We start from the raw sequence: 72,089 nt of genomic DNA on the forward strand, positions 1-72,089 counted from the left end.
CTAAGGGTACTCAGACCAGCAGTTTTTTTAAGCCATAGAAAATTGATACTGAGTTGAGGAATCCTGATGAATACAGCATAGACTGCGGCATTTAATGCTACCATTTTGCATTTGATTGTGCAAAAGAAATATGTCAATGCAATATACTCTATTGCTACTATCTTAATTTGCTCTTCTTCCAAGTTCAAATCATTTTCCCCATTGCTATTTCTCTCTTGAGATGCCACGCTGTCCATGCCTGAGGATGTCTTTGAACATAGATTTGCCTCAGTTCTACTTCCCTGCTGCACACAATTTGGATGTTTGGCTTTTTTCAGATGGCCTTACTACTGTGCCTCCATTCAATGTTCATTCAACAAGTATTCATTGAGGGAGTCTTAAGTGCCAGCCAGTATATACAGCGTGGACGTAAAGTTCATGTGCAATTTACTATGTTAAACTATTTTAAATTGCCCACAAACTTTACGTCCCCCCATCTATCAGCAGAGTTATATGTTTTTTCCTCACTATCCTACAGCTATCCTAGGTTACTCTTCCAAATAGTCTACCATTGCAATTAATTATTTCATTCATCCAATGTTTATTAACTGTCTGCCATGTGCTAGCCCTATGCTAGAGGTGAGTAATACCTGAACACCGTTACTCTCCGCCCTTAAACACGGGGTGTAGAGAGCATCACCGGGGCACAACGGTGGGAGGAGTCAGTTAAACTCCTGCTCTGGCAAGAGAAGTCTTCACTGAAAATTAACATTTAAATCATGTTTTCAAGAGACAGCAGGTGCATGTGGCCATCTGCATTCTAGATATGGACATCAGGGTGTGCAACAGCCAGGGACCGGAAAATGTTTGCCTTGCTGGGGACCTAGAAGAAGTTTGTTATGATTCTATCACAGAATAGAGAGAGAGGTGAGAGATTCTCTTGAGAGAGAAGTGAGATCCCAGACATGCAAGATAGGAAATTCACAGGCCTCCCAGAGGCGCTGAGCTTTCTCGGGGCACCACACAACCACTGGAGAATTTAAGCAGCACAGTGACAAAGTCTAATTTGTGTTTCCAAAGGTTTCTATTATAGTAGTGTATTAAGGGTAAAGAAAGATCAGAAAATGCAAAATAATAAGAGATGTAATTATTAACATCAGGCAATAAAAATATCTATGGAAAATTCTTACATATGACAAAGGGGCTCATTTCTATTGATAATATGGTGCCACTTGTGGAGAGAAAGGAACACTTTTACACTGCTAGTGGTACTGCAAACTAACACAATCTTTCAGGAAGGAAGCATGGAGAACCCTTAAAGAACTCAAGCTAGTCCTCCCATCTGATCCTGCAATCCCATTACTGGACATCTACCCAGAAGGAAAAAAATCCTTCTACCATAAAGACACCTGCACTAGACTGTTTACTGTAGTTCAATTTACAATCGCCAAAGTGTGGAAACAGCCTAAATGCCCCCCAACCCAGGAATGGATTAACAAGCTGTGGTATATGTATACCATGGAACACTATTCAGCTATTAAAAAGGTAGAGACTTTACATCCTTTGTATTAACCTGGATGGAAGTGGTAGACATTATTCTTAGTAAAGCATCACAAGAATGGAGAAGCATGAATCCTATGCACTCCATTCTGATATGAGGACAATTCATGACCTAGTACATGATGGGGAGTGGAGGAGGGGGAGAGCAGAGAGAGAGAGAGAGAGAAAGAAGACTGGGTGGAGAAAAGGAAGAGCAGAGAGAGGGCAGGGGAGGGGATTGGGCGTCTCAGTGTGTGACACAGCTTTTGGGGGCAAGACACAATTATAAGAGGGACTTTACCTAACAAATGCAATCAGTGTAACCTGGTTTCTTGTACCCTCAATGAATCCCCAGTAATAAAAATAAACAAATAAATGGTGCCACAAATCTTTATAACCAAGTAATACAGAAATAATCAAAAATTGCCCAAGAATATGAGGAACTAACAAAAACTCAGTAGTGGTGAAAAATTTTGACAAATATTTTGTCAAAGCTTTGAGAAGTGTGAGCAGAAGACAGATGGTCTGAATTATAAAATACTTGAATGAATCAGCACACATTGGAAGTGTGCCTTCAACCACACTCAGTACATTCACAGTCCCTGACCATATATCTATGAAAACACAGCTAAATTAAAAAGAAAAAATGTGGGTCACCTTCACTAATCAATCACAATAAAACTAGACATAAATGACACAAATATTTGTTACCACCATAAAAATAAATTCCATTGTTAGTAATCAGATTAAAAATTTCAAATGAATACATATATTTGTTCATATTGAAACAAAAATTTTAAATATTTAGTAATTCGCTTAACCTCGAATGTGAAGAACTTAGATGTAGGAAGATATATGTTTTGAATTTAGAATTGTAAATAGAGATTGGATACATGGACATATTTCTGTATATCAGTTATTCTAAAATCAATTTCCAATGTAATATATTTTTTAAAATACCTTGTATAACTTGAATTAATGCTTTTATGTTCATAGTAAATATAGTACTATCAGCAATTAAAATGGAATACAGCTTAAATAATGTAAGTTGTGTGTGATGGTGTTTAAGCCCGAGAGACTTAAATAGAGAGAATAGAAGCCCAGACAGCAACTAAGCGGACATAGTTGCTGTCTGGGCTTCTATTCTCTCTATTCTTCTTCTAAGAGAAGAATATCTTCTAAGAGAAGATATCTGTTTTTCCTCTTTTCATGTTAGACTTTGAAAGCAATTTCTAAACATATAAAATGTGCTTAATGACCCAGAAATTTTGGCACTTTTTAATTAACATAAATACGATAAATACCTTTCAACAGGCAAAGCCAAAGATAACAAGGGACAAATCTTTGTAACTTCTGTAAGGAGCAACCTGAGGAAAATAGAAGAAAAAAAAAAACCCAAATGGCTAAAGTACGTGATTGGACAATCTAACTAAAAGAAATAGAAATAGCCAGGGATGCAAGGCTGGTTTAACATACGCAAGTCCATAAACGTTATCCACCATATTAACAGAGGCAAAAATAAAGATCATATGATCCTCTCAATAGATGCAGAAAAAGCATTTGATAAAATCCAGCATCCTTTTCTAATTAGAACACTGAAGAGTATAGGCATAGGTGGCACATTTCTAAAACTGATTGAAGCTATCTATGACAAACCCACAGCCAATATTTTACTGAATGGAGTAAAACTGAAAGCTTTTCCTCTTAGAACTGGAACCAGACAAGGTTGTCCTCTGTCACCTTTACTATTCAACATAGTGCTGGAAGTTCTAGCCAATACAATTAGGCAAGACAAGGTAATAAAGGGAATCCAAATGGGAGCAGAGGAGGTCAAACTTTCCCTCTTTGCTGACGACATGATCTTATACTTGGAGAACCCCAAAGACTCAACCACAAGACTCCTAGAAGTCATCAAAAAATACAGTAATGTTTCAGGATATAAAATCAATGTCCACAAGTCAGTAGCCTTTGTATACACCAATAACAGTCAAGATGAGAAGCTAATTAAGGACACAACTCCCTTCACCATAGTCTCAAAGAAAATGAAATACCTAGGAATATACCTAACGAAGGAGGTGAAGGACCTCTATAAAGAAAACTATGAAATCCTCAGAAAGGAAATAGCAGAGGATATTAACAAATGGAAGAACATATCATGCTCATGGATGGGAAGAATTAACATTGTTAAAATGTCTATACTTCCCAAAGCTATCTACCTATTCAATGCCATTCCTATCAAAGTACCTACATCGTACTTTCAAGATTTGGAAAAAATGATTCTGCGTTTTGTATGGAACCGGAAAAAACCCCGTATAGCTAAGGCAGTTCTTAGTAACAAAAATAAAGCTGGGGGCATCAGCATACCAGATTTTATTCTGTACTACAAAGCCATAGTGGTCAAGACAGCATGGTACTGGCACAAAAACAGAGACATAGACACTTGGAATCGAATTGAACACCAAGAAATGAAACTAACATTTTACAACCACCTAATCTTTGATAAAGCAAACAAGAACTTACCTTGGGGGAAAGACTCCCTATTCAATAAATGGTGTTGGGAGAACTGGATGTCTACATGTAAAAGACTGAAACTGGACCCACATCTTTCCCCACTCACAAAAATTGATTCAAGATGGATAAAGGACTTAAACTTAAGGCATGAAACAATAAAAATCCTCCAAGAAAGCATAGGAAAAACACTGGAAGATATTGGCCTGGGGGAAGACTTCATGAAGAAGACTGCCATGGCAATTGCAACAACAACGAAAATAAACAAATGGGACTTCATTAAACTGAAAAGCTTCTGTACAGCTAAGGACACAATAACCAAAGCAAAGAGACAACCTACACAATGGGAAAGGATATTTGCATATTTTCAATCAGACAAAAGCTTGATAACCAGGATCTATAGAGAACTCAAATTAATCCACCTGAAAAAAGCCAACAATCCCTTATATCAATGGGCAAGAGACATGAATAGAACTTTCTCTAAAGACGACAGACGAATGGCTAACAAACACATGAAAAAATGTTCATCATCTCTATATATTAGAGAAATGCAAATCAAAACAACCCTGAGATATCATCTAACCCCAGTGAGAATGGTCCACATCACAAAATCTCAAAACTGCAGATGCTGGCGTGGATGTGGAGAGAAGGGAACACTTTTACACTGCTGGTGGGACTGCAACCTAGTACAACCTTTCTGGAAGGAAGTATGGAGAAACCTCAAAGCACTCAACCTAGACCTCCCATTCGATCCTGCAATCCCATTACTGGGCATCTACCCAGAAGGAAAAAAATCCTTTTATCATAAGGACACTTGTACTAGACTGTTTATTGCAGCTCAATTTACCATTGCCAAAATGTGGAAACAGCCTAAATGCCCACCAACTCAGGAATGGATTAACAAGCTGTGGTATATGTATACCATGGAATACTATTCAGCCATTAAAAAAATGGAGACTTTACATCTTTCGTATTAACCTGGATGGATGTGGAAGACATTATTCTTAGTAAAGCATCACAAAAATGGAGAAGCATGAATCCTATGTACTCAATCTTGATATGAGGACAATTAATGACAATTAAGGTTATGGGGGGGGAAGCAGAAAGAGGGATGGAGGGAGGAGGGTGGGGCCTTAGTGTGTGTCACACTTTATGGGGGCAAGACATGATTGCAAGAGGGACTTTACCTAACAATTGCAATCAGTATAACTGGCTTATTGTACCCTCAATGAATCCCCAACAATAAAAAAAAAAAAAAAAATGCAAAAAAAAAAAAAAAAAAAAAAAGAAATAGCCATGGCCATACATTTATTCATGAAAAAGAATAGATTTGAAAGCAAAGGATTTATGTAATGAAATAAATGAAGAATGATATGTCTTAAAATGTAAAAATAAAGAAAAGGTAATTAGTGGAAAAAAGCTATAAGAAAACAGTCACGGTGTGGGCTGGGCGGGCACAGCGGCTCACTCCTGTGATCCCAGCACTCTGAGAGGCTGAGGTGAGTGGATTGCTTGAGCTCAGGAATTGGAGACCAGCCTGGACAAGAGCAAGACACCATCTCTGCTGAGAATAAAAAAACTATGTGGACATCGTGGGGAGGATGCCTGTAGTCCCAGCTACTCGGGAGACTGAGGCAGGAAGATGTCTTGAGCCCAAGAATTTAAGGTTGCTGTGAGCCATGATACCACAGCACTCTACCCAGGGTGACAGAGTGAGACTCTGTCTCAAACAAAACAAAACAAAACTGGTCAGGATGTGGAAGTCCCTGGGAAAGGGGAAGCTGTGACAGGACACAAACATTGGGCCTTTTGCAGGATCAGCATGAAGAGGGTTGGAGTCCAAGTTCCCAGCGGGATTATTCCAGTAAGATGATGTGATGGCTGTCACGTGGTCAGTTAGGGGTTGGTGGTGTTCGTGTCTACTCAGAAAGTACAACCATCACGTCCATGGTGCAGTTTCACAACTTGGCCTTGGCATGTTTCCTTCAGTGCTGGAGACACGATCAATTGAGGAAAGCGTTTTCTCTCATTCCTGTCCTAAAAACCCAGACCCAGGAACCTTCAATGCTAGGGTTCTCCTGTACCTGGCACTTGGACTCTTGTATCACCAGTTCTGAAGAAGTATTGAGAAGCCTCAGTGCTCAGGGTTGTCCTGGTGGGTCTCACTCAATTGTCAGGGTTGAACCAAATACAGAAAACCAGAAAATGAGGACGATAGCTCTCTATTATCCCCTGATTATTTTCTTAGGCCCAAATCAACATCTTCTAGTTTTTCTTACTCATTAAAAATCAAAAGGAGTTTTTTAGTTTGTTTTCTTGGAAGCTTGAGTAGTAAAAAATAATTGAGTCCTCTTCTGAAAGTCTCGGGGAGTGATAATGCCCATCCAGGTTGCTGCCTCTGATGGACTCTCAGGAGAACATGGAATGCCCTGCCCCTCAGCTATCACGTAGCACTTTCCTTTAAGAAGGAAAGCCAAGGGATTAGAGATACATGGCCAGATGGAGCAAACTCTGGGAGCCACAAAGGGTACTTGAACCTGAAGATGTTGTTCAGACCCGTCTGGTATGGAATACAGGAGGTAAGCTGACCTTGTGTCAGTGATGACTCAAACTATTGAATATTCCAGTTGCTCTAATCTCCCTCTTGCTACATTGTACAAGATTACTTCAAGTCAAAGATTACCCAGGGATTCTGGAATAAAAAGTGAGCCAACCTAACCAATCTGTCTCCTGCCTCCCAAGTATCTAAGTGTTTTTGGGTGTCTCCTGAACTGTGAGTCTCTTGTAGGTTCTTTGGGTCACACTGGAGTAACCCCTGACCTAAACATCTCTCTTTCTTCTTAAAATAACATTTCATGAGCATATAGTATGCACTGTTGATGCTTAAAAGACTTTCGATGACTGGTTCGGTGCCCTTAGCACCGTGGTTATGGTTCCAGTCACGTACACTGAGGCTGGCGGGTTCAAACCCAGCCCGGGACAGCTAAACAACAATGACAACTGCAACAAAAAATAGCTGGGCGCTGTGGGGGGTGCCTGTAGTCCCAGCTACTTGGGAGGCTGAGGCAAGAGAATCGCTTAAGCCCAAGAGTTTGAGGTTGCTGTGAGCTGTGATGTCATAGCACTCTACTGAGGGTGACATAGTGAGACTCTGTCTCAAAAAAAATAAAAAGCCTTTTGATGAGGCTGAAATGCAGCTTCTGGGCACAAGTGCCAGCTTGATTCTGGTGGAGTATGATAGATACAAGCCATTTCTTCTTTCTGGTCCAATACAAAGCAGTCATTGTCAGAAGTAACTATGAAACTGGCCATGGCTGATTGCCCAGTTCATTGTCTTAAATCTATTCCTGAACACTGTAGGATTGTCTTTGAGCATATTTACCCTGATTTGGAGTTTTTGTTTTCTTTTTTGGTTCAGATATTCTCTAAACTGAGATACTCAGCCTGTCATCCATAGCCTCTCTTTGAAATCATTATTTGAAGTATCTTCTTCTTTCTTAATATTTTCTTATTTCCTGTGTGCTGGTTGCCATCTGGAATAGACTGTGGCCTACTGCTTTGTATTTATTTAGTTAATAAATATTTAGTGCCCCAAGACATAGCAGTCTCTGTGCTAATTCATAAAGGATCATTGATTGATGAACCAGTTACTCGGGGTCCCTATCCTCATGGGATTTAAAGTCTAGGAGAGATAAAGAAGAGAAAAAAGAAATAATATAATGTGCTTATCATAATGTTCTTATGAAAACTGTGAAGGAATGACAGCATGATGCTAGTAAGTCATGAGAGAGGACTATCAAACCCAGGGGTGGGGAGATCGGAACAGTGTCTCTAAAAAAAATGACTTTTTTACTGAGACTTGAAGATGTAGAAGTTAGTCAGCTGGTGGTTCTGATGGGAGTATATAGGCCTCAAGGCAATGGCCCAAATTTCCAAAATGAAATGAATTATTTCTTTTACTTGCTATAACATTTAGAAGTGATCTTACAGGGAAGGAGGAAGGATGTGGAGGCATCAGTGTCCCTGATTGATACCTTTGTGTGTCACTTAACACAAGAGGAAAGAAAAAAATCCTAAGAGTGAAAGGTACTAGGGCACCAACAGCAGAACATTTTTCTTTGCATAAGGGAATGGGGACATACATTGTCGGGAAACTGTTAAGCTTAGGAGAACCATGAAACCGAGGCTGGAGAAGAGCTAAATGAAAACTTGGAATTTTTGTTTACTAGAAAGAACAAGTTCTCCTCCTCGAAGGAGAACTGCTGAGGGTCTCTGATCCCAGGAGAAATCCTTCGCGATTTGTCTAGGCAGCAATTCCTATCGACAGGTCAGCATCTTGGCATGAAGCTTTCTAATTTTATGTTGCCTCGGCAACTATTTTGGATACAAGTTTAACTTTCTCATGACAGAAGCAGAATTCAGTCACCCTTCACATGGTTTCTAGTGTTACATCGCTCACCAGTTCCTCAAAGTGGCTGAACCAGATGTCTGCCTTATACGGCTATTCCCTGGTGACCACTTCCCTATGGGACAGCTGCATGCAGCCTCTCTGACTGGTCCTTCTCATCTTTATATTACTCACGAACTATGCAGATACATTGCAGTGGTGATTCTGAGTAGCAGTGAGACTCACTGCTTCCAGGATTCACACCCCCTTGCTTAAAAACTCTCACTTTTTTTTTTTTTGTAGAGACAGAGTCTCACTTTACTGCCTTCGGTAGAGTGCAATGATGTCACAGGACTTACAGCAACCTCTAGCTCTTGGGCTTCCGCAATTCTCCTGCCTCAGCCTCCCAAGTAGCTGGGACTACAGGTGCCCGCCACAACGCCCGGCTATTTTTTGGTTGCAGTTCACCTGGGGCTGGGTTTCAACCCATCACTCTCAGTATATGGGGCCGGCGCCCTACTCACTGAGCCACAGGCGCCACCCTTTAAAAACTCTCACCTATCAGGTACAATGTAGGGGTATATTGCACACCTCCTGGGTGAAGGGCTCAACTGCAACTTGGACTTTACCTGACCTAACAATGTAAACAATGTAACCTAACTGTATGTACCCTTGTATTAATCTGAAATAGTAAACCACCCCTCTCAAATTAAAACTCTCCACAGAACAAGGCACTGTGGCATGCACCTGTAGTCTCAGCTACTAGGGAGGCTGAGGAGGGACAATTGCTTGAACCCAGGCCAATATAGCAATACCTCATCTCTAAAAATAAACCGACAACAACAATAAAAGCAAACTCACACAGAAAACATGTTTGGGTGAATTCCTGGACCTCAAAAATCGAGGTATAGGGTGTAACCCTGGACTTGTAAGTAATAAAATCTTCATTTCCCACTGATCATGACCCGTAATCTCAGCACTCTTGGAGGTGGAGACAGGTGGATCATCTGAGCTCAGGAGTTTGAGACCAGCCTGAGCAAAAATGACACCGATCTCTACTAAAAATAGCTGGGTGTTATGGTAGGTGCCTGTAATTCTAGCAACTTGAACCCAAGAGTTTGAGGTTGCTGTGAGCTGTGATGCCACAGCATTCTACCAAGGGCAACAAAGTGAGACTCTATCTCAAAAACAAACAAACAAAAAAACATCATTTCCATCTTGCGTTTCTCCTAATCTTTGAATGGGTCCTCTCCATATCAAAGATCCTGAATTAGAGTGCCTCTATTTTCCCACCCCTTGAATCTGCCACTTGCTTTAGATAACAGGCATGCCAAATCTGAGTTGAGGCCTCAAGCAGTCTGGTCCACTCGCAAACCTGCCTGGCTTCCACATGAAGTGTCCTCATCTGATGGAAGACAAGATCAAAGTTAGGCCAGGTTTCACAGACAAGGCCCAGATAAGCAAGAAAGCCAGGCCAAACTCAGAAAAGCTGTCAGCCTTGCCACAGCTACCTGCAGGCAGGAGGAATCTGTGCTGAAACGGGAAGAAACCCTGCCCACAATCCTTCCTTCCCTGCCTGAGTACTCAGCAACATCACTGTGGCCCCAAGTACCCCAAAGACTCAGAAGAAAGCAAAAAATATTCTCTCCCCTCCTCACAGTCATAGTGGAATGTGCTGAGAGTGGAAATCAGGTTTAGGAGGCCAAGTTTAAGCTCCCTGACAGCAATTAACAAACCCCCCTAATAAAACATCTGCAGAGTTAGCAACTGGTTCCCCACTCCTATATCCTGTGAGCCTCGGATAACCTATAAGGGATGAATATTACCCGTTTTTTTTAAACCCACTTTCCAAATGATTAAATTGACATGCATTGGGATGAACTGACAAGTCTAGGATGGCCCAAGGAGATAATGGTGAAAGCAATGCTCAGATTCTGTTTCAGGTTCTGTTTCAACCTCCCCCACCTTTCTCTCCCCTTTTTACTCTTCAACTGAGTAAAGTTTCTTTGAAAAATTGCAAAGCACCAGAGAGATGTCAAAGATAATGAATATATTTTATCTCAGTTTGCAAACAGGACAACCTCCCTCCCAAAAATATTGGCATTAAGGACGTCAGCCTGGTAAAATTCTGTGGGTATAGTCTAGAATATATTTGGTAGATAATTTGTGAGCACTTGTGAATAAATATATGGCATGAGAGCAATATGATGTGTCTTTAAAATCAATCACTTGAAAAAGAAGAGTATTGTACACACAATAGAAATTATTATTATTATTATTATTATTTTTTGAAACACAGTCTCACTTTGTTGCCCTTGGTAGAGTGCTGTGGCATCACAGCTCACAGCAACCTTGAACTCCTGGGCTCAAGCAATTATCTTGCCTCAGCCTCCCAAGTAGCTAGGACTATAGGTGCCCAGATCTTTTTTTTTTTTCCCCTAGAAATGAGGTCTCGCTCTAGCTCAGGCTGGTCTTGAACATGTGAGCTCAGGCAATCCACCCACCTCTGCCTCCCAGAGTGCTATTATTATAGGTGTGAGCCACTGTACCCGGCCTCAATAGAAATTCTTTATTTTTTTATTTTTTTATTAAATCATACCTGTGTACATTAATGTGGTCATGGGGCACCATACACTAGTTTCATAGACCGTTTGACACATTTTCATCACACTGGTTTGAGACAATGAACTCATATTCTATAAGGATAAAAATACTAAATGAGCAGATCAGGAAAATTTCTTACTTCTTTCTTCTTGTTAAAGCTAGAAGATTTTTCTTTTCTTTTTGTTTTCTTTCTTCTTTCTTTTTTTTTTGAGAATGAGGCAATACAACTCAGACTGTATCTGTCAAAAATCCTACACAAGTGAGCGTTAATCTCAACCTACAGGGAGTCTCTAGGTTGGATCTTTTTCATCAAGAATGTAGCTGCTGATCTAATTTGCAGATTAGAGGCATAACACATAGAATAAGAGTATCAAGACTGAATGAATGCCCCCAATTTAATAAAGTCCTCAACTTAGGTTTAAAAGTCAACTTCCTTGTACAAACACATGACGGAGCTAGAACCTGTGGGACAGGAGTTAATGTGAAGCAGCCCTGGGGCTCTTCACTATTTAACTGAAGGGTGGAGGAAGGAGAGAAAAGTTCTCCAAGAAGTCCACTGTCACCTCTAGAGCAGTGGGTCGCAACTGTGCCTGAGAATTGGAATCACACGGGAAACTTAACATGTACTAACGCATGTTGTTCCTCACTAAGTATTCTGGTTTAACTAATTTGGATTATGGCTGGGGAGTCAAAATCTTTATAGCTCCTCACCTGGTTCTACCGTGTAGTCAAAGTTGCCAATCACTGCTTACCCCCTGCAGATGCCTCACTTGAGAGTGGATTAGAATCAGCTGGTGGCTTGTTAAACCTCAGCTCACCTCCTCAGACTTTCTGATCTAATAGGTCTAGGGTAGGGCATTTGCATTTCACCAACAACTCCAAGCAAGCATGTGTTGCTGCAGTGTGATTTTACTAGTCTGGGAAACATACTTTGAAAGCTACTGTTGTAGACAGACCAGGTACAGCTAAAGGCTCTTAATTTCTTCTGTTGGTGCTGAATTCTGAGACCCAGAACCTTCCCTTCTAAGGAGGATTTATGCCCAAAACTTTTCTTCCTCTTTAGATCTTCCTTTCTGTGTTGGGTGGGGAGGGCCAGGTTGGATCAGGGGACACGAAGTGATACCGGGGGTGATGTCGTGGTGCTGTTTCAGATCACTAGAGGAGAGATCGGTAGTATCGTGATATCCAATCGGAACCAACGTTAAAGTTACAAACCTCTTGGGGATTAGTTGTTTTAGGGAACCAAGATAAGGATTCACTTTTTACTCTTTTCCCATCAGGGAGAAACGAGTGTCATGTCTTTGGGAATGAATTAGGATAGGGGAGTGAGGGCACCCTCAAAAGTCAGGAGAATTCCCCTAGTGCTCATGGCCATGGCCTGTTCGCTGTCGACCACAAAGCACATAATTTTAAGGTGCCAGAAGTACAACCAGTTCTCCTAAGGCTTGCTCTGTAGTCCTCATTGTTGTACGGTCTTGCCCCTCCTCATTACCCTCCGAGCCCAAATAGTCCCCACAAAACTCCTGGTGCTGACTTAGGCATTTCCTACACCTTTAGATCCATCACCCTAGTTCTTTAAAATGCTGTGTGAATTTGATTTTTTTTGTTTTTGTGCTTCTTATATGTGGCATTTTCAAGTTTCTTTTGGATTGCTTTTCTACACACTTAGAAACAATAATCATCTTTATTACCACTCACCAAGCACCTCCTTACGACACACACTAATTCTTACAATTCTGCAATTTAATTATTTTTATATTGTATAAAGATAGTAAAGTCTAATAATAGCTATTACATATCACGGCCACTTAAACACAGTATAAGACAAAATTGTATTATAAATTCAAATTGAAATATGGTTAGTTGAGCCACTTCTCAGTTCAGGTTGAACATCCTTAACCTAAAAATCTGAAATTCAAAATGCTCCAAAATCCAAAACTTTTTGAGTACCAACGTGATACCCAAAAGAAATGCTCACTGGAACATTTCAGATTTTGGATTTTCATAGTAGGGATGCCCAACCAGTAAATATAATGCAGATATTTCAAAATGCAAAAAAAAAAAAAAAAAAGAAAGAAAAGAAAACAATTCCCAAATCTGAAACGCTTCTGATGCAAGCATTTTGGATTTAATTATTGTTAAGTCAATTGCATGTGAAACAGATCAATGTACTCAATTCACGTCCATGAAGTGTTTCAAAGCATTGTATGGCACAGAGAGGGTTCAAATAAATGCGAGTGTTTCAAGTCATTATTAATCTACATCCACACTACCGGTAAGGTGATCCCTCTAGCACTTTCACCAGAGCATCACAACTTCTCTTGAGCCTTCTTCCTTTCTTTGATATCTCCATTTCTGAGATTATTCAATATAGATGTGTGTGTGAGAGAAATACACTTGGGCTTAGAGTCAGGAAGCCTAGGGGTAAGCCCTGGATCCTGTACTTAATGGCCTTTTGAACATCCTGGGAATGCATAATAAACTGGGTGAACCCAGCCCCTCACACGGTAATTCCTTTTTTGTGCTAGCAGGCGTGTTCAACTTTTTGACTTCTCCACACCTCATTGGAAAAAAGGGTTGTCTTGGGCCACACATTGTGAATACAAATACTAATGAAAGCTGCTGAGGAAAAAAAAAGTCCATGCATAATTTTGGTGATATCTATCCCCACAGAGAAACAAAAAAGTCCTCACATAATCTGCCCCATGGACTGAGGGTTGGACACCACTGTAAGGCTAACATCATGGAGATTTTCATTGGGGAATTGCTTAAAAAAACTCACACACACGCACACACACACCGTATATACACACACAGAGCTTTATAAAGTTGCTTGCACTGGGCTGTACCTAAGAGATCTGACACACATCTTATAAATACAGAACATCAGTGCTAGAAGAGACTTGGAATCTTCCTACATAGTCCCCTACACTGAAATAGAGAAGACTTTGGCGCAGAGAAAGAAAGTGAATCATGAAGCGATCACAAAGATAATGGGTTGATAACTAAACCAGTTTCCCTGTTTTTCTCTGAATATCTGCTTCATTTCCTTGACACTGAAGTGGTATATTTAATTGAGCCACGAGAGGGAGTCGGTAGGCCAGAAATGTGTTCAAATTCCCACCTAATTCCAGTGTCTTCTTGGAGGTTCTCATGGAAAGCAGACCTACATCTCTGCAACCTAGATTGTGGTTGAATCCTGTTTGTACCCCACATTATCTGGGGATATAGCGGACACAGTAATTCATTCCTCTGGGCCTCAGTTAAATATTAATATTTAATATTAATTAAATGCTAAGAAATATTAAATGCTTAGCACAAGTTGATTCTCAAGACAGTGTTAATGATGCTGGTAGATGTATAATGCTTTAATTTTGAATAGTGCTTCTTAGTACCTTCCACCCTGTGCTACTCTCTCTGCTCTGATAAATTGAAAGAAATCTTTTGGACTTTGTTATCTACTCCAGTCATCTTTCTCTTTTGCATTTTTCTTCACATTCTGGGGAATCTGAGATGTACAGGGGGAGAAGGGTATGCATAGAGCTAGAGAGAGAGGAGACTGCCCATCTCACCTGACATCTGTTACGAACAACGTGGGTTGTGGGTGGGCCACCAGAGACATTGCCATGCCCCCTTTTCTGCTTTTTTGGAAAGTGGATCTTATTGTGGAAGGTGAGGGATCGGGAAGTCTTCAGGATGAGTGGCCGGGTGGTACCTGCCACCTGTGCCCGGCATCCTCCCATTTTAGTGGAGCAACTATGGGCCTCCCATAAAAGAAATAATCAGACCCAGACCCTGTGAGCCTCCTGCATGGTGTTGGACTTACAGACCACATATTAAGGAAATATGTCAAGAAGAAATGTTAGGACGACTCTCATAATTTCTGAAGCTAGAGTAACTTTAAAGATGATTGAGCTAAACTAGTCAATTCCAGTGATTCTGACGGATGGGAATGAACTTTCCCAAAGCCACAGAGTGGGTCAGCAGAGAGCTGGGAGGTAAGGAGGGGATTAAAAAGTTGAATGCATTCAGAACTTTTGAATGTTTCTGTAATACTCAGTTCCATCATGGCTGGGCCATTACCACTATTGGAGCATAAGTTTTTTTGTTTCTGTCTCCCTTTATTTTGCACACTACAGAACTTCACTGATATTCCTTCTTAGATTTCTCCAACCCTGCCTCCCCACAGAAATTTCGAATTACTCACACCTTTTCCTTAGGTCAGCAATTTAGTAACCACCTTGTGTTACTGGAATAACCCTTAGGGCTCTCATTCCCTCTTCAAAATGAATAATGAAGGAATTTTCTTAAAAGCAATTTAGATGAATAAAATGTAATCTAACGTAATTCTTCTTCTAACACAACAATGTTGATTCAGTGAGTGGTGCCAAGCTTTTATTTTCTTGAAACTAATAGAATCCCTTGAGCTCACTAACAGTTCTTTGGGCCAAAGAAGTGAGACAAGTACATGCTTGGTGCTCTCGAAGAGGTAGTGTCTGAGGATACCTTGAGACCGGGCTGGGGAGAGGGGAAAGGAGTGTTGACAGACGTGTCTGGGGACTAGATTATACAAGGGATTGAGGCCTTTAAGGACCTGATATTTATTTCAAGTGAGATGGGAGGATTTTGAGCCTAGGGAAGATAGGACATAACTTGTATTTTATCAGGATCATTCTGGCCACCTGACATGTTAAGAACAGACTGTAAAAAAAAAAAAGCACTCAAGCTACACCTTCCATTTGATCCTGAAATCCCATTACTGGGCATCTACCCAGAAGGAAAAAAAAAATCCTTTTACCATAAAGACACTTGCACTAGACTGTTTATCGCAGCTCAATTACAATTGCCAAAATGTGGAAACAGCCTAAATGTCCACCAACCCAGGAATGGATTAACAAGGTGTGGTATATGTATACCACAGAATACTATTCAGCCATTAAAAAAGATGGAGATTTTATATCCTTTGTATTAACCTGGATATGGAAGTGGAACATATTATTATTCTTTTTTTCTTTTTTTTTTTTTTTTTTTTTCAGTTTTTGGCTGAGGCTAGGTTTGAACCCGCCACCTCCGGCATATGGGGCTGGTGCCCTACCACTTTGAGCCACAGGCACCGCCCAGGAACACATTATTTTTAGTAAAGCAACACAAGAAGAGAGAAGCAAGAATCCTATGTACTCAATTTTGATATGAGGACAATTAATGACCTAGTAGATAGTGGTGGGTGGGGGAAGGGGAGAGCAGAGAGAAGGGAGGGAGGGTGTGGGGGGTCATGGTGTGTGACACTTCCAAAATTAGTGATAGATACCAAATCATAGGTCCAGGAAGTTTGGAGAATGCCATGTGCAATAAATACCCAAACATTTCTGTACGTTGGCAATCATATTCAAATGATAGAAAATCAAACAGAAATCTTGAAAGGAGCCGGAAAGGGGAATGGGGGTTGGAAACAACTTATCTACAGAGGGAAAAGGATGAGATCCTCTTTAGAAACTATGCAAATCAGAGGAGCATGGAATGAAATGTTTAAAATGTCAAAGGGTAAAACTCAGGCACCACCCACTCTTCTTGGCTGCAGAAGACACGGCTTGAGATACTGGTCTTCCAGCCCTCCAGTTCTGCATGTGTGTGTTGCTGTGTTGCAGACAGTTCAACTTCAAATGCTCACAGTTTGAACACGAGCATGTTCTATTGTGCTCAGCATATTTCAGGGGTTTTGTGGATTAATATCCTCAGGCTGACAGAAAGAACAGCCATGAGATCTACATGGTGGCTGGTACTGATGGAAAGGGAGGAGGTACTCAGATAAACTGGTTCATATTGCTAGTGAGCTAATCAGATGGGAATGGCCAACCAGGTGTGGCCTCACTGGAGATCCACCTGTTTGGTCCTTTAAACTTACCTGTTTCAAGTCCTCACCCAGATGTTGAAGAAACAAAATCTTACTCCACATCACACTGAGTTTGGGGGCTGGGCTGAGATGAAAACGTGGGTCATCGCACTCCCAGTAATGTACCTTATTGTCTTCAGCCACCTTGTTGCCTACAAAACCTTCATAACAAAGATTTCATGCAAATGTGATTAGAGTTCATGAACTCTCTTTGTCCTGGTTTTCCCTTAGTATCGTTCACTGACCATCTGTCCTCCCTCTTAGCTCTTAATCTTATGGATTTAATTCCCTTGTTTTGGAAAACACAGCAAGAGTTATTATCTTCTTGAAGTCCATTGACTTTCTCAAAATGTTCATAAAATAGTTTTAATTTATCCCCCATTTTATTAAAGCAAATTATTATAAATAGTGGGCAGAGAATAGTCTTTTTTTGGGTTTCTGAATATACTATAGGAAGTTTGGTGTGCAGAATTCAGAGGAAGTGATACTGTGAAGAATATTATATAAAGCCACTGCAGTTAGATTTGAATAACTACTAGCATTTATTTATTTTTTGTGAAATTTATTTTTTCCTGCCCATCATGAAACTTCTCTTTATAAAAATTAATAAAAGAGCCATAAGGTAGGAACTGTGATAGTGGCCTGAACTCTGCAAAGGTATAGGCATGTGTGCGCTCACACACACATTCTTTGGCCGTAATTCCCCAAATTGCTTTCCTATAATTTATTACTACTCAGAAAGTCACACCGCAGAAGGACATAGAGATTCTTAGATTTTATTTATTGCTCCCATAGATAAAATCACCCTTGAAGAACCTAAGTCTGGTATTTGGAGTATCTTCCAGACCTGGGCAGAGATAATTGGTGATTATTGTTCTCTGTGAAACTCAATGTTCAAAGGAAGTTAGGTTAGACGTCCCTGAAGTTATAGGTCTTTAGAATGAATGTTATTACAAAAATGAGAAAGAAAGCTTTTATTTACTTTGAACCCTTATATTCAAAAACTTATATATTTATTCAGCTTGAGTGAACGTATTGTCCTGAAAGTCATTTTCGAAGAGTTTTAAGTAAAAGCTTAATTTTCTTACTTGGTAAAAATGATTGCAGAGCAGTAAATTGGGCAGAGTTTAATGTCCTAGTATTGATAGATAAGAAAAGTGTATGATGTGTGTACGTTGCTTGGTGTTGGTATAGACTAGTTGGGCTGTTATTAAATAGACCCTGTCCCTAGGAGACTCTAACACTTGTACTGTCTGTGTTAATATGTACAGGCACCAGTGTCTGGGGTTAAGTGTTAAGATAAGAGTGCTTTCTTAAGAATGCCTTGCTATTTGCAGAACCATTTCTTAAGGACAAACGAAACCCACATATACACGAAAATAATTATTTTTTGCTTTTAATTTGGAATTATATAGGCATTAGAAAAATATCTTCTATTAAAAAAAGAAAAATAATATCTTTTCTAGATTCAAGAAAGGAAGTGCAATGCTTAGATAATCAAAATTTTTTCTGGGCTTCCAACCCCAGCAATCAGGTTTTTGCTTTCTGTGGGCTGCTAAGTCATAAATTCGTTTTGTTTTTTTTTAAGTTTTTTTTTTTTTTTTTTGCCAGGACTGGGTTTGAACCCACCACCTGTGGCATATGGGCCTGGGCACTCTACTCCTTTGAGCCATAGGCACCGCCCTAAGTCATAAATTCTTATATGTCTCCTAACATTTTTTTTAAGTGATGATGTTTTCTCTCATATATTTTTTTTTTTAGAATTTCAAAAGGAGTCTTTTGTTTTTGAAAATTTTTTTATTAAGTCTTTCGTACATAGATCATAAATACATTTATGCCATTTTCAATGTGTTGATTATTTGTACAAATTGGAGTGCTTACATCATACTAATCAGCATAGCTTTCACCTCATTTACCCAATTATAGCATTAGGACATTGTGTTCTACACATGATAGAACCAACTTGTACTTGCAAGGTGCTCCATAGGTATGGTCCCCCTACTATCCTCTACTATCCATATTCTTTTTGAATTTGTGGATTTATGACTTTTCCTCCTACCCTTTATAGTCATTTAATTGGGTTCACGAGGGAATAGAAACAAACGTATTTAATCCATTGAGACTAGTGTCAGTTCAAAATTTTATTTATATATATCTGGTTTTCTTACCAGTTCACTGTATCTCTGAAGATAGGAAATGATCTTATTGTTCTTTGCAATTACAACTTTAGCAATGTCTACTACTAGGCAGGGAATTTCTGATGAATGCTATTGGGTGGGTAAAATAGAACCAGTTGGGGGAATGGATGGAGGTGGCATGTCGGTCTGTAGTATGAGAGATTGGGTATATAAGATTAGAACAGAGGGAAAAGGTGAAAACAAATATGTGAACCCAGGTCATGTAGAGTTGAGGTAACATACCTAAGCACTGCACTTCCTGTTGGATTCCAATGTTTGCACGCATGATCATGTATTGCTATGGCTCCTTCTCTTCTTGTGAAACTAATTTCCTTTTCAAAATTGCCATGTGGCTATTTTTCAATTATTGTGTTTTTAAATAAATATCTCCAACCCAGCTGCCTTCTATAGCATCCAGGTGATCTATGGGCATTTTGTGCATCCAAGTTTAGGTGAGCCCACTCCTCAGCTTCCTTAGCCACCTAGCACCATCACACTTCTTCAGGGAGGGTCAGGCAGGAATCTCAAAGCCATCCCAAGCTCTAGGGATCATAGGCCAATCGATGCCAGAGGCTTTTGTCCTGCTCTCCTGGCAGCTTGAGTCTGGTCTCCACTTTTCTGGAACTCAGTGAGTAAAATTCCAAACCCTCTTCCTTAAATTTCCAGACTTTACTTATCACCCACACATGTCTTAAGTGAGAGGACTAGCTGAAAAGGTCTCTACTATTATGAATTTCCTCAAAAAAAAAATCCTCTTTTTTGATGATTAATCTCTTGGCTTTTCATAAATGGTCAGTTGGGGGTTGATGAAATAACCCATTTTGCTAATTTTTTAAAAGTTCTATAGAGAGGGATACAATAACTCTCTTTAGTTTGTGGGTACTTGTTAGCTATCATTTTCTGATTTGTGCTTTACTTAAAATCCATAGCTGATCAAAAGTGCTCTGGCTCACACAGAGAATACGGTTCCTACCCAGTTCTGCCTGATTCTAGGGTCTACACTGATGAGGCAAGTGCAAATTTGTTTGTATGAGGAATAGTTATATTAGATGTGTACATTAAAAATGACAGGTAAGGAAAGGTTACAGATAAAATAGATAGGAATTACAGATAGTTATAGGTCTGTGAATTAGACATGCAAGAAATGGAATAGTGTGTACATAAGAGTTTTTCCTTGATCAGTATCTTTTCAAATTTTTTTTTTTCCTGGGGATGTACCAAGACTGTTTCCTTTGAGGAAAAAACTCCTGAACAAGTGTAGTTAAGATATTATGACACTTGCACTTCTTCCTTATGCTGAGGTTATTACATGCTTTATGTGAAAAATTGCTTAGTCTTAATTACTTATTACACCTAGACTTAGATGTCTTATTGGTGTGTTTTCTCAATGTTATTTAAAGTCTTATTATTTCATTATTTTTATCAGACAATTTCTGAGGTAGCCTTCTGTGTCCTGCTGTTTCTCAATCCTTATTTTGTCCTCACTCTTGGGCATTCGTTTTTTTGGTAGGACTTAGAATCTTCAATATGTTAATGTACATGGTGGCCCACTGGAAGGCTGATGAATTTCTGGTACCTTCTAAACTTCAAGATCAATGAAATCTACTTCCTCCCCTCACACCTTTAGATGTTGCCTTGCAAAGAATCTCATGGGACTAGTGTTCAATTGAAACACTTTGGTAAATACTGAGCCAAGAGACAATTGTGGAGGTAACTTCTGGCATCAGGTTGGGCTTGGCTGGAACATAATAGGAGGAGAGAGGTCAGAAGATTTGTACAGGCAGGATTGATTCACCTTCCCTTGGGTTTTTCCCTTGATGACTAAAATAATACATTAGCACACAGAAGTGAGCCTAGAATTTGGGATGCTTTGATTAGAGAACATTTGCTGATTCTAACCGAGCTTTTCCAGCACAAATGTAAAAATCGATTACCTTTACAACTGCTCCAGGCTCTGATGCACTCCCCTAAAAGTGGACTCTTTCCGTGGTTGCTCATATTTGTGTAATAAATTTCTTCTGCACTTACTTTGGGATAGAGCAATTCCACTGATACTTCTCTGTCAATTTTCATTTCTACTGTTGTCTATGAATCTGTAACTCCTTAAAATTGCATGTTTGCTAATGATGCTTTTAGCTTTACTCTATTCTATTCTGATTATGAAGCTCTTTCCCTCTCTTCACTACACAATGCTGTCCCTAGGCCCTTGGCTTTTCTTCATTCTGTTGACTGTGTGTAGAACACCCTCCATCCCCTAGCTCTCCATTTGTGTGTCTCCTGGCCCTTCATCAGGAAGTCTCCTGCCTCCCCAAGGTTGGGTTTATTGATCCTCTATGAGCTTTCTTAGGATGCTCTTCTGTACCTTGCAGAGAACTGATTATCATAGAGAATAATGACGTATTCATTTGTCTGTATTTCCAATCAGTCTATAAACTCCTGTGGGGTAGACTGTATCTATAGTTTTTCAACGTTTTATCTACAGCACATAACACTTGGCTTAGAGTAGCTTTTCTCTAAGAAATGCTGAACAAATGAAAATAGAATACCGTGCTAATTTCCTGCACCAGGTAAATGTTACTTTCCTTTTACAGGTAAATTTTAGGTTCAGGGGAATAATACAGTTATGCAATAAATGATTGCAATTGAGTTTATCTTAGTCAAAGGCCAAGCTCCTTCTATAACAACAGCTACTACTTTGACTTAGAAAGGTATCAATTATTGCTGTGCAACAAACTTGTTGCCATTTTATGGTTGTGCATGATGAATCTCTAAAGGTGGACTTTCATGTAAGTAAGACATTTAAGTTGTATATAAGTGGATAACTAACATTTATCTGTTAAAGAAAGCAAAAGAAATGTGGAAATGTGTGAAACTGTGCAAAGGGGCTTTCAAAAGGCTTCAAAATGCCACTTAGTTTGTGTATAGAAAGACTGTCAAGCAGCCTGGCATATAGTAAATCCTCAATCACTGATATCTACTGTAATAACCATTATCTTCACTCAAAGGACTGTATGAGGCAGCCACCACTATTTCAGGAAATTTAACAATAGACATCTACACCCATATTGGCAAAACAAAATTCGTTAGTGTTTCCGGCATAAAAAAGGAACTAGCTGTGCTTCTCACAAATTCCCAGCACAGCCTTTAGGATCTCAAAAAATTTCTAGAAAAGGACTGCAGACTGGTACTGAGTGAAGTGTGGAGTGAGGGAAAGGCGACTGTATCTAAAGAACATTGACACAGACATTGCAGGCGTGAAGAAAGGTACGTCCAGGGAATTGCCTTCTAGGTTTTTGAGTTGATGCTTTTTTTCATTTCCTAATTCTAGGATTTCTGGGAGTGGAATGCAAAAAATGTGAGGACCACTTCCCATAGTGAAGCTGGTATTGTGGGTTGGAAGAGGGGTGAGAGCACCTTTGGGCAGGCGTTGAGGAGCAGTCTTTGATGCAGAGCCTGGGACTTAGGGAAAACTCCTAAAAGCTGAAGCTGGATACTAGAGGAGATTGTTTTAATCACTTTTGTTCTCTAAATCCCCGGGCTGTCAAAAAACATTTTACTAATTATCTCATCTACTCTTAATGCTCCTTCTTCTACGGTCTTTATTCTCTGGCTTGTTTTTATAACTCAACATTGAAGAGAGGATCTGCCACATGCAGAATTTAGTGGAGACAGAGAAGGGCATATAGGCAAGGCCCCAGTCTCAGGCATTTAGACTCATCTGGAGACAGGTAGAAGCCTGACCACATTCTCCAGTGGTCTTTGGGACCGTTCCTGGGGCACCAGGCCCCAACTGAGGCTCCTAATGAAGAAGTCTACTAATGAAAGACACCTTGAAGATTTTTAACATTCTTGGGATAAGAAAAAAGCTTATTCCATCTTTCCTCAGTGATGTAAATGGAACCCAGAAAAGGGAACTAACATCACATATTTTTTAATTTCACATTAATATGAGGTTTAGATGATTAGGTTACAATGTTTGCATTTGTTAGCTAAGGTCCCTGTGGTAGTTGTGGCCCTTACCCTGGAGGTGTGTCAGATATTCTTACATTGTGCCCATTGGGTGAGAGTACAACCATCCCTCTCCCTCCTCCCCTCTTACCCTCTTCCCAGCCCCTAACTGGAATTAAATTAAGCTTTTCTCTTGAGTAGGCATGTATTAATTCATCTACTGGCCTCTATTAGTATTGAATATGTTGGGATACTTGCTTTTCCATTCTTGTGACACTTTACTAATGTTCTCCAACCCTATCCAGGTTAATACAAAAAATGTAAAGTATTTATCTTTTTATGGCTGAAAGTATTCCATGGTATACATATACCACAGTTTAGTAATCCATTCATGGGTTGATGGGCACTTGGGTTGATTCCACAGCTTGGTGATTATAAATTGAGCTGTGATAAACAATCTAGTGCAAGTGTCCTTATGATAAAATGACTTTTTTTTTCTTCTGGGTAGTTGCCTAGTAATGGAATTGTGGGATCAAATGGAAGGTCTATTTTAAGTTCTTTGAGGATTCCTCATACTTCTCTCCAAAGAGTCTGTATTAGTTGGCAATCCCACCAAGAGTGTAAAAGTGTTCCCTTCTCTCCACAACTGCACCAGCATCTGTAGCTTTGGGACTTCATGATGTGGGCTATTCTCACTAGGGTTAGGTGATATCTCAGGGTGGTTTTGATTTGCATTTCTCTGATGATTAGGAACAATGAGCATTTTCTCATGTGTTTGTTGGCCATCCGTCTGTCATTCTCAGAGAAGGTTGTGCTCATGTTATTTTCCCAGTGATAGATAGGATTGTTTGCTTTTTTCTGTTGACTATTTTGAGTTCTCTATAGATTCTAGTTCTCAATCCCTTGTCAGCAGAATCACACAAATTGACAACAAAGAATAGGAGCTAAAACCCTGGACTTCTTTGTTCTTAATCCATGCCTTTTCCCTGCTGAGGTTACCATTTCTACATCACCATCATTATTCTTTAACAGGCCATCAGATTCAGGCCTCCTTTTGTTTGTCTGGTCTATTTTATAAATTTACCAAAAGAAAAAATTTCTGGTCCTTTGTACCACTCTCCTCCTGCTCCCTCCTTGGCTCTTTGACAATTGTGATCCATGGGGTAGGTATGGTGATATAAAAATAAGGAAATAAAAGATTGGTGGTGACATGGATTCATAAGGACATTGGAGCCAATAGAATAGGGAATGCTTGTCTAGATTTCTGTATCTCTGTACAAGGGACAAAAAAGAAAAAAAAAAGAAATTAGTTGTCAATAGTCTGAAATGTGTCACATAAGATGCAACAAAATTAAGGTTTAGACTCTTTCCCAAACTGGAAGAAATATTCTTCATATGTGTTCAATATCCTCTGTCGTTTTTGGTTTCCTTGGTATTTGAAAATAGGGAATTTGGGCCATGGATAGTAAACACATATTTATGTCCTTGGAGAATTTTACCTGTCCTGGGTAATTAACACATGGATTTCTGTAGGGCGAAGAAAGATGGCATTTATCTAAATTTATGGCCAGAGTTTCTTTGAAAGTCAGGACACCAGTTTTGAGTGATCAGAACCTATGTTACCAGACAATTATGGAAAGACTGTAAGAGTCACTTGTGAGTATCCTTAATCACTGACATCCACATTAATAACCAGTGTTACTTTCATGAGAAAGACTGCATGACACAGCTTCTGCTTTTTCAGAAAATTTCAAAATAGACATTCACGTTTATATTGGAAACACAGAATCAGTTAGCCCTTCTAAAAGAAATTCTCAGTATAGCCTTCAGGGTTTCAAAAGACTGCTAGAAGGTATAATTTAATTTGATATGATGTCTTTCCCCTAAGGAAGTCTTGCTGGAGAGAGACACTGAAGGTAGTAGAGTCACCAGGCACGTTTGATAAGACAGAATTTACATTTCCTAAATCTTAAGTCTGAAGGTTTGTCTGAAACATTAAGGCAGAAGTTCCTTTACATTAAAGAAGAAAAAATTAAAGTATGCATAGAGTTGGACTAGGGGAAAAATCAACTTTAGTTATGTTTACAACTTTGGTTTCTGTGGTGTAAAAGGGAAATAACAGAAATTTTTATAGACTCTTACTTACCATCATTGGTTTAGTAATCCTAGGGACTAGGGAGGTGGGGAATTATGCCTGAGAAAAGATAGAGACTTCTATATGGCTAGGGTATGAGATGATTGGACACTGGGGTCAGGAGGGATTGTTGTTTTTGTTGCAAGGTGGCCATGGGAGGGGTGGAGTATTCCTGAAAATGGGTTCAACCTATGCAACTATCCCATTACAGAAATGAAATTGCTATGCTGGAGAAACTGGGATTTATATATGTTTAATATGGGGTCTTTCTCTGTTGCCTAGGCTAGAGTACAGTGGCATGATCATACCTTGCTGCCTTCCAGGAATTTGAGGTTACAGTGAGCTATGGCTGCACCACTGCACTTCAGCATTGCAACAGAGCAAGATCGCGTCTCTGAACAAATAAATACATAGAAGGGTGATTCAAAGACAGGTTAGGGTAATAGATGAGAGCTAATGCAGCAGAGTTATCTTATCAACAATGCTAGTAATTTGGATTTTATACTAAGGAAGGTAAAATAAAATAGAAGGATTTTAAAGAGGAGGGTGACACAATTATTTATGCATTTTGATGTAATTATCCTGGCTACAAAATGAAGGATGAATTGGACATACAAGGCAATAAATAGACATAGGGGAACATTAAGAGACTATGGTAATCCCCTGATAAAATTAAGACAAAAATAGCCTTAGTTTGAGCAGGTCGGGGAACTACATAGAGTTGAAAAATGGTTGTGTAAGATTAGAATATAATTGATTAAACATAGGTGGTCGGTAATAGAAGGCATCAGTGACAATCCACCAGATATTTACCAAGGACAACTGAGTGAATTATTGAACCTTCCACAAAGAAAGGACACTGGTAATCCCATCAGTGTTTTATGGTTCTTCTTACCTTTAGTTCTCACCTCTCTCGTAAAGTTCTGAGATAATCTCTACTTACTTTTCCTTGCATCACGTTACTTTTTTGAAAGAAAATTTTCGAGGAAGACTGGATATCTAATTTAGGTCTTCTACAAATTACCCCTTCTCCCTTCTGGGACAAGTTGCTAACTGATCAAATTCTGGGCTTTATTATGATGACTATAAATTACGCTCAGAAGAAGATAGTTCTTCTACAGTCATAACAGGATTAGAAGGTATGGATTATATACAAGACAAAAAAATAAGGCCTCCTATTTTATTCTATCTCATTTCTCTGAATCAACCTCTGTGTTCTGCTCAGAAGATGCTAAAGTCTACAGATAGGTCTGAATATACTTACTCAATGCTGTATACTTATGGAACCCATCTACAAACCCTATGATCATCAGAAAAAAGACTGAGAGATAGAGGAGGGCTTCTTTGCCTTCATATAGTCCTTTATCTACCTTATTCTGTAAGAGCAAAGAGACAAACTCTTCTGACCAATCTTTGAGACAAACTGCAAAAGAGGGGAAGACTCAACCACCAACCACATGAGCACCATGAATAACATGGTCTCACCAATCGTTTCACTGCTAAATTCCTATAACACCATGATTCACATGATAGAGTTACAGAGATACAAGAGTAAGTAACTTGAGTAAAGAGTGGAAGAGTCAGAATTTAAATTCAGGTGGCGTAAGTTCAGAGCCTCTTTGCTGAAGAGGATCCATTACACTAGTCAGGTGAATGGAAGAACTTTTTTGTTTGCATGGTTATTCATTTATCAGTTGATGAACAACTGGGCTCTTTCTCCCTCTTGACTGTTTTGGAGAGTGCTACCAAGAAAATTCATGTCCAGGTTTTTGTGTGGAGATACGTTTTCATTTCTCTTGTATCTATACAAGGGCTGGGGAATATGTAAGTTTATCTTTGACATTTTGAGGAACTGCCCAACCATTTTCCAAGGTAGCTGTACCACTTTACAACCTGAACATCAATATTTGAGGGTTCCAATTTCTCTGCATCCTCACCACCACTTGCTGTTATCTTTTATGTTTTTTTTTTGCCATCCTAGTGGGTGTGATAGTGGGATATCTCATGTGGCTTTGATTTGCATTTCTTTATTTACAAATAATGTAAAGCATCTTTTCATGTGCTTATCAATCAGTTGTGTAATTTCTTTAGAGAAATGCCTATGCAAAATAGGTGCCCATTTTAAAATTGGGGTTTTTCCTTTTTTATAGTTGAATTGTATAAATTCTAGATACAAGTGCCTTATCAGATGTAGGATTTGCAAATGTTTTCTCCCATGCTTTGTGTCTTGTCTTTTCACTTTCTTCATGGTGTCCTTTGAAGTTGAAAACATTTTTTGATGAAATTAATTTATCTGTTTTTCTTTCATTGCTTAAGCTTTTGTCTTCTTGTCTAAGAAACCATTGCTAAAACAAGATCATAAAGACTAACTCCTATTTTTTATCTTCTAATGGTTTAGCTCTCACATTTAGGTCTTTGACTCACTTTCAGTTAATTTTGTTTGGTGTAAGGAAAGTTCCAACTTCTTATTTTTAGTTTTATTTTTTTGCATGTAGTTATACAGTTACTTCAACACTATTGGCTGAAAAGGCAATTCTTTTCCCATTTAATAGTTAGTTGTGATGCCCTTGTCAAAAATAAATTAACCATAAATATAAGGATTTATTTCTGGACTCTCCACTCTATTTCATTGTTCTATATGTCTCTCCTTGTGCCAGAACTACACTGTCTTAAAAGTGTAACTTTGTAGTAAGCTTTGAATTTAGAAAGTATAAGTGCACCAAACTATTTTTCTTTATAAGATTGTTTTGCCAACTCTGGGTCCTTTGTATTTCCATATGATTTTAGGATTAGTTTGTTCATTTCAGGGGAAAAAAGGTAGCTTGGATTTTGATTACGATTGTGCTGAATCCATAGGTCAGATTGGGGAATATTGCCATCTTAATAAATATTCTAATTCTTGAACATGGATTATACTTTTATTTATTTAATTTTTCTTTTTAAAAAATTAAATTCGTTCAATTTTTGAAGTTTTCAGTGTGCAAGTCCTGCATTTCTTTTGTTAAATTTATTCCCAAGAATTTTGTGCTGTTTGAAATTCTTGTAAATGAGATTGGTTTCTTAGTCTTTCAGACTATTCCTTGTTGGCATTTAGAACTAACAATTGATTTTTGCATGCATATATTATTTCTATCCTGCAGTCATGCTGAATTCATGTATCAATTCTAATGCCTTTTATTTTGGTGAGGGTAGAGATTCCTTAGGATTTTCTACAAACACGATCATGTCATCTGTGAATTGAGATAGTTTTAGTTCATTCCTTCCAATCTGTGTGCCTTGTATTGTTTTTTCTTGCCAAATTTCCCTGGCCAAATCCCCCAAAGTTAAAGTGTGAAAATGGACATCCTTTGTTTGTTTGTTTGTTTCTGTCCTTAGGACGAAAGAGTCACTGTTGCCCTCTGAACTATAATACTAGCTGTGAGTTTTTCATAGATCCTCTTTGTCAGTTTGAGGAAGATCCATTCTATTCCTAATTCGTTGAGTGTTTTTTATGAAAAGTCGTTGGGTTTTGTCATGCTAAATGTTTTTTTTTTTTTTTTGCATCTCCACCAATCCCTGTGGTTTTTGTCTTTTATTTCATTAATATGTTGTGCAACATTAGATTTTTTTTTTTGAATGTTAAAGCAATTTTGCATTTCTGAGATTAACTTGACCTAGTCTTGGTGAATAAATCCTTTTCTTATGCTGCTGGCTACTATTTGCTAATATTTTGTTGACTGTTTTTGTGTCTACATTCACACTGGATATTCATCTGTAATTTTGTTATTGTTGTCTTTTCCTGATTTGCTGTTGAAGTCATGCTGGCCTCATACAATGAGTTGGGAAGTATTTGCCCCTTTTCTAGTTTTTTTCTGCCTCTGTTGTGTCCCGTAGATCTCTGAGGTGATATTTTTGGTGTCTTTCTCAGTCTGTTTTCTGATGCTATATCAGAACACTACAGATTGGATAATTTACCAAAACAAACAAACAAAAGAGGTTTATTTCAAGTTCTGGAAGCTTGAAAGTCCAAGGATATGGAGCCAGCATCTGGTAAGGGTCATCCCCTGTGAAAGTGGAAGTGATCACACAAGACAGAGACAGAAAAATGAGGTCAAAGTTACATTTACCAGGAGCCCACAACAGCCATAACTAACCTACTCCCATGATAATTACATTAGTCTATTCTTGAGGATAGAGCTTTCTTGACTCAATGAACCTCTTAAATGGCTGTCATCAAGGAAATAGGCAGCAATGGGGATAGAGATAAAATATGAGCAGACTTGGGATTTGAACTTGAAGAAATGTCTGTAATTTGAGATGCCCAACATATTTATCTCACTTCTGTGCATATGTCCCTCTCAACAAGACTTTCTACCATCTTGTATTCTTGGCAATTATCATGCCCCACTCTCTCTTGTTTTCTCTCTCATTCTCTCCCATGTTGCTTCTTGCATTTCTCTGGCTCTGATTGTTATTATATTATAGGCAGGGAATATCCAGATTTTGACCTTAGGAAGGAACTTGCCTCATCATGTCATGCCCTTCTCTTATTTCCAGGACCTTATCCTAAACCCATATGTTTGATTGTAGCATTTTTTCTGCTTCCATGACAACCATGCAAAGAATGGAACAGACCATACCAGAGCTTGGCCTAGGTGTGCCCCAGTCTGCTGTTCTACACTCTTATCTGTGGAATAGAATGCAAGAGAAGTTCTTGAAAGGGAAACCAAAAATCCTTGGGGTAAGTCATTTGCAGATCTGGGAGAAGGCCAATGGCCTTGTCAACTCACAACTCATCAGATCTATTGCCCAATACACTGTCCCATTAGCCTTGTAATACATAAACCAGCCCAAGAGACATCAGTATTTGATTTTTAGAACCTATCATATGAAAATGAGGTAATAATCTATCATATCATGCTTCCAGTTTGGTTATATTTAACATATACCAACTTCAGATCTGTTCTGGGGTTGCGGGTCATCCATGATAGTTATATTTTCCCTTAGCATGGAAGAACTGCAAAAGAAAAGAAGTTACCTGGGCACTAGTTGATGTCCCCACTACAGGCCTTCCCGAGAGCTGATGGGCCCATGTTGCTATTATTTTTCTCTGGTATCTTTTATTAGCTCCATTGCTCAAAGAATTAAAAAAAAAATCTGTCCTCTGAGCATGTCCATCTGGAGGGAGTGTTCCTAAAACAAATGAATAGTTTAAAGAATGGAGGGTTAGGGTAAGAAAAAGGATCTTCAATACAGAGGTTTATCCCTAGCCTGATCTTCAACCCACTGAGAAAAAGTCACTGTGAACCTTTTGGGTCCTTTCCCCCCCTCAGTTATAGTTAATACTTCTTTAATTTGGAAAACATAATTATTTTCCTTGAAACTTGTTATTTATGTTGGCATATATTAGGTTTATTTTTAACACATTAATAAGTATTTTAAGATGACTTTATGTTTTAGAATAATTCTAAGTTTACAGAGAAATTAAGAAGAAGGTACAGACGTATCCCTATGCTTTTCCCCTACACACACATAGCTTCCTCATTATCAACCTTCTGCACTAGAATGTTTAGAATGGTGCATTTGTTATAATCGATGACTCTACCTTGACACATCACTACTCAGAGTCCATAAATTACATCAGACTTCATTCTCTGTGTTGTATGCTCTATGGATTTTGAAAACATTTAATGACATGTATCCACCATTATATTAAATAATAATATGTAAAGCAGTTTCACCACCCTAAAAATTCTCCATGCTCTCTGCCTATTCATCCTTTCCTTACTCCAAGCCCTGGCAACCACTAAATTTTTATTGTTGTCATAGTTTGCCATTTCCAGACAGTTATATAACTGAAATTGTACAATAGGTAAAAATAGTTTGGTTCTTTTTAAAATTTTATTTATTTATTTAGTTAGTTATTTTTGAGACAGAGTCTCACTATATTGCCTTCAGTAGAGTGTCGTGGTGTCACAGTTCACAGCAACCTCAAACTCTTGGGCTTAAGCGATTCTCTTGCCTCAGTCTCCCAACTAACTGGGATTATAGGCACCCACCACAACGCCCGGCTATTTTGTGTTGTTGTTATAGTTGTCATTGTTGTTTAGTGAGCCCAGGCTGGGTTTGAACCCACCAGCCCTGGTGTATGTGGCTGGCGCCCTACTCATGGAGCTATGAGCACCAAGCCAGTTCTTGTTTTAAGAATGGCTCCTTTCACCTAATAGCATACATTTAATTTTTTTATGGTTTGATAGCTCATTTATTTTCAGCACTGAATACTATTACATTGTCCGGCTATGTCACAGTTTGTTTATGCATTCACGTGCTACATTAGTCTGTTTACTCTGTTTTGCATTGCTGCAAAGAAATGCTTGACTTTGATTAATTCAGAAAGAAAAGAGGTTTATTCAGCAACCAGTTCTGCTTTGGGGAGGGCTTCAGGGAGTTTACCATCAAAGCAGAAGGGGGAGCAGGCATATCACATGGTCAGAGTGGGAACCCAAGAAGGGAGGAGGTGGTGCCAGGCTCTTTTAAACAACCACCTGTCTCATGAACTAATGAAATGAGAACTCACCATTACCATGAGGACTGCACCAGGCCATTCACGAAGGACCTGCCCTCAGGGCCCAAACACCTCTCACCATTATTTTTTTTTACATTATTTCAATCTCTTTGTTAAACTTTTCTAATAAACTTCTAAGTTTCTTCTCCGTGTTGTCTTGGAATTTATTGAGCTTCTTCTGGACAGCTATGTTGAATTCGTTGTCCGAAAGGTCATGTATCTCCATAATTCTGGATTGGTCACTGGTAACTTAATTAGTTCATTTGGTGAGGTCCTGATTTCCTGGATTTTCCTGAAGCTTATGGATGTTTGTCAATGTCTGGGCATTGAAGAGTTTGGCATTTATTTCAATCTTCTCAGTCTGGGCTTGGTTGAACTTATCCTTCTTGAGAAGGCTTTCCAGATAGTCAAGGGAAATGGAGTGTTGTGATTTAAGTTTTTGGTCACTGCAACCATATCAGCACTGGGAGTGCCCCAAGGCCAGTGATGCTGCAACTCTTGCAGCAGCCTCCTGGTGGTACTGCCTTGGTGGTCTTGAGTGAGGTACAGGAGAATTCTCTGGATTATCAGGCAAAATATCTCACTGTATCACTTATTGTCTGTGCTGTGTTGCTGCAGTTGGGGGAGGAATAATGTGGATATTCCTTCATGGCCATGCCAGATCACACTTGAAGCCAGCCCATCTCACCCAGAGCCCATGGTGATTGTTCTCTGGCTACTTCTGACATTTATTCAAAATCCAAGGGCTCTTTAGTTCACAGACAGTCAATCCTGCTGGGACTGGATCCTTCTCTTCAGATCAACATGTTTCCTTCTGTCCCAGAAATGCCATCCGGGAACTGAGACTTACATTCAGGGGCTTTAGCACTCAGCTTGACACATTATTTTACTGTGGTTGAACTGGTACCCAAATTGCGAAACAAAGTCTTCTGAACTCTCCCCTTTCATTTCCTCAAGTGGAAGAAGACTTCTTGAGCTGTGCTGCCTGAAGTTGGGGAAGGGGTGACACGGGCACTGGCTTGGCCACCAACACTGGCATCTCACTGGGTCATATGTACCTCAAAGGCCATTGGTTCTGAGCCAGCACAGCCACAGGAATTGTCCAAGGAATTGCAGCCTTTGTGACCTAATTGCTTTATGAACTTCATCCACACAACAGTCCAGCCAGTGGTGGGATCAATCAGAACTTAATTTGGGGGTGGAGAGGATTTCCTTATGGCTGGGTTTGTCTTAATTCTCCTCCATAGGCACCAGCAAAATTCTGCTTTATGCAATGTTTCTCATTGCCAGCATGGCTCCAAGTTTCAAAGCCCACAATGACTGCACTCTCCTGCCCCTGGGCGCACAGATTCTCTCTTCCCTTGGCATGCTTGCATGGCACTGCCCAGGTAGGGGATATGGGGCATAGGCAGTGCGTGGTTGTCTTTTCTGCTCAGTCTCTTTTCTGGTATCAGTTCATTCTTGATATAGTGTTAAAGACAAATAGTATGATAACTCACCTGAATCTTGGTTTCTTCTGAAAGTACTTTCTTGCATGGATAGTTGTTGAATTTGGTGTTCATGCAGAGGAGCATTGCTCTGTCTTCTATTAGGAGATTTCTATTAGGCCATCTTTCTCCATTCTTCCACAACTCTCCTATGTTTAGACCCCTGTACTCACACTCATGTCCTCAGGCACCATACCCAAGGCAAATATATTTTCTTTCTTTCTTTTGTGTTTTCCTCTGCATACACTCTCTTTCTTCCACATTACTTCTCCTTGTTAAAATAACTGCCTTTGAATGCCTTGGTCGCTTCTCTCTGAGCCTATGATAAAGAGAGCAACAGCTGTGGCAGAAGTAGCACCCTAGAAAATGACCTCTGGGCTGATTCTGATGCGCGGCTTTTAACATTGAAATCATTGGGACAATGATGGATATTCTGAAAGGCGATTCTGGTAAGTTGGTAAATTCATGGTTCTTCATGTGGAGGGAGAAGTGACAAGAGAAGATTGAGAAGTTCCTGTAATTGTATCAAAATATGGAAAATGAGGGTGATGATGATCAGAAAGGAGATGGTGTTGCTATCAGCTTTGTGGTAAATAATCAGTTTTTACTTGTTCATCATTTTTAGATTGTGCAGATTCTAATCGCCCTGATCAACCTCAGTTTGGGAATAATAATGATGAGTGCGACATTGCCATTTTTTCGAGTATATCCTATTTCTGTGTACATTGGATACACAATTTGGGGGTCCATGATGGTGAGCAAAATTCCTTCTGATATAATTGGAGGTAGCATAATGTTGTGCTGTTAATACCCTCATCTCTGGAATCCTTACTCTATCTTATAGTTCTATAAATTTGAGAAAAGTACCTAACTTTCTTTTGACTCAGTTTTCTCTCACTTCAAGTGGCAATAATATGAAACTCATAGAAAGGCAGGTAGATTAAATATTTTATACATGCATCCATTAGGATGTAATATAGCAGCATAAAGCCAAACCTGTAGCTTAAACATTGAAACTAATGATTATTTCACAACAAGCCTGTCAGTGGCTAGACATTTCCAGGGTTAGCAAACTCAGTGGTGAAAGATCTAATCAAGGATGCTGGTAGATCATATGAGAGTGGATATTGTTGACACATATCATCTTACATAAATGTTTATATGTGTATTCGAAAACCAACTATGTGCTTATGGGCTTGGACTAATTAAGACTCACCTTTGGAGCATGGAAGAGTTCACCCTACCTTAAAGCTCCCAAGAGACTAAAAAACAGGATGTGGCTGGAACACAGGCAGTTTACGGTGTCTCGCCCATCAACCACCAAATATCAGCATATTGTTAGCTTAGAAAAAGGAATTGCTATTGGGTAAAATATGTTTCACAAGTTTCGTAAACAACATCTGTAATTAATATTAAGATACAATTATAATGAGAATTTAAGAGGATTTAAAAATTCTTCCCTCAAGACAAAACACAGGAGAGTTTTTCATGCAAATTTAGAGTGAAATTGAGCATGAAATATCAAGTTCGATCTACTGACAAGAGGAAAACAAAATTTATAAACTAGGTTTACATGAGACTCAGAGAATCTATTCCAGAATCTATTCCAATACTCCAGTATTGTGGAGTTTTCATTAATCCACAAAGTTCAGAATGAGACAGTTTAAAGTTTATTAAGTTGCTGGCCTTTGCTCCCCTTCACCTGTGTGCAGAAGAAGCACAGGATTTGAAGAACAGAAAGTGCTGCTCTACTTCTGGGAAATTCCACAACACTTTTTACACCTAAAAATATTGATGCCAATAACAGCCTCATTTAGCTCTTACTGTGATCTTCCCATTCTACTAAGTGATTTCTGGGTGTAATTTCATTTCAAACAATCACCACAAACTTCCGAGGGAGGATTTATTATCATCCTTACCTTATGGGTGAAGAAATTGGGACTGAGAGTGGTTAGGTGGCTGGCACAAGATCACAAATTATTTGCTACAGGAATCAGGGATCAAAAAGGGTCAGTCTATTTTAAGAATGAGATACATCTAACCTCTCTAGTTTCTGCTTCCTTTTCTTCAGTCCTCTTTCAAGAGTTCATCAAATACCAGCTTACAAAGTTTAAGCCTTCTACATATGTTCAGTAGATAATTAGGACTGCAGGGGTTGTGTTTGCCAAGTGAGGTAACATTCAGACTACTGTAGACTTCTCATTAGATAAGCTTTTGTTTAATTGGTGAAAGGTTTTTTTCTGCTAATTTCCATTATTTTTCCTTCCTTCCTTCCTTTCTTCCTTCCTTCCTTCCTTCCTTCCTTCCTTCCTTCCTTCCTTCCTTCCTTCCTTCCTTCCTTCCTTCCTTCCTTCCTTCCTTCCTTCTCTTTCTTTCCCTTCCCTTCCCTCCCCTCCCCTTCCCTCCTCTTCTCTCCCTCTCTCTGTCTCTTTTTCTTTATTTCCTTTTTTTTCACAGAGTCTCACCTTGTTGCCCTTGGTAGAGTGCTGTGGTGTCACAGCTCACAGCAACCTCAAACTCTTGGGCTTAAGCAATTCTCTTGCCTCAGCCTCTCGAGTAACTGGAACTATAGGCGCCCACCACAACACCCAGCTATTTTTTTAAGACCGGGGTCTTGCTCTGGCTCAGGCTGGTCTTGAACCTGTGAGCTCAGGCAATCCACCCATCTCGGACTCCCAAGTACTAGGATTGTAGGCGTGATTTTTCATCCTTATTTCTAAACCATTTTAGCTAAATGGAAAACAATTTCTCATTGGCGAAATCGAATGAGCTGGGATGCTGTACTCATTTTCTAATTGAGAATTTAAAATTTTTCTTTGCTACTATTTCATTTAAAACTTGCAATAAATATTTTAAATTAGAATACATTTTCGTTTCTTTTTTATTTAAATATCTTATTCAATGTTGGTACCATAGAAGGATTACTTCGTATCAGGAATTTGGAAACGTTATCTTTCAGTTCTCTCAGACAGAGACAGTTTTAATACAACTCCGTTAGATATTTTTTGAAAATCTTGATAAATTCTCACATGGTTCCACCTGATAGAATTTATCCATTCTTGCTAGGAAAAGGAAAAATTATTTGCCAAATCTGCGTTCCTTCTCAGATAAGTGGTCTGTTTAACAAGCCTATGTAATTTAAAATTAAGCTATATCAAGTTTTTATTTCCAATATTTGTTTAACATTTCTTATCTGCATTTCCCCTCTCATTTCTAGTTTATTGTTTCTGGATCTTTGTCAATTGCAGCAGAAAAAAGAACTACAAAAGGTCTGGTGAGTAATAATATTTCTTATTTCTTTACTACCAAAAAAGGAAGGATTAATCAAATATGTATTCTATCAGGGAATAAAGTAGATTTTGTTACTAGATTTTTAAAAACTCAGATAAGATTGGACCTAGCAGGATCTTTTAAAAATAACCAGACAATTAGGTAGTGATAGAATTACTGACACGGGACTGCATATTTTGGTAAAGTAGTTGCTGAGAGAATCTTTATGAAGATGCAGAGAATTCTTGAAAAGAAATGGCAAGTGGGATCAGTCCAAGAAAACCCTGCAGCTTGAGATCCAGCACGTGACGGTGACACCAAATACTGGTATGACATAATATATATTGACTGATTAAAGGTGGTGTTCCACCTGTGTCCAGAAAGGACTTTTAGTTTGCAATAAAAGCAATTCACAATAAGGTAAGAAGAAGCATGTTTAAAATGTAACTTCCATACTAGTATGTCTTTCATAAAGGCAAGACAAGGCAAAAGCCCAGTTCTTAGAAAACATTTCTCTGGACAACAATCATATTTGAGTTTTCTTTGCTCAAAAAATAAATAGCAAACTCTGGAGCATGGTCCATATGACCTTTCCAAATGTGGCTTCAAACTGCTTTTCTTAGATCTCCTACCTGGCAACCATTAAAATATGTCTTGCGTCCTGGGTACGTTAAATCTCTCACACTTTCCTGAAACATTTCAGTTTTTATGAAAAGACTCCTTACCTTCACCCATGAGAAGGTATACACAGCAGACAGATAATGGACAGAAAGTTTAGGGGCAGGAGAGGGAAGCGGCACTGAAAACAACAAGGCAGATAATGGCCCGAGTGGACACAGCCAGGGCTGTCCAGCCAGAATACTAAGGGTATTTGTGGTTCATGTCATGTGCTCACAGAAGCCATTTGAAGGCTTTATGCTTGAAATAGCTGCATTCTATTTGTGTTTTGGCAAGAGGTTAAAGCTGAAACTACAATAGGCAGCCAAGTTAAAAGGCTTGAAATATTCAAGATACTGGAGATAGATTGTGTTGGGAAAGAAACGGTCGGTGTAAAGTGATGCAGGGAGCTAGATCGGAGGATGTGGTTGGATAGTTTACCTGAATTTCCTTCCTTTCTAGGTCCGAGGTAGTCTAGGATTGAACATCATAAGCGCTATCTCCGCTATAACAGGGACCATAATCAGTGCACTCAGCCTCAGTATTTATTCATTCCATGCCAATTACTGTAACTATGAGCAAATGTCAGAAAATTGTTCCCTGGTCACGTCCATTTTAATGGTAAGTGCTTCTTTTCATGGGATACTATGGTGGAAGCAAGTCTGGGGAGTTCTGACTCTGGCAAAAGCAATAATCAACGTTTTCTAATTGTTAAATGACTTTGGGAATTTAGAAGTGATTGAGAAATAGGATAATTAGAAGTTAGGTCAAAATCTCATCTCTCTCTTTTTTCCTCCTCTGTATGTGATGAGGCAGATGGCGGGGCGGGGAGGGGGGAATCATAGAACACCTATTCCTTTAAGGGTAGGAAATTCAAAATGCTGGCATTTTGAATAAAGTTTTTGTTTAATTTTAAAGCTCTGATCAGTAAGTACTGTTAACCTCCTCTATAAATGGAGCCCAGATATCAGTCCATACATGTTCCCTGGGTTTTCTGATAGAGTTACATGGTTCTCTGCTAACAAAGTGAAATTGTCTTGAATGTTATCTTACAAGTGGTGAGTAGCCTTTCTAACATCTCTGGATGGTCTGGCAAGGTCACCACTTTTAGCCTCAACATCTGGCTTCTGGCAACTTCTCAATCTCCGTTTTGTATTGTACCATTTTTTAAAAAAATACCAACTGCCCTTATTTAGATGCTATTCTAATTGTTTTATATGTCAGGTTACCACTTACATGATGTTTTGTAAATAGTAAAACTTCTTGAAGTTTAGGGCTAGTGGGTAAGAGTGGGGAAGAAGCAGCACATCACAGCAGACTAAAACGCGTAGTTCAATCTTTACTATCAAAAAGTCTATTGGAAAAAAAATTACTGATCATACCATCCAAAAAAAAAAAAGTCTACTGTCCATTTTCAACACCACCAAATTTTCTATTAGCTTCCCTTCATATGACCTTTCAGTCTTTCACCTTTGTACTGAGCTCATTTCTTTATTTTCTCCTTTGCTCACCTGTATGTGAAAACTCCACATAAGTCTTGAGGGCTATATATTCACCCTAAAATAACCTTTTGAGGTGTTTTTGCTAAACTTGTTTACTTAGTTTGAGATTTCTGAAAAGTTTTTATAGTAAGCAATTTTATTTCTTGCCACTCATTCAAAGAAAGAAAAGAAATCTTCTTCTGATAACTTGAGAAAAATTTCCAAAGTTGCTAAGTTAGAAATTGGCAAAAGCAAGATTAGACTCTGGAACTCTTTGACTCTAATTCCTCTGCTGTTTGCTATTTACTATTGTCATGCTGAAGAAGAACCTTTACTTTTGATTTCCCTGAAGTCCTCTGGACTCAGAGGCTTTAAGGGCACAAAGATAGTGACAAAATCTGGAATTGGCTAGCTTCATAGGGCCAATTTCCCACGAGCATGGGACCTGCATAGTTATTCAAGACTTCATAGTTAGAAGAGCCCTATGCTTGATTTAAGGCTATGCTATTACTGTATTGAAATTCTTTTTTAAAAAAGTAAAGCTACTCGGCACATTATGTAGCTGAGTCTTCATCAAACATCTCCCAAAGGCTATTATGAATTCTTTTTAATAGTACAGACTTTTTTTTCTGCCCATTCTTATAGCAGAGAATCTCCATAAGAGCCTCCTAGAATTTAAAGCAATAGCTCCCTGCCTCGGTGCCTGCACATCTGTCCACTGGTCTAGGAGTCCATATTTCATGCCCCATCCCAAGTTTGGCACTCTGGGGTACATATGAAGGAGTATTGCTCCCTACCATAAGGAAGCTCCAGAGAGAAAAGATAGAAACACTGGACAGCATAAATTATAAAAAGAGGTTATAAAAAGGTGACCTCTTTGTAGATATGAGGAATTAGTGAACACACTAGCTAGAATCATCAGGCAGAATCTTATGAAATTGCCAATGATCAGCCATACCTGGCCTAGAAGACCATTTCATGCGGCTCAAACCAATTATTCATATACATATACATGTGTGTTGTGTACACACACATACAGAGGTGCCGAAAATGTGTATACATTTTAAGGAAGGAAGAAACTGATTAAAATTACAATACCCAAGTCACATTTGACTTCCATAATTACAAGAGGTATTCAAATATGACTTGGATTCATCTTTTGTTATTAGTATATATTGAGTACTACAATTTTAATGCAGGTTTTTCCTTTCTTAAAATGCATATACATTTTTTGGCATCCTCTGTCCATGGACACACATGCACATAAATGTGCTTTTTGTTGGAAGTCCAGCCTAGAACCTTTTTTTGTAAGTAAAATTTAACTGAAATATAGCCAACCTGAGTTGTTTGCATATTATGGATTGTTTTGTGTTATAATGGCAGAGTTAAGCATTTGCCACAGAGACCTTCTGGTCAATAAAACCTAAAATATATATTATCTGGCTGATTACAGACAGTTTCCCAACTCCTAGTCTACCCTACTAGATGACAAGATCCTTGAAGATAAGAAATTGTCTGTTTGTTCGCTGCTCTATCTTCTGTGTCTACAACAATGCTCGAAACACAGAGGCCACTGCAACTGTTGAAGGCAGAAGTCAATAACAGTGAATGCAAATGTTCTCAAGGGCCTCTGAGTCTGTATCACTCATATCCTGAGCTTTTGGTTCCTGGCCTTTCCATTGCACAGGGACTGTCTTTAACCATGGAGAGAAACACAGTATTTAAACCAAAGAACCTCCTGCATCAACCCAGAGTAAGATTATTAGGAATAAGTATACTGCCAAATGTTCCCCAAATTTGATCATGTGTTTTGGCTGAAGACAATCTAAGACCTGTTCTCTGGAGAGATAGAGTAAAGACTGATTAACTTGACATTCATTGTTGCATTAGTTTCTTATGGTTGCCGTAATAAATTACTACAAATTTCGTGGTTTAATACAAATGGATTACCTTACATTTCTGGATGTCAGAGGTTCAAAATAATTCTCGCTAAGCTAAAATTCAAGTGTTGATAAGGCCATATTCCTTTCTGAGGGATAAAGAGACAATGTGCTTCTTTGCCTTCTTTCTTTGCCTTTGCTTCTGGAGGGTATCTACATTTCTTGGCTTATCATCCCTTTCTCTATCTTCAAATCAAGCAATGCAGCATCTTCAGATCTTTCTTGAACTTTGACTCTTCTGCATCTTGCTTTTATTTGTAAGGATTTTTCTTTATTACTTTGAACCCATTTGGGCCATTCAAGATAATGCTCTCATCTCAATGAATAAGTCAACCTTCATTTCATCTACAACTTTAATTCTCCTTTGCCATGGGGATTATTCATGGGTTCTGGGGATCAGGTGTGAACCTCCCTGAGAAACAATTATTCTATCTATAATCACTGAGATAGGGAATCATCTTATTGTGTCAGCTGTATGAAATGTATAGTACTCAATTATCTTTATAGTCCATTTCCTTTTAAAGGACTTTCAGATAATTCTGTGCCCATGATAGCACTGGAAAGTAGTAGAATGGGGGGGAAAAGCAGTGATTATTTCAAAAGTGAAAAAAGTAAGAATGTAAGTGACATTCAGCAGACCAAGAATTGGCCAACAGTATAGTTTCAGTTAGGAGCTAGGTATTCTGACTTCTGGCCAGTGATTTTTCTCTTTTGGTGCTGGAGTTAGCGGTAAATGTTTGAAACTTGTCGGCTCTGTTCCTCACATTCTTTTGTTATGGATTTGCTCCTAGGGCATGGATGCTTCTGTGGCCTTCTTTAGTGTGCTGGAATTCTGCATTGCTGTGTCCCTCTCTGCCTTTGGATGCAAAGTAACCTGTTGCAACTCAAGTGGGGTGAGTCTTGGTCTTCTCCTGCATGTTTCCTATTGCTGTGTAATCAATTACATAAACAACTGTAATTGATTTCTCATTTTCCACTTAGAATGTTGCTAGGTCGTGATCAAGGAGTTGTCTGGGACTCTGGTCTCATGGGAAACTTTGACACTCTTCCATGCTCACGAGGCAGACTTCATGTCCTCTCAGGTGTAGAACTCAGGACGATGTGCTTTTGTGCTTTTTCTTAGGGTTGCTGGGGGAGGTTGTTGCCACTAATCTCTCGGTGTGAACCCAGAACAACAGTGGCTTTAGGGCAAATAATGCTTACACCACTATCTCTTCCTAGTACTACCCCCCCAGCAATCCCATGCCACACTAATTTTGTGGAAGGACGGTAATTTTTCTTAGTTTCCTGAAAACTGCTATTTTGAGCCAGTGTGATTTTTGCAATGATTTATTTGTATCCAACAAATCATAATTTGTGTGTCCTCTTGCTATCAACATGAGAAACCTGGTTCGAAGAAGAGCTCTATATTTTTTGTGATACCTTGGTTTACCCAACATGTTGGCCATCATTATCCACATGTGATATTGATCCATTTATTAGAGCACAGCAATGGCCATCAGCACTCAGCCTACGAGTTATCACTGAATGTGTGTGTCTAGAGAATCACCAAGAAGTCCTTCTAGATTTCTCTTGAGAAAGATTTGAGAGAAGAAAGTGTAAACTCTGACAATGATGACAGTATGTGGGCAGGAGAGGGAACCCCTAAGGTTATTTGGGTGACTCAACTATGGCATTCTGATTGATTTCACAGGTTGTGCTAATTCTGCCACCAAATCCTCATGTGGCAGAAACAGCAGCTCCTACACCATCTAACAGAGGTTTAATGCCACCAACAGATCAATAGAAAAATGTTCCAGAAAATCTATACTGATTGTAATTCAAGAACTCCACATGGGAAAGTGCTGGATCCAATTTCCATATATATATACATAAAAACATACATAATCCAACTCTGAAATATTATATACATACATATACATATATTCACACACAGAATCAACTCAAAATCATAGCTGTCAAAAAATAAAAAGGTAATCTAGTATCTTTTTGGACAACATGGATGTAACTGGAAAGGCGAAACAAACGCATGTACTCAACACCAAATTAGAACTAATGACTCAAAACTTAAGTGCACGTGTGGAAGTAAATCTCAGTGAAAATGAAGCTGGGGGAGGGGAGGAGGGGATGGGAAAATTCATACCTGTGGGGCATAGTACACACTATCTGGGTGAAAGGCACATGTGTAACTTTGACTCAATCTGTACAAAAAGAGTATGTAAACAAATGTGTGTACCCCCCTGATATTCTGAAATTAAAAGAAAGAAAAAACCCCAGCATATTCTTATTTTTTTCTCAAAAACTCAACAACTCATTGCCCAGGCTCTTTATCAGAGTATCCAAAATTAAATAAATACATCATGCACTTAATGAGGCAATGGGAAGGTTTTCCATTCATCTTTAGGACTTTATCTAAGGGCATTAAATTGGCAGGAAGTATTGCTGAAATGAGGCCTCCATGAAGAATATATATTTCTGCTTTCCTATCTAACACTCATCCCACCTGTTTAACATTTTTTTTCTACCTTTGAGGACATGAAGTGCTTTTTTCTTCAGGAAGCTGATACATGGCTCTCCTCTCTCTTCCTGCTTTCTTTCTCCCACAAAAAGTACCTTGGAATAGCACAGTTAGTCTTTGCATACACAGAAGCCATTATTTGAGTATAAGTACACACTGGAGTAAAAATCACATCATGGATCAGATTCCATTTGTATTTTCTATCTATTTCTCTTCCTCCTCCCCTCCCCTCCATTGGACAGAATCATATCTTAATCAATTTTATATCTAGTGTCATATATGAAAATGTGCAACATAGTATTTGCTAAAAGTTTATTAAATACATTTACTTTTGTATAGCAGAGCAAAAATAAATAAAATTAGAAGCAATATGTTCCTGTGCCACCTAGTTAACATTCACATGCAATATGGTGGAAAGAGACCAAGTGCTGATGTCAGGAAATATAGTAAATAATGTGGGCTTTCTCACATCACAAAGTCCCCAAACACCAGAAGCTAGTGTGGATGTGGAGAGAAGGGAACACTTCTACACTGCTGGTGGGATTGCAAACTAATACAGCCTTTTTGAAGAGACGTATGGAGACTCCTCAAAGATCTAAAAGTAGACCTTCCATTTGATCGTGCAGTCCCATTACTAGGCATCTACCCAGAAGAACAAAAGTCATTTTACCACAAAGACATTTGCACTTGATATTTATTACGGCTCAATTTATAATAGCCAAGTCACGGGGGCAACCTAAGTGCCCATCAACCCATGAATGGATCAACAAACTGTAGTCCATTTATATCATGGAATATTATGCAGCCATTAAAACAGATGGAGACAGGTAGCACCTGTGGCTCAAGGAGTAGGGCGCCGGTCCCATATGCTGGAGGTGGCGGGTTCAAACCCAGCCCTGGCCAAAAATCACACACACACACACACACACAAAGATGGAGACTTTACATCTTTTACATTTACCTGGATGGAGTTGAAATATATTCTTCTTAGTAAAGTATTGCAAGAATGGAAAAGAAAATATCCAATCCAAAACTCCATACTAATATGAAATCAATATATAAACAATTACATGCTCATAAGAACAATAAAACACTAATATGGTCCGGTTTAGGGTAAAGGGAAGCTGGAGAGGGAAGGGAGGAGGAAGTCTGTCAAAAGGAGGAAGGGCAGGAGGCAGGATCTCACCTGATGTGCACATTGTGAGGGTGTAAAACACGCCCCCTGGGTGAGGGGCTCTTCTACAAATGGAACTTTATCCTGGAAGTGAGAACAATGTAACCTAAAAATTATACCCTCATATTAATTTGAAAAAATTAAAAAAAAAAAACTCAAAAAAAATGACATGTGCTTTCTAATTGGAAAACACCGAGTTTTCATCTTGAAATCCCTTCTTTTTTATTTGTTACCTACATAGGCATACCACAGAATTTCTCCATGCCTCATATTTCTCTTAAGGAAAATAGTAACACTACTACGTATCTCATAGACCTGCCATAATTACCTGATATAATATAAATTGAATAACCACCACTCTCTCTGCACATAGTGGGCCTTGAAAATTTTAATTTATATATATATATATGATTATATACGCATGTGTGTATATGTATATATCGATTCATTGTTTTATTCAACACGTATTTATAAAGTGTTTGTGACAAGACAGACATTTTTTAAGCACATGAGAAAATCACGGTGAACGAGAGAGACAATACCAAATACCATTCCTCTCTTGTAGGTTAACCTTTTAGGCAAGACATAAGTTAACATATACACAACTAATCACAATACTTACAAATGTTGTTAGAAGCTAAGTGGAAGGTATAGCAAAATAAGGGGCTAGAGCATAGTTGTGGGTACTGATGATGGCGGTGTGGAACATTAGAGGGTAACCAGGGAAAGTTCTTTTTGCGGAAGTGACATTTTCATTCTGATAGGACAAAAATTACCACTGTGTTTTCATGAGCATTGATATTCTCTAACTCAACGTGTAGCATGTCTGTATTTCCCATCCTGTGCTACACTCACATAGCTATTGTAGTACACACGTGCATGCCATGGGTTGCATTGTTTCAATATATTATTTATTTTAGAACTAGGGACGAGCCTTTAACTGATGCAGCCTCCACTTAATAATGTATCATGTGCATGCAATGCAAACATTTATCTTTTAATTAGATTCTATGAAATGTTTTACAAGAAATCTGTTTTAGTTGACTTAGAAAATAGAGGTTTCATAATTCAAACATTTTTTGTTTTTCTGTTTGGAAGATATTTAGTTCAAGAAGAAAATCAGTTCTAAGTCTTTGTTTATAAATATGATATCTTCTCTATTCCCAATTAGATTGCCCATGTCAGAGGCTGTTGTTTTCCCCAGGTAGATATTTGAAAGAGCCTAATGAACACCACAGAATGTGCCACAAGAGAGAGGTCAGGAGACACTCCACAGCATAAGCTTCTCATCAGCCCAACCAGGTTTGTGCACCATGCTAGTCTTAGATTTGAACTGCCTGGATCTATGCAATAAACTCTCAGTATCTTATTGTGTAATCAAGGAAGTTTTCTCAAAGCCATTAAGCTAGTTACAAGCCATCAGTAAAGATACTTGCACCCAGCCAGAAGAATTTGGGTTTTAAACAGCACACAATAATTCTAATGTTCTTACCTCAAAGCAGTCAAAATCTATACACTCCATCATCTCCAGGGATAAAGACAGAGCTCTTTCAGTGCAGCTGTAAATTAATTCTATCTCACAATATCTTTATGCAGCAAAGATACTTGTGACAAGGTTTAAAGTTCTCTGAATAAATCAGTATCTGCACTTAGCCTCTCAGCTACTTGGGGAAATATTGCCTTACCTTCTGTCATTCATACTGGGTAGACTGCTATGTCATCATAGCTCACAGCAACCTCAAACTCTTAGGCTTGAGCAATTCTCTTTCCTCAGACTTTTGAGTAGCTTCCAATTCCACCAGGAGATGACAGGTGCTCATCACCAGGCCCAGCTAGTTTTTTTCAATTTTTAGTAGATATGGGGTTTTGCTCTTGCTCAGGCTGGTCTCAAACTCTTCTATTCAAGCAATCCACCACCTCAGTTTCCCAGAGTGCTAGGATTACAGATGTGAGCCACTGCACCTGGCCACCGTCTCCTTATTAGTTGTCCCAAATGAACAAACTGAACAGAAATATTCCAAGACATTTTCAGATATAAACTATGAAACAAAAAGTACCAAGTAACATGTGAGACACAAATAGAAAGCAATTGCTCTGAGGCTATTGCTTAGATACAACATAAAAGAGGTTTTTTGTTTAAAAAAATAAAAAAACAAAAAACCAAAGGCCCACATTAAACAGAATGAGAGGGCTCTTTCTAGCACATGCGTGCTTCACCTCGCCTAATTCTCAGTTTGAGGGCACTATTTCCTTCCTTCTTTCTCATTTCCCTCTTTTTCTCCATTGGGGGAAGAAAGTTCTCGGTCATGAACTAGAAGTTCCAGCCCTGGTGCCGAATTCCAGCCCTCCCTTTTTGGAGTCCCTTGAATGCTGAAGCTGTGGCCAGGTTGAATTTTTAGCTGATGATGTTCTGTTGCCCAACAGTACCTTATCCACAGGAGATGATGTGCAAGGCTAAAATTCTTGCAAGATAATATCCAGTATATGTTTTTCCCACCACAAGCATTTAGGAATTTCTTATGTCTTTTCTTAAGAGATTCTGTCCAAAGGGGAGAAGGAAGAGGGACAAATGGAGGAAGTAGAGGATTATATAAATGGAGGAAGGAAGAGATGTTGCCTACCATCTCCTAGCTTTTGTTTTAAAGAACTCCAAAGAATAATACCCCACAGAAGTGCTTCAGAAGATGTATCAAGAGAGAAGAGTACCTAGCGTGTGGGGTGTGACAGGGGTCATGGAACAGAGGCAGTAATCAAGATAATTAAGAGAAGAACAGATGTCCATAGGGAAGAGAAGAAGATCCCCTCGGTCTGAGGGAGAGGAGCTGGAGAGTCGGTACTAACAGCTGAGATGCAGATGGGACCTGGGACATAATTCAACCTAGCAGGGACACAAAAGCCAAAATTATTGTTTTGGGTCCAAAGAATTAAAGTCTTCTTATTCTTCAAGTAGAGAATTTTAGAACTCACAGCTCACATTCCTGATGGAACAAGGGATATTTTATGAAGAATCGCACAGATAGTTGTAGGTAGAGTTAGAGGGCCACCAAAACTACTCCCCAACTCCCTCATTGTCACACACAGACACTTTCCCTGCCCCGGGTGTATGATGACTTTCCACCTCTCAGCACAGCGGGATCTACTGCCAAGATAATAATAACTTGAGTGCTGTCAGCAATATGGTGGAATCGGAAGTGTCAGACCCTCATGCCCCCATGGAGATACTGATCTAACAAAAATATATGGACTAAATTGCTTTGTGTGAACTCCAGAACCAGTTAAGAGGTTGAAGCACTCTGTGTTGAGTGCAAATGCCAGTGGCATTTTACGCTCCCTAGCCGCCCTCTCACCCTGTTACAGTCTGGTCTGCTGGGGAGGAAACACCCACATTGCAACTTCACTCCCACAAGGAAAAAGGGAATAGAACACGAGTCCAGGACCGTGGTTTTTGGGGGGCTTCCTAGGAGACCACCTTACTCAGAATGCCAACAAAAACCTATGCAGCTTGTATGCCAAGTTGGGAACCCCTGAAAACAAAGGCCAGTACCAGTGTTTCAACACAAGAGAGATTGTAACACTGCAGACAGACTCCAGGAGGATACAGAGGTAATGGGCTCCAAAGAAGAAGTGAGCCAACCTTTTTAACTGGGAGTTTAGACACACAAGTCCAGAGAAGATGCATTCCCAGAGGAGAGAGGAAGGCTCCCTAGAATCTCTAGCTATGCTGATCAGTGAAAGTTTGTATGAAGCCTATCTGTCATGACTGGAGGAGACTGATTTTTTTTTTTAAATGCCTAAATCTCAACCAAAGATCATGCGGCATACAGAGAAATAGGAAAGCATGGTCCAAACAACAGTGACAAAATAAATCTCCAGAAACCAACCATAAATAAATATAGATCCATGAAGTATATGATCTGGAAAATGTATTTGCATACTCACGTTTATTGTATCACTATTATTGGGAGCCAATAGCTAATTGATGGGAGCAACCCAAATGTCCATCGATAAATGAATAAAGAAAATGTGGTGTGTATGCATACAACAGAACATTGACCAGCCCTACCAGAGGGAGAGATCCTGTTACATGCTACAATGTGGATGAAACTTGAGGACCTTATGCTAAGTGAAATAAATCAGATACAAGAGATGAGTACCATGTGACTCCACTCATGTGAGCTACCTAAGTAATTGCAAAGCAGGCGTGACACAGAAAGTGGAATGGGGGCTGTCAGGGGTTAAGGGCAGGGGAACATGGGAAGTTCAATGGTTAATGAGTTTCAGTTTTGCAAGATGAAAAAGTTCTAGAGATCTGTTACACAACAATGTGAATATAGAATATAATTAACACTGTTGGACTGTTCACTTAAAATAGTTAAGGTGGTAAACGACGTGTGTTATTTACCACAGTTAAACATTTAAAAAATAAAAATCAAGAAGTTAACTTGATTTAAAAAACATAATGCTTTGTTTCTTGCTTTCTTTCCTTCACAGTGACGTCACAAAATACCCCTTTGCTCCTAAGCCAGTGCGTTCTCAACATGGGAGTGGCGGAGGGGGGGCAATTTTGTTTTCTCTGCATCAGGGACATGTGACGATATCTGGTGACATTTCTGGTTGTTACACCAGAGATGGGGGTTGCTACTGGATTGAACCAGAGAATCTGCTATACATCCCACCGTGCCCAGGACAGCCCCCACCACAAGGAATTATATAGTCCAAAATGTCATTGGCAGCTTCCTTTGAGAAACCCTGTTCTAGTGGATGAATCAGCACGTTATTGTTCTAGCCTTCTTTCCCTTCCTTGTTAGGTGCTTGGAGTATAGGCTCTGGAAATAACTGAGAATGTAAAGGCGGGATGGGAGGAAATGGAATGACTAGAGAGAGGAGTCTTTTCCTTGGAGATTACTGAAGCCCAAAAAGAAAAAAAAGATGAGGTTAGGGGGAGACTGGTGGCGGGAGAATGAACAGGTCTGTGTGGGGGGAAGAGAGTAAGTTCGCCACACTGGATGGGGCTGGTACTTTGCAGGCAAGAAGGAAGGAAGCTTGTGGAGCTGGGCTGCCGTCAGCTCTGGTTTCTCTCCCTCTGCACCAGAGTCAGCTTCCAAGGAACGTCCACCCAATAGCATGGAGGCTTCCCCAGTGTTAACATGAATTTGTGGAGGTCTGGCTGAATCTTCCCCATCTGTGCCCCCTCTAGTTTCACCGTCTCCCTGCAGTGCCCAACCCTTCTGAAGGGTGGAGATATATTGTTAGAGAAAGGGAGTAGTCAGAAGAGGAATTTGATTCTACCGTACACAGAGATTGGGCAACAAGTGTTGAAAAGCTACCAAAAGCTTAGAGAATTAGAAAATAAAAAAATAAATTGAAAAAAATAAATAGAAGAAGACTATTAGTATCTGTACAGTGTCCTATATTACTATTAGTTTCTATACAGTGTGGCCATAAAGTTCATGTGCAATTTAAAATTACACACCCTGTATGTTATTGAATGTTCCTTGAAAACAGTATAGTCGGTTATTACTATTGTTATGGTTCATTATACATTATGCAATATTATTATTTATGAATATTACTATTACTATTGCTAACCTTGAAAGAGACTATGTAACAAATAATATCACTGTAGTTTGTTGAATATTACTATTACTATTTATGAATATTGCTATTATTAGTCCCATATTATTGAAAGCTCCTTGACAGCAGTATAGGCTTTTCTCCCATCCTCATGACAATTCTCCAGCGTTGGTACTGTTGCCCCACTAAATAGATGAGAAAAATGAGGCTCAGAGAAAAACCTGGACTGAGCTAGTAAGCAAGTCACGGAGTGGCAATTCACACACAAAGCTCCATGACTTCCATACTCTCCCAGTCATTCATTTGTTCCTTTTGTGATTTTTTTCTTGAAGTTGCCAGGAGTTTAACGAGAAAGGAAGTGAAGGTGCATTTCACAAGTCTGCAGTTTGTAAATTAAGTCATGGCATGGCAGTTCACACGCAAAGCTTCCATACACTCCTAGCTATTACTTGGTTCTTTTTCTGATTTTTCTGAAGTTGCCAGGAGTTTATGAAAAAGGAAGTGCAGGCATATTTCACAATCCTACAGTCTGTAAGTACCATATCCTGTGCAGCTGGAACGCCAAAGGAAGGGCTGGTGACTTTCAGAAGATGAAGGCAGGAGGAACTGTTGGCAGGATCGCCTGAAAACCCAGAGTTCAAACCTCCTGGGAGTTTCTGGGACCTCAGCTGGAACCAACGGGCTAGGCTGGTCCCCGGGTGCAGGTAGGCAGTGCTGACCGACGTTGCTCCGTTCACCGCTCCCTTGCTCTGACCCCAGTAGACAGGTAATTTAACTTGAAGCTCCTTGAGAGCAGTTCAGAGACACCGGAGCATAGAAATAGAGTGGGCAAATGTTTTCATACACATTTTCTCTGGAATATCTGGTTTTAACTCTATTTCTGCTATTTTCTATTGCATGATCTTGGCCAGTCACTTATCTAAGGTCATATAATTAATGGGATCAGAGCTCTTGTCTCTTCAAATGTTCTCAGGCAACTGGAAAACTGGATAGTCTGTGAGCCAACAGTAGAGTAGTGAAAAGACATCTAAGCTGAGGTCAGCAACTAATACCATGGGCAGTTTGGTCCTTACGCTAGCAAGCGAAGTGGCCGGCCTTGAACCTCGATGTTAGGACTCTAAGACTTATTATTATACCACTGCTTGTGGGTCCTTCAGAGGACTGAGGGAATTCAGACACAGTCTGCCATTGGTAGGTAAGAAAGAAGGAAGCGGTACCATGATTTACAGAATTGGACAAAGACTTCAAATTCAGGGATAGCTGAAGCCCAAGGCTGGTTCAACAGCTTTCATGTGTGTGAACAGGGCCAAGCAATAATGGTAATTGCAAATCCTTCTTCAGCATTAACTCTATGCCCTGTGTATATGCAAAGTGCAATGCCAACCTTCATAACTTAGACTTTTTGATTCTGAATTGTCTTATCTATGACCACATTTTGCCATGTCTTATATGCTCCTGTGTATATGTACACTTGGCCCAAACTTTCAGAAAAAAATCTTTCCTTTTAATTTTTTAAATTCAAATTTATATTTATTTATATCTAGGCACTTGTTCTTCTGGGGTATTCTATTTTGCATATGGGTATCATCATTGCTTTCTAGAGTTACACTTTTAATGTATAAACATAAATAAAAGAATTAGCAACATTTATACAGATACAGAATTAGTACTACCCAGGTATAATGCACATTTTTCCCTCAAAAATTTGGGTGAAAAAGTACACAAAATACAGTACATGCTTTTGCTAACTCACATGCAGGGTTGTTATAAGGATTAAAAAAACTTCAGGATAATGCCTAAAATATGAAGAAACTATCTAAAATCAATGCTAATAGATTGTATTACTAGATGAACAAGTAAATGAGCAGAGTAGTGTGAGAAGTACAGAAGCTGAACAGGAAAGGAATGAAAACTAGAACCTCATCTTACCCAGGACGGGTCGGGTGATTTGAGGTTGAAATTCATCAAATATATGGCAATACGGTTGTTGCAGGTAGGACTAAGGGGAAAAGGATACTGCTGCAGATTACAAATTTGGAATGACCATTTGCCTCTGAACGTTGGGACCTCTCGAGAGTCAGCTACTGCTGTCCTGTGACATGTTTATTATCTATAATTAATGGACTGTGTCAAACCTTATGGAGAGATGGTCATGAAACCAAGGTTATGTGAAAAACAGTAGTTTTTCCACACTATACCACCTGTTTCTTTTCCTAAAGTTCAGCCAAGTCTAGACTAACAGGCAAAAACTGACTTATAGAGCCTGGAAGGTTTATACTTTCTAAGAGCTAAATTTATTTGTTTTCCAGGACTGGTAGCACCATCATGATATCACAACCCGTGACCAATGACACCATCATAGTGGTCCCCCCAAATGGCAACTTCTCCCAAACAGAGAAACCCAAGCCCACACACCAGAGGCAAGACATCCTGAAGAAGTGTCTAAAGGATGAAGTCAATGTTATTGGGGTAAATCTAATTCAGAACCTGGTAAAGAAGGGTGGGGGAAGAGGGAAGAGACTAGACATCCATTGTGAGCATGGAAACCCCTAAGTTTTACCACAAGAACTCCAGGATGATCTGTAGGTCAGTGAAAGCCACTTGGAGAGCTGCTTAAAATTTCCCAGAACCTTTCCACAAGAAGTAGTTTTTTGTATTGTTGGGGATTCAACAGGTAACCTAGGTAACCAGGTTACACTGATTGCATTTGTTAGTCCCTCTTACAATTGTGTCTTGTCCCCAAAAGTGTGTCACACACCGAGACACAAGGAGTAGTTTGTAAAATATTTTTTTCTCATTCTGAATATGAGAGCAATTGAGTGTTTCGGTATATTTGTTGTTTTTATAATTTTGCAACACAGCACTTCTCTATATTTTCTTTTACAAAAGTAACAATAGTGAGTGATTACATATTTTATAGACATTTTTCTATGTGATCCCTAATGGAATGCTTAATAATCTATCTTGATTTTTTTTAAGAGAATTTTTCCCACCCTGCAATTTATAGGAAAACCACAATCCCTTCCCTCTTTTCTCCTTTTACAAGATGATGTCTACCTTTTGTTTGTCTCTCTTCTCTAATCCAGGATTTATTGAAGAAACTCTATTCAATGAAGGGAGGAGAAGAATGGCTCTATCTCGAACTGGGAAGGGATAGTGTTTTTGTTTCTAGAATTGTCTCTCCAATTACACCATCTTAGGTGGGGCACTCTGTGACTAGGTTCTAAAACCTGGTGGGTCTGATTTTTTTTTTTACCTCGCGTACACAATCGCATTGATTAATATGAGGCTCATGTGATGTAAGGTCTGGAAAACTGCTTGGTAAATGTTAGAAGAGCTATGCCTCTCGGAGGTGGGTGTCAGTGGTGGGGGGATCTTCACCTCTTAAAATAGAGCTTCAGGAGCCTCAGCTATAGAAACAAATTGGGCCCAGGGGACGTGGGAGAGGCTTCCACTCTGCCCCGATTAAGAGAGTGTGAGAGCCTTCACGTGTCTCCTGCTCCCACAAGAAGTAGAAAGAGAGTTCCTAGTCATGGGGAAACAGATTCCAGCCCTTGCCATGAGCTGGGATCAGGCGTCCCAGGCCCGAGAGACAGAAACACTTGAAGGCTTGCTGAACCCTTACTTGTCAGATGGCTTGAGACAGCGGCAGAGAACCATCCCTCCAGAACATGTTTTGCTGTTTCTCACCCCAGAGCTTCTCTGTTAGTATCATTGGTGTGGGGGCCAGGGAGGGGGAGAGAACCTGTCTTAACAGGTGCTGATTTTAATCCTCTGATATTCCTTCCTCTTCCAACAGACTATTCAGATCTTTTGTGGCATGGTGGTCTTGAACTTGGGAATCATTTTAGCATCTGCTTCCTTCTCACCACATTTTACCCATGTGTTTTCGACCCTGTTGAAGTCAGGCTATCCATTCGCAGGACCCTTGTGTGTGAGTAGAGCTCCTGAGGTGGGCAGGATGGGGTGGGGAAGGGAGGAAGATGCAGTCTGAAAGTCGATCAGGATCCCCTTCATGTAAAGCCGCTATCTTGCTGTGTTTCTGTCCAGCAGGAGCAAGGAGTCCATGGTGGGAATCTGCTTTTCTTTGTGAACATGGTTCAGGGAAGTATCAAGTAGGGTAGGATAGAAGGAGTTGCCTGATTTTTAGATCTCATTTCTTTTTTTTTTTTTCCTTTTGGCCGGGGCCGGGTTTGAACCCGCTACCTCCGGCATATGGGACCGGCGCCCTACTCCTTGAGCCACAGGCGCCACCCAATCTCATTTCTTTTGAAGATCATTTATTTTTCACCCTATCATCTTGAGCTATGATGAGGCCAGTGGCTTGTCCATGGTTTTAGGAAAAAATCCAGGCAGTAGCATCAAATTGGGATAGGCCTTTCCATGCAATATAATAAGCATCAGTGGAAGAAATTACCCGCTCACAGAGGAGCCACACAGATGTTTAGGGAATCATGGAGGAAGAAGCATTTCAAAAATGATTTTTGCTGCGTTTAGTGGCCCCCAATGTAGGCTGAGAAGATGTTTAGGCTTTAGTGATGTCCTGGAAGTTGCTCTGCTATCAAAAGGACTACTTAGCAGTCCTTTGGTCAGAGAACAGCTTTCTTGTCGATTTGATATGGTCGCGTCTTTCTCATAATTAAGCTTCTCTCTCATAGTTTTTTCCCCATCAACTTCCTGCAACTCAGTATTTTTATAAAAAGTAGTTGATCATTTATTTATTCCTATAAATAACACTATGAGAGGGTAAAAACTCAAAGGGATGTATAGAAGACCTGAGTTCTTTCATGAACACTCTTGGGACCATGACCTGGGATCCCGATCGACCTTCAGACTGTATAACCTATTTTGACTTTTCCATATTTGTTTCTGTAATGCATCCAGAAGTCCAACATTTTGCAATCTGGTCCATTTTCTCTCATTTCATTAACATCAGCACTTTATTTGGATTTCACTACTTTTCTTCAAATATCCTTTTTCTGTCCCAAGATCCATTCAAGGACACTGCATTACATTCAGTCATTATATCTTTTTGAACTACTCTAGACTTTCTCAGACTTTTATTTTCCTTGATGACTTTGATGGTTTTGAGTGGCACTTGCCAGGATTTTTACAGAATGCTCATAAATTTGGGCTAGTCTAATTTTGTTTTAGACTAGAGTAATGAATTTTTAGTTGAAGATGACAGAGGTAAAGTTTCATTTTCATCACGTCAGATCAAGGGTACATGCTACCAATATGGTAATGTCACTGTTGACATTCACCTGAATGTGATAATGTGGCTGAGGTAGTGATTTTTAGGTTTTTCCACTGTAAAGTTCCTATTTTTCTTTATATTTCAGATTAATATGGGTACGAATGATTAGGTTACATTGTTTGCATTTGTTAGTTAGAATCCAAGTTGTAGTTGAAGCCTTCACCCAGGAGGTGTGCATATAACCCTATAATGCACCTGTTAGGTGAGAAGTTACCAAACTCCCCCCCCCACTCCCCCTTTCTTCTCCTCTTCATCCCTATTTGAGTTTAATTGTGTTTTTCTTTCATGTGCGAGTTTGTACTTGCTCATCTACTCGTTTCATATTAGTATTGAGTACACTGGATGCTTGCTTTTCCATTCTTGTGATACTTTACTTAAGAGGATGTTCTCCAAATCCATCCAAGTAAAGAAACCAGTCTCTTATAGCCATCTGATCTTTGATAAACTAAACAAAAGCATATACTGGGGGAAAGAATCCCTATTCAATAAATGGTGCTAGGAGAACTGGATAATCACATGTAAAAGGCTGAAATTAGATCCGCACCTTTAACCATTTACAAAAATTGGCTCAAGATGGATAAAAGATCTCAATCTAAGACATGAAATGATAAAAATCCTAAAAAAAGGTGTGGGAAAAACTCTTGAGGATATCACCCTGGGGAAAGATTTTATGACAGAGGCTTTAGTAGCAATCACGACAGCAACAAAAATTAACAAATGGGACTTAATTAAACTGAGAAGCTTCTGCACAGCTAAGGATACAACAATTGAAGCAAATAGACAACCTTCAGAATGGGAAAAGGTATTTGCATATTATGAATTGGACAAAGGCTTGACAACTCATACCTATAGAGAACTCAAATTAATTAACAAAAAAAGAGCAAACAATCCCATCTATCACTGGGCAAGAGACATGTATAGAATCTTCTCTGGAGAAGACAGATGAATGGCTAACAAATACATGAAAAATTGCTCATCATCTCTGGTCATCAGAGAAACAAAACTACCCTGAGATATTACTTACCACCGGTGAGAATAGGCCACATCACAAAGTCCTAGAATTGCAGATGCTGGTGCGGGTGTGCAGAGAGAGGGACACTTTTACGTTGTTGGTGGGATTGCAAACTAATACAGCATCTTTGGAAAGAAATATAGAGAGTCCTCAAATTAGATCTCCCATTTGACTCCACAATCCCACTAGTAGGCATTTACCCACAAGAAAAAAAAATCACTTTATTAAAAAGACATTGCACTAGAATGTTTATCACAGCTCAATTTATAATTGCCAAGATGTACAAACAGCCTAAATGTCCATCAACTCAGGAATTGATTAACAAGCTGTTGTATGTGTATACAAAAAGTACTATTCAGCCATAAGAAAAGATGGTGACTTTACTTCTTTTGTATTAACCTGGATGGAGTTGAAACACATTCTTCTTAGTAAATTATCACAAAAATGGAAAAGCAAGTATCTAATGTACTTAATTTTATTATGAAGCCAGGAGGTGATCTAACACATGCCTACATAGGAGAAAACCTTAATTCTGTTCAAATTGGGGGGCAGGGGAACTGGGGGAATTGGTATGCTCCCACTTAAAGGGCACAAGGTAGGGTATGGGGCACACCAACTATAAGAGGCACTCTACCTAACAAATCCAAAAATTGTGACCTGGTTGTACCCTCACAATAACCTGAAATTTAAAAAAAGAAAAAACAAAACAAAAGATGTAAAGTCTCCATATTTCTTTATGGCTGAATATTATTGCATGGAATACAAATACCATAGCTTATTTATCCATTCATGAGTTGATGGAACAACAAACACTTGTGCTGTTTCCACACCTTGATTGTGAATTTCCTCTCGAATGTTTGTGAATAAACATTCGAGAGCAAATGTCCTTATGGTAAAATGATTGTTTTTCTTCTGGGTAGATATTTAGTAATGGGACTGTAGATCAAATGAAAGGTCCACTTTCAGCTCTCTGGGTCCCCATACATCTTTCCAAAAGGGCTATAGTTTGCAATCCCAATGACAGTGTGTACATCCCTTCTCTCCACACCCGTGCCTGCACGGCTTTCCCTCCTCTTCGTATTCTCTGATCTCTAGAAGCAGGTCACTGAACTCAGCCCCCATCTGGAGAGACATGTCATCCACCAGTTTTAAGACTCAGTCTATATTTATATAGGCAAATTATTTAATCCTGGGGTCACAGGAACCACAGCTTTTCTTCTGTTTTGCCCTGTTTCTTTTCATTGTCAAATAATTTTCTATTACTTAGACCTCTCTTAATCTATTAGATCATGAATACTTTATTTTTTTTCAAGTGTAATTCTTTGTTTTTTATTAAATCAAAAAGAGGTAGATAGTGTATACATTAATGCATTTAGGGGGTACAATGTGCTGAAGAAGACAGGCGTGCAGCCTTCAGACATATGAAAAAATGCTCATCATCTTTAATCACCAGAGAAATGCAAATCAAAACTACTTTGAGATATCATCTAACTCCAGTTTGATGTAACACTATATCACAAATAGTGATATAGTCTTAGCCTATATCACAAAATCCCAAGACCAGAGATGTTGGCGTGGGTGTGGAGAAAAGGGAACACTTCTACACTGCTGGTGGAATGCAAATTAATACATTCCTTTTGGAAAGAGATATGGAGAACACTTAGAGATCTAAAAATATATCTGCCATTCAATCCTGTAATTCCTCTACTGGGCATATACCCAGAAGACCAAAAATCACATCATAACAAAGATATTTGTACCAGAATACTTTAAAGAGTGAAAATACTTTCTTTATTTTGTAAACACAGCCTTTAACACCAAACTTTCTTAACTGCTTCTAAAATGGAAAAGGAGGGAGTACTTGTATACTTTTACAAATGCCAGCATTACCCTGATATCCAAGCCAGGAAAACGCATTATAAGAAAATAAATAAAATAAAAAATACAATTCAATGTCACTAATGAACATAAATGATACAATCTACAACAAAATACTAGGAAACTGAATTCAACAGAACACTAAACAGATCATTCCCCATGATCAAAGGACTTTTACCCCAGCGAGGCAAAGATCGTTCCATATACATAAACTAATGAATGTAAAACATCACATCACTACAATGAAGACAAAAATCACGTGATTATCCCTGTTCTTTCCTTTTCCCACGTCATTTCCTTTATTTTCCTCTCTAGAAAACATCTTACTCTAAAATGTTCTTATCTAATTAAAAACAAACAACAGATTCTTACTGGCTTTTCAACTCCTCTTTTTGTTTGTTAGGATAAATTCCTGCTCACGTCTGTGTTTTTTTTAATGATAGTGGAATATTATACAGTAAAAAAATAAAAAAAGCAGCACATTTATGCATTTATTTATTTTATTTTTATTATGAAATCATAGCTGTGTACATTAATGCAATCATGGGGCACCATACACTGGTTTTATAGACCATTTGACATATTTTCATCACACTGGTTAACATAGCCTTCCTGGCATTTTCTTAGTTATTGTGTTAAGATATTTATATTCTACGTTTACTAAGTTTCACACGTACCCGTGTAAGATGCACTGTAGATGTAATCCCACCAATCACCCACTCTGCCCATTCTCCCACCTCCCTCCCCTCCCTCTCCCTCTTCCCCATGGAATATTATGCAGCCTTAAAGAAAGATGGAGACTTTACCTCTTTCATGTTTACATGGATGGAGCTGGAACATATTCTTCTTAGTAAAGTATCTCAAGAATGGAGGAAAAAGTACCCAATGTACTCATCCCTTCTATGAAACTAATTTATGGCTTTCATATGAAAGCTATAACCCAGTTATAACATTTATTCATTTAAATGAGTCTTGCATTTTAGGTCATTGGTTTCTCAGAGCTTTCCCCCCAGGGAATTTCCCATAAGCACCATAATAGTAACATTGTCATCACACCGCATATAAAAACTACAGAAACTAACCAGACCATTTTCTCTCTCTTCTGAGTAGTTCGTCATCTCTGGCTCCCTATCAATCATCACGGAGAAAAAGTCAACTAAGCCTTTGGTGAGTATGAAAACTGTAACCCACACCCTAATGGATCAAAATGAAAAATAGAACTCTTCAAGGCCAGTTCCTCCACATTGAAAATCCAGACACTAAATTCCAGAGCATTTGTTAGAGTCAGGAGCTGGGCCTCTATCCTCCATATCCCTGTTTAGAGCAGTTCTCCAATGACTGTGCCTTACATCAAAGTCTATATTCAGGGTATTATATTATTTCCTAGCTCAGTGCCCAGGGATCTATTACAGAACAATTCTGCCATTTCAGTGATAAGCGGTCTTCACATTTAGGTCTTCAGTGGTGAAGAAGCTGATAGAGTTATAAAGAGGTCTGTTTGTTGGCGTTTACTATTAGGCCCAGGAATTGTTAATAAAACCTTTGCAAAACCCAATCAAAATGCCATTCATGTGAGGGATTCTCTCATTTATTTCATTCTTCCATCTGTCTCACAAGGAAGCTAATACTTATATTATTAGTTTATTATATTTGGTTTGAATATAAATTCTTGAGAGCTAAAAGTTATTCTTAGTAATTTATACTAGCTAAGAAAAGAAAAACTTTATCTGCCCCTATTCCCTTCTTCTAGGAACAATAAGAATCTGAAGTGGCAGGAGTGGAAATCTGGATCGTAGGGAGAAGCCTCTCTAGCCTATCGTTTCACTAAGTCTTCACTCAATCCTGTATCCCTCAATGCATGGATTTTGGAGGTCATGTGAGAGAATGTCACATAATTCAGTAGCACAGAAACTCAATTTGGAGGCTCTGGCTAGAAAAAAATCTGCCCAAGACAGCAAGGAAGTGAGACAGAGTGTGCGGGGCAATACCAATATCTCTTTTTCGGTCACCAGAATTGAGAGATTGTTATTTAGACCCCCAACTAGATCTCAAACCCCTGTGCTGTTCAATAGAACTTTCTGTGATGATGGAAATGCAGCATCCACTACGTCCACAACGGCAGCCATGTGTGGCTACTGACGACTTGCACTGTGGCTGGGAGAACTGGATTTTAAATTTCACATAATTTTGCTTTAAATATGAACAGCCCAGGGGACTAGTTACGACCATATTGAATATGATATGAGTAATAGTTCTAAATGTTAAGGGGGAATTATATGAGGCTTTTTCCCCAGAGAGGAGCATCCCCACAGTGAACATGCTGGAAACTCAAGGCTGCTGGAGTCAGGCTCACCCGAGACATCCAGCTGCCCTTGTCACATGTCAGAAGAGCCTCTCTTGAGACTGAAGGCCAATGCCACCTGAGAACACGCCTAGTGCATTCTGAGAACACGTACTCCAGCCATCATGACTGGTACTTGCTGTCAGGAGGCCCAGGAACATGCGCTTCAGTCATTAATTTGAGAATTTGGGGCCCCAAAGGATCAACCACTGAGTTCTTAAAAGAAAATAGCTGTATATGGGACTCACTAATACTTGAACACGTGTGTGGCTGGTGGGTGGACCCTGCAGCCCACCTACGTACGGCTGCGGCTCTCAGAGTGGTCTTAACTCAATGCTGTTTCCTGTGAGGTACAAAGGAAACCACTTCTCTAAGCTCAGTGTATTTACTTCCTGCACTTCTGAGTATAGAAAAGAGACCCAGAGTGGGACGAAAACTGAGGAACAGAGTAGTTGAGGAAACAGCTGAGGCAGACCCAGCACTGTGCACTTCAGCTTCACATCAGTCTAGACCTCTGTCTCCCACCTCTTGCTGCCTCCCACAACTCATGCCACCTTTGACCACATCTAGACCTCTGCCTACAGTCACCCACAAGTGGCCCTGGATGTAGCCAATCTCATGCCTGTCCAGGCTCCTGGGCCTGCCTGAGACTGAGAGTCATGTCCCCTTTTCTTATCTTCAAAAGGGTGTGCTTCTGAGAGAGGCAGCGTGTGCACAGCAGAGGAAACTGCTCCACCGGCCTTTTCTTTTCTTTTCTTTTTTCCCTTCCCTTCTCTTCCCTTCCCTTCCTTCCTTTTCTTCAGATTAATATGAAGGTACAAATGATTAGGTTACATTGCTTATGTTTCTAAGGTGAAGTTCAAGTTGTGGTTGAGCCCTTTACCCAGGGTGTGTGTTGTATACCCTCACAATGTGTCCGCTAGACAAGAGCACACCAATCCATCTCCCTCCTCTCCTCCCTCCTTCCCCTCCTCCCTCCCCACTTGAATATACTTGTCTTTTTCTCTCTTGTGGGCGTGTAGTTGTTTTTCTATTCATTTCATATTAGTATTGAGTACACTGGATACTTGCTTTTCCATTCTTGTGATACTTTAATAAGAAGAATGTGTTTCAACTCCATCCAGGTTAATACAAAAGATACAAGGTCTCCATCTTTTTGAATGGCTGAATAGTATTCCACAGGATACCTATACCACAGTTTATTAATGCATTCATGGGTTGATGGGCATTTAGATTGCTTCCATGTCTAAGTATCTACCAGAAAGAAAAAAGTATCATTTTATCTCAAGGACATTTGCACTAGAATGTTTACTGTAGCTCCCGTCAGCATTGCTAAGAGATGGAAGCAATCCACCTGTGCTTCTACACAAAGATTCTGCAAGGTTTTTCTGAATGAGTGGTGGGAGAGAGAAACTACACCTGGGGTGCTGTGCCCTTGCTTTTGGTCACTTTGTCTTGGGAATTTTGCAGCCAAAGCCTGTGGAGGTCTTGCTGTCAGTCCAGGGCAAATAATTTTAGGAAAGCAACATTCTCTGCCACACCTCTGAAGTCCTGCCAAGAGGAGAAACCCTTTATGTATTCATTCGCTCAGCCAAGATTTACTCTGTAGGTTCGGGGATTTTTGCCAGCCCCTGGGGGAGACAAACGAAAATGATTGTCAATTCCAGACCCCCTGAAGGAGGCAGAGAAGGGAATAACTTTTAACATAATAGCAAAGTGGTATAAGGGACATTCGCTGCTCATTAAGAGTGATCCTTACTGAACGTTTCCTTTTTAGGTTCATAGCAGCCTGGCTGGAAGCATTCTGAGCATTGTGACTGCTCTAGTGGGCTTCATTCTCCTCTCTGTCCACCTGTCTGCCCTAAGTGCTGCCTTGTTGCAGTGTGAGTTGGACACAAAGAACAAGCCAACAGCAAATTACAGATATCACTTTTACCAGGATCTGTACTCTATAAAGGACTGCTTTATGGCCCAAACCAGTCTGGTCGTAAGTATTTTTAGAAGGGATATTCTAATTTCATGAGATTAAGGTTTCTGAAAGATTTGATGTCTTATTATTTTTTTTGCAAATGTTTCTGTTCTTCCTGGGTCGGGCATTTGGGAGAAGGCCATGGTTGTATAAATGAGAGAGGGCTATGTGGATGAAATTAAGGGGCGAGGCTGTGTAGGATTACATACGAATAGAATGAAATTGAAAAGTAAATGTCAAATAAGGGTGGTAATAAAAAATGAAACCTTAGTGTGGATAGAGTTTCTTAATTCTCAAACTAATTGAATTTTAGAGGCATAAAATATGAATTTATCAAACAGAATCTTGGTACACAGATTGGTGAGTTAAGAAAGACACACATAGCTCAGGTGATAAGGGACATGCCAACGAGGAAAGCTGGCATGTGTGTGCAGTGGGGAGTTAACCTGGTCTGAGAGGACATCAAATCCAGCATGAAGAACTGCAGAGTAGGAAACAGGAGGTTGGAAGACACAGGCTTCTCCCCCTTCCACTGATCACCACAACCAGCAATACTGTTCAGGCGAGAAGGTAACATCATTGTTGCTTAAAGTAGAAGATAAGAAATATGGGAAGATGGACAATGTTAACTGATAATGATTGTAAGGGAATTCTGTGTCTTTGGAAGAAAGAAGAGCAATGACGTTTGGCTAACGGAAGTAATATGTCTTCAGATGGCAGATTAAGGGTCAGCAATACATTGAGAGAAAAAGCAGGCAACATAAGAATAAGGAGGTTGTGGAATATCCATTGTCCTGCAATCATAAAAGCGAGACTCAGATAGAAGATGGACAGATAGAAAGGTCTGGTCAAACTCTGTGCTCACGTACCACTCCTTATAAAGCTGGCTTTGCTTCTCCCCACGCTGATGATATCATAATGAGAAAAAGTACATGCAAATGAGGCTGACAGTAATTGGTATAAATTAACACCTGACACAGCCAATTCCAATTCAGGAAAAAAATTCTGGAGAGAAGTTTGGGAAGAATCTTTGCAGTGGACAAAATACCAATTCAGGATGGGACAATTTTACATTGTTAAGTAAGAGAGATTATCTTGGGTTTGCTTGCTGTGAGAATTTCTAGGTAATGGAGACACAAACCATGTGTCAATACCGCAACCTTGAGGTATATATGATCAAATCACCCCCCTTTTTAATCAGATGCCAAGTTCCGCATGAAAGATGCCTCAAGACAGAAATGGTAGACCCTTTTCGTGTAGTTTTGTTTTTGAATTGGTTTGAATTACTACCAACAGTGGCTGTTTGCTACCTTGATGGTTTTTTCCTGCCTCTTACAGCCACTAGGACCGGCCTCAAACACCCACCCAAGAGGGTTCAGATATATGGAAAGGGGTGGGAATGCTGAATTTTACAGATAGCTTGCACAGTGAAAACCTCATTGATTGACACAAATCACCAAGAAGAAAAAACTAGCACGCACATCTGATAAATGAGGCAACAGCTAGAGAAGGAGAGAGACTTATCCAGGCTCACATAGCTACTGAGCAGTAAAAGTGTGACTAGGAGGGGAGGTGTTGATTCTCCATCCTGGGAGTTATTACCCTACTATGCTTCCTTACTGAGTGAACAATGTCATAAGAATTATCTGTGTCTCCAAGAGGTAAGAAAATGAGTGTTTAAAGTGGGTTGGTTGATTTAGTTCCTACTCATCGCCTCTCCTCCTGACATTGAAGTCAGCCAACTGTGAGGCAGGGGAGGTGCTACTCTCTTCCTGACAGTGTCCTCACTTGGTTCTCTGATGGTTGAGATGGTCTTCCTCTCCACGGTCACCTCCCAGACAGGCATGAAGTTTTCAGCTGACTTAAGCAACACCAATCTCTTATCTCCTGACTTTCAGGGAACTTTGTCTTTGATGCTGATCTGCACTGTGCTGGAGCTCTGCCTGGCTGTGTTCACTGCTGTGCTTTGGTGGAAAAAGGCTCACTCTGACTTCCGCGGGGTGAGTGTACTGGCCAGCCTCACCGAATCCTGCCTGGTGTGTCTCTGTGCTGTGTTGAGCTATGTCACCAAGAGTGGCAGAAAGAATATGGGAGGTGGTTTTGGTGGTGGTGGAAGACAGTCAGATAAGGAAAGCAGATGGCAATTAAGTAGTTGACCAGCTGAGGAGTCACTGGATGGGAAGATAGTTAAATGTAAGCAATCAACTTACTCAATTCTCCCATTTTTCCAAAGAAAGAACTGAGGCTCTGAGAAGTTGAATGACTTGCCTGGTATTATGGTATGAGCTTGTGCCCATGCCAAGGGCATGAGAACCTGGCTTGGCTCCCTTCTAAGCAGCAGTAAGTTCAACCACAGCCACTGGTCTCCGTAATAGTCTTGAGTTGGTAAAAAACACCTGACCATGTGACTGGATTCAGTAAATGCCTCATACTCTGCTTTTCTTTTTGTGATTTTAAAATTCTTTTTTTGCCTAAAAGATATAAGAAATTATTATTGAATCAAATCCCATGGGACACCATACTACCACAAGCATAGGTTCATGGCTTCATTTAACTGAATTAAAAAGCTTTGATTTATGGCCAGGCAACGGTGGCTCATGCCTGTAATCCCAGCACTTGGGAGGCCAAGGTGGGTGGATCGCCTGAGTTCACAGGTTCAAGACCAGCCTGAATCAGAGTGAGACCTTGTCTTTAAACCATAGCCAAGTGTTGCGGCAGGCACCTGTAGTCCCAGCTACTCAGGAGACTGAGGCTTGAACCCAAGAGTTTGAGGTTGCTGTGAGCTATGACATCACAGCGCTCTACTGTAGGTGACAAAGTAAGACTCTATCTCACAAAAAAAAACTTGATTTGTCAAAATTTTATTATAGAGAGCAGAATGAATATTACTAAGGATAATGAATAGCTATTATATAATGAACTATATGATATGCCATACCCACTTTGAAATAGATAAAAATACTATGTATAAAGATGGAGGAGATGGCATCATAATGTATACACACACATAGAGGGTTCCTTTAAGAAAGGAAAAAAGTGTATTAATTTTGTAATACTCAAGTCACATTTGGCTTCTGCAATTATAAGAGATGCTCACCGTGACTTGTATTCATCTTTTGTTATCTATGTATATTGAGTCTTATAATTTTAATACAGTTTTTCCTTTCTTAAAATGTATATAAATTTTTTGGCACCCTCTATGTGTATATATTATATGTATTATATATAATATGTTGCTTATGATATATGTTTTATATATTGTTATAAATATATATTTTTATATGATAATGTAAAATTATTAATAATAAATAGAACAAGATGTTAATATATATTATTGATATATATTATATATTGTTATAGAATATATATATTTATATTATATATTTTGTATAACATATCATTTTAAATGTAATATATACATAGTTTATAAACATATATAAAAAGTTGAGAGTCAGTGAAGTTTGAACATATAATGTGTTTTGTTTCTTCTAGACTGTGCGTTTCCTGTCTCAGAGTTGCAAGGATATATCCAACACAAAGATGCCTTGTGACCGTGCGTATGAAGAACTATTGCATCCTTAGGAAAAAAGGGGGACAGGGAATATTCATCATAAAGTTACTCTTTATGATAAGATAGCAAACCTAATCATAAACTCAGAGTTTCAGTTTGCTAAATGTAAGTTTGCTAGGCAATAAATATTTTTAAAAATTGTTTTCTTCTCATTGAGTTTGTATGTCAAATGAGGGTCTCTTGATTTGCCTGATATTGACATCGGCAAAAGCCCAGAGCTATAAACTACCTTTTCTTAGACTGCCCAAATAGTCACAGCTGATCCTCAGAAAAACAGTCAAAGTGATGACTCAGTGGATCGTGTGCAAGCAAAGGAAACCTTTTTTCTTGTACCCCTTAACTGTCAATGGAAGTTAACTGATTTTTTGTGGTGTTCAGACTCTTATAATAGGCACTAGTGTTTTATTATATGTACTTGACTCATTTGTGCTTGGAGTTAAGACTCTCTGATGGGATCACACCTGTGGTGCATATTACAGGGGTATTTGCGAAACCTGGTAAATGTAGAATGTAAATGTTTTGGCACAGTAACTGAGATAACGCCGGAAAGGCTATGTTAACCACTGTGATAAAAATGTGTCAAATGGTTTATGAAGTGAGTGTATGATGCCCCATGATCATATCATTGTATACAGTTATGATTTAATAAAAAAATAAATAAATAATAAAAAAAAAAGACTCTCTGATGAAGTTCGAGGTGCATAGAAGTATCTGGTTTTAAAATAAAAATCTTTATTTGAATGTGTATTCTATTTGAAAACTTATTTTGCTATTTTTCCTTTAAACACAGAGGAAATTGACAATAATAGATAGAAACCTAAATTTGAACAGCCTTTTCTCAACATTAAATATTCAAACAAAACAAATAAACAAACAAAAGCTAATCAGGAACACTCCTCTGTTGATAAAAGACAATTAGTTAATTTTTTTTCATATTTCAAAGTAAGAAAGAACAATTGTTGGAAAATAAATGTTAAGTTTCAGTGCGCATGGGCAAACACACAGATATATATATATATATGCAGCAAAGTATCCTCAGTTTTATATGAACTCCATTTCTTTAAAAGATAATGTCACGTTTTTCTTGCCCTGATCCACCATAGCAGGGTCATCTTCATTGTATCAGATCCTCTGGGGCTCAATTTCCCTGCTGTTTATTCTCAGTCTGAGACTGGGATGTTAGTTCCTTTGGTTTTAGCTTTTTTTTTTTGCAAATTCTGTCTTTATTATGTCTCCCCTGGCCTCCCCAGTCTTCTGTTCTCCCCCTGACACACACACAATTTCTTTTTGTTATTTACCTTTTGTGGCATTCCACTACTTTTGTTACTAGGCACTAGACACTATGCCTGATGCCAGGGTTACCATGGTGAATAAGATACACTCTCGGCTTCAAAGAATTTATAGTCAAATAGGGGAAACAGAGATGACAATGAAATTGTTGTACATACATACAGGGCACCAAGCAATATTTGAGCACAGAATAAAGAATGTCTTCTTCACCTAAAAGAATGTAGAGGATCAATGTCTGTGTGCGTTTGTGTGTGTGTGTGAAGGTGCGTGCAAGAAAGCGAGAGAGACAAGAGGGAAAGAGAGACTTTTCTGTGAGAACTTTCTCCAGTGTTGACCACATGGTGCCACCAGGGAGGAATATGACCCACAATACACAATGGCTGTATCTATCTACTGTGCTCCCTCTCCAGCTTTGTTCCTCCCCTGGCCACCGTACTGTCATCACCACCACACTGCCACCTCTGCCATGATCACCCTGTAAAATTTCTGGTGTCCAGGGTCAGGGTCTCTCCTGGGCTTCTCTTCAGCTTTGATTAGTTTGTCAGAGTAGATGGACAGACATTTAGGCAACACTCAGAACCTTGCTTTCTCCTAGGCTCAACCTAACTGCTAAGTCAGCCATCCATGTCTTTTCTTTCAAGTAGCAATGCTCCTCCTGCCCGAGTCAAATGAGAATGGTGTCTACCTTGAGACATGAAACTTTATTGAAATAACATTTGTAAAACAATTCATATTACATCTGGCACATAGCAGATACTCCGTTAACTTGAGTTGTAGTCTCTATTTTCTTCCCTTCTCCTTCCCTATCCCAATTTGATCTTCCGATGTTACTTTAACCCCACTACTCCTCTGGGATTTTGAACCTGATTGTTCTTATCAAACCTTTTAATTTGCTTTTTCAAAAAAGTCTGTAGATGAGAGCTTATCAAACCTAACGGGCACAATTAGGTTTGAATGTGTATTCTATTTGAAAACTTATTTTGCTATTTTTCCTTTAAACCCAGAGTAAATTGACAATAATAGAAACCTAGCTATTGCCTTATACCTAGGGGTATAAAGCACATCTCCTACGGGAAGGGCTCAACTACCACTTGGACTTTACCTAACAAGTTTGTGGCAAACAATGTAACTTAATCGTTTGTACCCTCATACTAATCTGAAAAAAAAAAAAAAGAAAGGAAAAGTAAAAAGAAAAGAAAAAAAAAGAGAAGAAAAGAGGATAAAAGAAAAGAAGAAAGAAAAATCTGTAGAATTCTCTAAACAGAGAGTCTCAGACTGTGTAGTAAACTTATTTTCTTTTCCCTTTGTTGCAGAGAAAGTTTTAGAATTAACAACCTTTTCCAGTTTCTACACAGTTGACTCTACTAACACCTTGTATTGATAAAGAGGAAGAATTTTGCCTCCCAGAGAAATAGGAAATGCAAACACAGATGGTCCTAATTGTGCCTCCATGGAGAATTTCCTGGAGGCAGCTCACTTGACCACAGGAAATCACATCTGCAACCTTTGCCCCCTACAATATATCCATATCTCATCAGTGGGTGGGGAGGGGAACTATGCATCTTTCCAAAATTATTTTTTGTTTACATTTGCAAAGGATATTTATCATAACTGTAACTATAAGAGAGCTGGAATGGCCATATTCATATCAGACAAAATATACTTTAAAATAGGAAATATTGTTAGAGAGAAAAAGGAACATTTTTATAATGATAATACAGTCAATACGAGAGCAGGAAGACATGATGGTAAATGAATGTGGCCTAACAGCAGAGCCCTGAATATATGAAGAAAAATGATAGAATTGAAAGAATTTGAAAATGCCCCAGTAATAGATGGATTTGATAATGCCCGATTCTTATTTATTCATAAAAAATAGGCAAAAAATTAAGAAGGAAATAAAAGACCTAACCCTCTCATCCACTTAACTGACAGACACACACACACACACACACACGTGCATACACGCATATATAGGTGCATACGTAAATAACACGTGCGTGTGTGTATATCACTCCACCTACAGGTTGCTCGGCACCCAAACTTTTCAAATGTTCACATGGAAAATTATCCAGCACAGATCATGTGGCAGGCAGAATTTTAAGATGACTCCTAATGATTTTCACTTTTGTATAATTCCCTCCCAGAATTTGGGTGAAACCTGAGAATACCATAAAATATCACTCCCAGTATTATACTATGTTATATGGCAAAGGGACTTTTTTTTTTATTGTTGGGGATTCATTGAGGGTACAATAAGCCAGGTTACACTGATTGCAATTGTTAGGTAAAGTCCCTCTTGCAATCATGTCTTGCCCCCAGAAAGTGTGATACACACCAAGGCCCTACCCCCTTCCCACCGTCCCTTTTTCTGCTTCCCCCCCATAACCATAATTGTCATTAATTGTCCTCATATCAAAATTGAGTACCTAGGATTCATGCTTCTCCATTCGTGTGATGCTTTACTAAGAATAATGTCTTCCACTTCCATCCAGGTTAATACGAAGGCTGTAAAGTCTCCATTTTTTTTAATAGCTGAATAGTATTCCATGGTATACATATACCACAGCTTGTTAATCCATTCCTGGGTTGGTGGGCATTTAGGCTGTTTCCACATTTTGGCGATTGTAAATTGAGCTGCAATAAACAGTCTAGTACAAGTGTCCTTATGATAAAAGGATTTTTTTCCTTCTGGGTAGATGCCCAGTAATGGGATTGCAGGATCAAATGGGAGGTCTAGCTTGAGTACTTTGAGGTTTCTCCATACTTCCTTCCAGAAAGGTTGTACTAGTTTGCAGTCCCACCAGCAGTGTAAAAGTGTTCCCTTCTCTCCACATCCACACCAGCATCTACAGTTTTGAGATTTTGTGATGTGGGCCATTCTCACTGGGGTTAGATGATATCTCAGGGTTGTTTTGATTTGCATTTCTCTAATATATAGAGATGATGAACATTTTTTCATGTGTTTGTCAGCCATTCATCTGTCATCTTTAGAGAAGGTTCTATTCATGTCTCTTGCCCATTGATATATGGGATTGTTGGCTTTTTTCATGTGGATTAATTTGAGTTCTCTATAGATCCTAGTTATCAAGCTTTTGTCTGATTGAAAATATGCAAATATCCTTTCCCATTGTGTAGGTTGTCTCTTTGCTTTGGTTGTTGTCTCCTTAGCTGTACAGCTTTTCAGTTTAATGAAGTCCCATTTGTTTATTTTTGTTGTTGTTGCAATTGCCATGGCAGTCTTCTTCCTGAAGTCTTTCCCCAGGCCAATATCTTCCAGTGTTTTTCCTATGCTTTCTTGGAGGATTTTTATTGTTTCATGCCTTAAATTTAAGTCCTTTATCCATCTTGAATCAATTTTTGTGAGTGGGGAAGGGTGTGGGTCCAGTTTCAGTCTTTTACATGTAGACATCCAGTTCTCCCAAAACCATTTATTGAATAGGGAGTCTTTCCCCCAAGGTATGTTCTTGTTTGGTTTATCGAAAATTAGGTGGTTGTAAGATGTTAGTTTCATTTCTTGGTTTTCAATTCGATTCCAAGTGTCTATGTCTCTGTTTTTGTGCCAGTACCATGCTGTCTTGAGCACTATGGCTTTGTAGTACAGACTAAAATCTGGTATGCTGATGCCCCCAGCTTTATTTTTATTACCAAGAACTGCCTTAGCTATACGGGGTTTTTTCTGGTTCCATACAAAACGCAGAATCATTTTTTCCAAATCTTGAAAGTACGATGTTGGTATTTTGATAGGAATGGCATTGAATAGGTAGATTGCTTTGGGAAGTATAGACATTTTAACAATGTTGATTCTTCCCATCCATGAGCATGGTATGTTCTTCCATTTGTTAATATTCTCTGCTATTTCCTTTCTGAGTATTTCATAGTTTTCTTTATAGAGGTCCTTCACCTCCTTCGTTAGGTATATTCCTAGGTATTTCATTTTCTTTGAAACTATGGTGAAGGGAGTTGTGTCCTTAATTAGCTTCTCATCTTGAATGTTATTGGTGTATACAAATGCTACTGACTTGTGGACATTGATTTTATATCCTGAGACATTACTGTATTTTTTGATGACTTCTAGGAGTCTTGTGGTTGAGTCTTTGGGGTTCTCTAAGTATAAGATCATGTCATCAGCAAAGAAGGAGAGTTTAACCTCCTCTGCTCCCATTTGGATTCCCTTTATTTCCTTGTCTTGCCTAATTGTATTGGCTAGAACTTCCAGCACTATGTTGAATAGTAAAGGTGACAGAGGACAACCTTGTCTGGTTCCAGTTCTAAGAGGAAAAGCTTTTAGTTTTACTCCATTCAGTAAAATATTGGCTGTGAGTTTGTCATAGATAGGTTCAATCAGTTTTAGAAATGTGCCACCTATGCCTATACTCTTCAGTGTTCTAATTAGAAAAGGATGCTGGATTTTATCAAATGCTTTTTCTGCATCTATTGAGAGGATCGTGTGATCTTTATTTTTGCCTCTGTTAATATGGTGGATAATGTTTATGGACTTGCGTATGTTAAACCAGCCTTGCATCCTGGCAAAGGGACTTTCAAAGATAAAATTGTGGATACCAATTAAGTTGATTTGGGGTTAATCAAAAAGAGATTATCTGGGTATCCTGACCTAATCACAGGAGCCCTTTAAATCTGAGTCTAGAGGTCAGAGACAGAGGCGGTCACAGACAGAAGTCAGAGACGCAGTAGACATATTCTCCTGTTGGCCACAAAGAGTCGACTGCCACGTTGTGGACAAGGCTATGTAACAGGAAAAAGTGGATGGCCTCTAAGACGTTCCGAGTTGACAGACAACAAGAAATTTGAAATTCATTCTCAGAGTTGCAGGGAACTGAATGCTATAAATCCTCTGAATGAACTTAAAGGAGGAGCCTGTGCCCGAGATGATAATTGTTAACCCTGGCCAACATTTGATTTTAGCCATGTGAGATCATGTGCCAAGAATCCATTCGCA

The 72,089-nt window shown here is 39.2% G+C and overlaps 2 protein-coding genes across 4 annotated transcripts; both read left to right on the forward strand.

The window, feature by feature from the left end:
* The first annotated feature begins 22,217 nt into the window (after window positions 1–22,217).
* Window positions 22,218–42,846, forward strand: MS4A4A (membrane spanning 4-domains A4A). Of its 3 annotated transcripts, none has more exons than XM_053561541.1 (7): window positions 22,218–22,348; window positions 29,736–29,886; window positions 33,823–33,951; window positions 36,415–36,471; window positions 37,587–37,745; window positions 41,337–41,438; window positions 42,239–42,846. In XM_053561541.1, exons 2-7 carry the CDS (start codon window positions 29,752–29,754, stop codon window positions 42,329–42,331), a joined length of 675 nt encoding a protein of 224 aa, XP_053417516.1. In that variant the 5' UTR covers window positions 22,218–22,348; window positions 29,736–29,751; the 3' UTR covers window positions 42,332–42,846. The 3 variants fall into 3 exon arrangements, with proteins under 3 accessions (XP_053417516.1, XP_053417517.1, XP_053417518.1); XM_053561542.1 differs by having other exon boundaries at window positions 29,769–29,886; XM_053561543.1 differs by lacking the exon at window positions 33,823–33,951.
* Window positions 42,847–50,379: 7,533 nt separating this feature from the next.
* Window positions 50,380–66,418, forward strand: LOC128565155 (membrane-spanning 4-domains subfamily A member 6A-like). The gene is made up of 7 exons (XM_053561457.1): window positions 50,380–50,515; window positions 52,121–52,280; window positions 53,611–53,745; window positions 59,069–59,125; window positions 62,077–62,286; window positions 64,167–64,268; window positions 65,761–66,418. Exons 2-7 carry the CDS (start codon window positions 52,137–52,139, stop codon window positions 65,848–65,850), a joined length of 738 nt encoding a protein of 245 aa, XP_053417432.1. The 5' UTR covers window positions 50,380–50,515; window positions 52,121–52,136; the 3' UTR covers window positions 65,851–66,418.
* Window positions 66,419–72,089: the final 5,671 nt, after the last annotated feature.

The sequence above is a fragment of the Nycticebus coucang genome, chromosome 14 (assembly GCF_027406575.1).
Source record: "Nycticebus coucang isolate mNycCou1 chromosome 14, mNycCou1.pri, whole genome shotgun sequence".
Classification (NCBI taxonomy): Eukaryota; Metazoa; Chordata; class Mammalia; order Primates; family Lorisidae; genus Nycticebus; species Nycticebus coucang.

Coding starts and splice junctions, on each gene's coding strand:
- MS4A4A (XM_053561541.1), top strand. CDS start 29,752: ATGACAACCATGCAAAGAATGGAACAGACCATACCAGAGCTTGGCCTA. Junction 33,952..36,414: donor CAATTTGGGGGTCCATGATG/GTGAGCAAAATT, acceptor TCTCATTTCTAG/TTTATTGTTTCTGGATCTTT. Junction 36,472..37,586: donor AAAGAACTACAAAAGGTCTG/GTGAGTAATAAT, acceptor CTTCCTTTCTAG/GTCCGAGGTAGTCTAGGATT.
- LOC128565155 (XM_053561457.1), top strand. CDS start 52,137: ATGATATCACAACCCGTGACCAATGACACCATCATAGTGGTCCCCCCA. Junction 52,281..53,610: donor ATGAAGTCAATGTTATTGGG/GTAAATCTAATT, acceptor CTCTTCCAACAG/ACTATTCAGATCTTTTGTGG. Junction 64,269..65,760: donor CTCACTCTGACTTCCGCGGG/GTGAGTGTACTG, acceptor TGTTTCTTCTAG/ACTGTGCGTTTCCTGTCTCA.